At 49.5% G+C, this 70,312-nt stretch overlaps 1 protein-coding gene across 4 annotated transcripts; it reads right to left on the bottom strand.

Moving 5' to 3' along the window:
- Positions 1–12,074: 12,074 nt before the first annotated feature.
- RIPK2 (receptor interacting serine/threonine kinase 2) lies at positions 12,075–51,296 on the bottom strand. 4 transcript variants are annotated; one of them, XM_084864789.1, is made up of 12 exons: positions 50,898–51,296; positions 45,911–46,064; positions 42,870–43,025; positions 33,305–33,462; positions 32,298–32,347; positions 29,752–29,913; positions 24,283–24,368; positions 20,833–20,919; positions 19,876–19,963; positions 16,691–16,840; positions 15,392–15,768; positions 12,075–13,586 (listed from the first exon to the last, which is right to left on the bottom strand). In XM_084864789.1, the coding sequence occupies exons 1-11, from the start codon at positions 51,068–51,070 to the stop codon at positions 15,431–15,433; spliced, it is 1,602 nt and encodes a 533-aa protein (XP_084720915.1). In that variant the 5' UTR covers positions 51,071–51,296; the 3' UTR covers positions 12,075–13,586; positions 15,392–15,430. The 4 variants fall into 4 exon arrangements, with proteins under 4 accessions (XP_084720915.1, XP_084720916.1, XP_084720917.1 ...); XM_084864790.1 differs by lacking the exon at positions 12,075–13,586 and adding an exon at positions 13,664–13,948; XM_084864791.1 differs by lacking the exon at positions 12,075–13,586 and adding an exon at positions 50,172–50,329 and having other exon boundaries at positions 15,367–15,768; positions 50,898–50,991.
- Positions 51,297–70,312: the final 19,016 nt, after the last annotated feature.

The raw sequence follows: 70,312 nt of genomic DNA, 5'->3' as shown, positions 1-70,312 counted from the left end.
AGCAAGAAAGGCAGACACAGACCCAAACCCTCGCCCTCACTGAGGGCACAGCTAGAGTCAGGGACCCACTCTCGCAGAGAAAGGCTCCTCACAACAGAAAAAGAGAAACGGGCAAGCAATCCAGGCCACAGCCAAGGCCCGGCCAGTTTAGAAAATGGCTAAATATCCACTGAGGTCTGCTTAGATTTTTCTTCTTCTTCTTTTACTTGTTCATCAGTCAGATCCTTTAGGCAACAGCAGCCCAGCCACTGAATGTATTTTGTTGTAAAGTTGCAACATGATGCACAGAAAACCTAGCACGGAAACCACATTACTGAAACACGATCATGACCAAAACTCACTGAGTCCTGTGACCTGTGTGGCCAGCGGCTTCGGGGCTGCTCCCTTCACACTTTTATTAAAAACTAGAGGCCTAGTGCATGAATTCCTGCACTAGTGGGGTCCCTCAGCCTGGCCTGTGGGATCCGGCCAAAACCGGCTCTTCCGCATCCCCTGAGGGGTCCCAGATTGCAAGAGAGTGCAGACCAGACCAAGGGACCCACTGGTGGACGATTGGGGCCAGGCAGGGTTGTGGGAGGTGGCCTGCTGGGGAGGGACCACGGGAGGGGAAGCTAACCTACTGGTCAGAACATCTGCTCCCTAGTGGTCAGTGCACATCATATTACACTTTGATTGGTTGAATGGACGACTGAACAACCGGACACTTAGCATATTAGGCTTTTATTATACAGGATCCCTTCTTTCCCTTTGGGAAAAATTCATTGTTAACCTAATTGTATAAAAGTTCTTTCACCCCCATCTTACCTGGTGGAATGCCCTCCTTTTTCTTCCGAAGTAGAGCCTGGTCATTGCCTTCTGTAAATATTCAAGACTAGAGGCCCAGTGCATGAAATTCGTGCACCCATGGGGTAGAGGTCCCTTAGCCTGGACTGCGCCCTCTCACTGTCCGCCACCCCCTGGGGGATGTCTGACCAACGGCTTAGGCCCATTCCCTGTGGGACGGCCGAAGCCCTCAGTTAGACATCTTTAGCACTGCCGCGGAGGTGGCAGCTGCTCCGGCCACAGCCTCTGCACTCGCCAGCCGTGAGCCTGGCTTCTGGCTGAGCAGCGCTCCCCTGTGGGAGTGCACTGACCACCAGGGGGCAGCTCCTGCATTGAGCATCTGCCCCCTGGTGGTCAGTGCACATCAGGTCACTCAGTTGTTTGGTCAATTTGCAGGATTATCTTCAGGGAAAGGGAGAACAGTGACCAGCACCCCATTCCGGAGCCACGGTTTGAGACAAACCACTTTCTGGTTTAGGAAGAGCCTCTGATTTATCACTTGTGATGCCACGTGTCACGTGGAACACCCCAACGCTGACGCACTGAGCTCACGGGGACGTTCCTGAGCAAGACCAACAGGAGACATCAGACAACACGCGGTGAGTCCTGAGAGTGGCCTGGAGACATGTTTATTGTTTTTCTTGGTATGGCCATAGCTAGAGCTTGCTTATCTGTAAAAATCACAATGCATGCTGTGCTTCATGGGATCAAAAGAATGTTCCAGCCCCTTCCCCCAGCTGCCGGTGGGCGCTCGTTCTTGGGGAAGCTGAGGGCCGTGGGGTGAGGCCCTCACTTCACCAGGCGACTAGCACGACTTAACCTTTCATTTCCAAGAAGCACGCCGATGAAGTGTGTCCTTAGCCACTGTAAGTGTGCAGCAGTGCTCCCGGGACTCACGTCTGTGCAGCAGACCTCACGCCCTTCCCATGGCCCTGGCCCCCTCTCACCCCAGCCCTGCCGCCGCCGCCTCTCAGGCATCCGCCCCCGGGAGCACAGTCCTCACCCCCAGGGAGCACAGTCCTCGCCCCCGGGAGCACAGTCCTCGCCCCCGGGAGCACAGTCCTCGCCCCCAGGGAGCACAGTCCTCGCCCCCGGGAGCACAGTCCTCACCCCCGGGAGCACAGTCCTCGCCCCCAGGGAGCACAGTCCTCGCCCCCGGGAGCACAGTCCTCGCCCCCGGGAGCACAGTCCTCACCCCCGGGAGCACAGTCCTCGCCCCCCGGGAGCACAGTCCTCGCCCCCGGGAGCACAGTCCTCGCCCCCAGGGAGCACAGTCCTCGCCCCCCGGGAGCACAGTCCTCACCCCCGGGAGCACAGTCCTCGCCCCCAGGGAGCACAGTCCTCGCCCCCGGGAGCACAGTCCTCGCCCCCGGGAGCACAGTCCTCGCCCCCGGGAGCACAGTCCTCGCCCCCAGGGAGCACAGTCCTCGCCCCCGGGAGCACAGTCCTCACCCCCGGGAGCACAGTCCTCACCCCCGGGAGCACAATCCTCGCCCCCGGGAGCACAGTCCTCACCCCCGAGGGAGCACAGTCCTCGCCCCCAGGGAGCACAGTCCTCGCCCCCGGGAGCACAGTCCTCACCCCCGAGGGAGCACAGTCCTCACCCCCAGGGAGCACAGTCCTCACCCCCAGGGAGCACAGTCCTCGCCCCCCGGGAGCACAGTCCTCACCCCCCCGGGAGCACAGTCCTCACCCCTGGGAGCACAGTCCTCACCCCCGGGAGCACAGTCCTCGCCCCCAGGGAGCACAGTCCTCACCCCCGGGAGCACAGTCCTCGCCCCCAGGGAGCACAGTCCTTGCCCCCCAGGGAGCACAGTCCTCACCCCCGGGAGCACAGTCCTCGCCCCCAGGGAGCACAGTCCTCACCCCTGGGAGCACAGTCCTCACCCCCGGGAGCACAGTCCTCGCCCCCAGGGAGCACAGTCCTCACCCCCGGGAGCACAGTCCTCACCCCCGGGAGCACAGTCCTCACCCCTGGGAGCACAGTCCTCACCCCCGGGAGCACAGTCCTCGCCCCCCAGGGAGCACAGTCCTCACCCCCAGGGAGCACAGTCCTCGCCCCCCAGGGAGCACAGTCCTCACCCCCAGGGAGCACAGTCCTCGCCCCCCAGGGAGCACAGTCCTCGCCCCCGGGAGCACAGTCCTCACCCCCGGGAGCACAGTCCTCACCCCCGGAAGCACACTCCTCGCCCCCGGGAGCACAGTCCTCGCCCCCAGGGAGCACAGTCCTCACCCCCGGGAGCACAGTCCTCGCCCCCCAGGGAGCACAGTCCTCACCCCCAGGGAGCACAGTCCTCGCCCCCCAGGGAGCACAGTCCTCGCCCCCGGGAGCACAGTCCTCACCCCCGGGAGCACAGTCCTCACCCCCGGAAGCACACTCCTCGCCCCCGGGAGCACAGTCCTCGCCCCCAGGGAGCACAGTCCTCACCCCCGGGAGCACAGTCCTCACCCCCGGGAGCACAGTCCTCACCCCCAGGGAGCACAGTCCTCGCCCCCCAGGGAGCACAGTCCTCGCCCCCGGGAGCACAGTCCTCGCCCCCGGGAGCACAGTCCTCGCCCCCAGGGAGCACAGTCCTCACCCCCGGGAGCACAGTCCTCGCCCCCCAGGGAGCACAGTCCTCGCCCCCGGGAGCACAGTCCTCACCCCTGGGAGCACAGTCCTCGCCCCCAGGGAGCACAGTCCTCACCCCTGGGAGCACAGTCCTCGCTCCTTTTGCGGCCGGCCTGCGCACTCGCATCAGGTACTCAGCCACCTGTGCTGCAGCCGGGATGCCGTCCCTCCACTGGGGACGCGTCGAGGCCACACTCCTTGCGTGTGTGTTCATGTGCCAGAGGCAGGCTGCCGCCGCGTGGCTGCCTCAGGGAGGCTGAGGAGCATGGCCGCACTCTTTGAGATCCTGCTGGAAGTGCTTCTGGGTAAATGCCCAGAGTGGCACGGCTGGGCCACGGGCAGTTCCAGTGTGATTTTTGAGCACCTCCAGACTGCTCTCCCTAGCGCTGCACCATCGCACACGCCCCCAGCAGTGCCCGGGCCCTGATCCACATCCTCCCCAGGCCGTGCTGTCTTCTTTTCTGGATAGTGACTCGTTTTGCATTTCTCTGACGATTAGAGAGCATGGCCTTTAAAATTATTTAAAACCCGCTATTTTCACAGTGAGCCTGTATGGTGCGAAGCACTGCTACAGACTTTGCATGCAATAGAGTCGAAAGCTTCAGAAACCTAGCAAGGGGCAAAACTGGGTAAAACAAGAACCTCACTCCCAGGGTAACCTACCCCCCACCCCCCATTAGCCTTCCTGGAGGAAGAACAGCCCCCCTGAGTGTCAGCCGAATGACTGATCTATACACACTGAGCAGCCAGATGATTGTGCGTCGTTCAGAGATCATAATGACCCGGCACTCAGCGTGATAAAAGGCTAAGCAGCCATTCCACCGTCCGGTTGGTGCGATGTGCAGCGACTTGGCAGTGATGGTTCTTGGTGGCTGCGCCCCAGAACTAGAGAGGAGGGAGCCTGACTCCAGGGTGTGTCAGCCACCAACTGGCCTCTCCCAATCTGGGACCCCTCAGGGCATCGGAGGGGGAGGAGGGGGCAGGGGCGGGGTGGGAGGGGGAAAGGAGGGGGTGGGAGTGGGGGCGGGAGGGGGGCAGGGAGGGGGTGGGAGGGGGGCAGGGGCGGGTGGGAGGGGGGCAGGGAGGGGGTGGGAGGGGGGCAGGGCGGGTGGGAGGGGGGCAGGGAGGGGGTGGGAGGGGGGCAGGGGCGGGTGGGAGGGGGGCAGGGAGGGGGTGGGAGGGGGGCAGGGAGGGGGTGGGAGGGGGGCAGGGAGGGGGTGGGAGGGGGGCAGGGAGGGGGTGGGAGGGGGCAGGGGCGGGTGGGAGGGGGGCAGGGCGGGGTGGGAGGGGGGCAGGGGCGGGTGGGAGGGGGGCAGGGAGGGGGTGGGAGGGGGCAGGGAGGGGGTGGGAGGGGGGCAGGGGCGGGTGGGAGGGGGGCAGGGAGGGGGTGGGAGGGGGGCAGGGAGGGGGTGGGAGGGGGGCAGGGAGGGGGTGGGAGGGGGCAGGGAGGGGGTGGGAGGGGGGCAGGGAGGGGGTGGGAGGGGGGCAGGGGCGGGTGGGAGGGGGGCAGGGGCGGGTGGGAGGGGGGCAGGGAGGGGGTGGGAGGGGGGCAGGGAGGGGGTGGGAGGGGGCAGGGAGGGGGTGGGAGGGGGGCAGGGGCGGGTGGGAGGGGGGCAGGGAAGGGGTGGGAGGGGGCAGGGGCGGGTGGGAGGGGGCAGGGAGGGGGTGGGAGGGGGGCAGGGGCGGGTGGGAGGGGGGCAGGGAGGGGTGGGAGGGGGGCAGGGGCGGGTGGGAGGGGGGCAGGGAGGGGGTGGGAGGGGGGCAGGGAGGGGGTGGGAGGGGGCAGGGGCGGGGTGGGAGGGGGGCAGGGGCGGGTGGGAGGGGGGCAGGGAGGGGGTGGGAGGGGGGCAGGGCGGGGTGGGAGGGGGGCAGGGAGGGGGTGGGAGGGGGGCAGGGCGGGTGGGAGTGGGGGCGGGAGTGTGTCCAGTCATCTCCCCGCCACTTCCCCTGCCATCCTGCCTCTCACGTGTGCCGAGTCGGAACAGCGTGGTCCGGGTGCTCGTTCTCTGTCCGGTGTCTTCTCCTCGGGGGCCTCCCTGCTTCGCTGCCCGTTCCCCACTCCCTGGCCCGGAGCCGTGGAGCCAGCGTGCACTCTGCCCCCGGCCTGTGCTGTGTGGAGCGGGCACCGGCTCAGCAGGCCGCCTGCGTCTGCTGCTCACAGCCCGCCTGCCTCTGCGCGTGCTGTGCCCCGGCCCGGCCTGACTGTCACTCCCTGAGCTGGCGAGAGGAGGCCTGTCTGGACCCCAGCCCGCGGTCAGCCTCACCCCGCTCCTGGCCTTGTCTTCCAAAGGCCTCCCAATGCGCCTGTTTCCATCATTAGACAATTCTCTGTGGACGCCCCGGCCCTCCGCCACGCGTGTGCCCAGCGTGTGCCCAGCGTGTGCCCAGCGTGATGGTTAGGACTCCAGAACCAGCGAGCAGGAATCCTTCCCGGGGTCTTGTCCCGGAATGAACCCAAGAACGAAGCCGAGCACCAGAGGCGTTCAAGCAAGGCACACGCAGGCTCCCGCTCGGGGAGGGGCCCAAAGGGCTGCCCCAGCCTCCTGCTGGCCCCTTGGACCCACTCAGGCCCGTCTCCCCCATCCGTGCCGCTCTCCGGCTGGCTCCTGGCATCTCTGCGGCGTTGGTTTGCACTTTGAGAGACACCGGTGACCGGGACTGACCGCGCCCCGGGCCCTGAGCAGAGACCCTCGTTGGCCTCCTGGAGAGCAGCCCCGTCACCTTTTCCATTTTTGTGGCTTCTTCCTGGTCCCGACGTAGAATGTAGAGGTCCTCCTGGTGTCTGGGTCCGAGTGAGCAATAAATTTATCTTCAAAATCAGTGTCCCTGTGGAGCCAGCGCCTCCGGAGGGGCCGGGAGATACCGTGCTGAGTGCGCAGCATCCAGGGCTGAGGCTCCGTCTGCCCGAGGAGCCGCGGCCGCTCAGTGATCGGTGTGTCTGGCTGTACAGCGCCCAGGCCCTCGCGGTGCAGACCTGGCAAAGTCTTATTCCCACATTTCCCGTCAGCATCCCAGCTGGGTCCATGGGGCACTGCCTCTCCTCCCGTTAGAACCGTTTTCCTCTCTCCTCTGGATCAGGGTGCCCGTGGGCCGCAGTGAGGCAGACCTGATCTCCAATTCCCTGGCTTTCTGCAAACAGTTTGCTTTTCAGAGGAGGACAGTCTGTCCCAAGAGCACCATGAGGGCCCTGGAAGGCAATTGGGACATTCGGTCAGACTCTGGAAGACTTCTCGGTATGTAGGGGTCCTGTGAAATGGCCCCGGTCCCTCTGCGTCTCCCCTAGGTCTTGCAAAGGGAAGGGGCCTGGGCATGGAGAGGCCCGGGCTCCACTCGCCCTGTTCCCCCAGGGGGCGGGCAGGTCGGATGCGGCCCGCCTTGGGGGAGGCCTCCTGTTGGGCAGTGTCCCTGGGAGGCCAGAGGCTCTCCTGCTCCCTGTCTCCCTGAAGCCCCTGGTGACCAGGGCAAGGAGTGAAGGGCCTGCCTCCCAGCCTCTGCACACATCTGTTACCTCTGAGGGCGAGGAGGTCTGGGCATGGCCACCTCCCACCACTCCGCTCCGCCCACAGACGAGGCCGGCGGGAACACGGCCTTGTAACCGAGGCTCTCTCTGGGGGCCAACCTCCCCACCTGCCAGTTCACAGTGGGGCCGCGCCTGGCGCAGAAGAAAACCCGGCGTTTCTTCTTCAGAGTCTGGGGCCAAAGGCATCCTAACTTTTCAGACGCAGCCCCAGGGCTGTCTGCCCCGGGTGAGGGAGACGGAAAGCAGGCGGATGGAGGCCCAGCGTCCTCCGAGCCCCTCCCTTCGCTGCCAGGGGCGTCCCTTCTAGCCCAGGAGTGGGGCGGAGCCACTTCCCCTCCCTAGAGTCAGCCAGGGCCCAGGCCCCTCTGCGCATGGCCACAAGGAGGGTGTGTCGGCCTAGTCGGGCTGCCGAGGAGACCCCAGGCCCCGGGGCCAGGAGCCAGGCGCCTTCCTCCTCCCTCCGGGAAGCCGATGTGCCTGTGTTTGCACAAACTGTCATTATCGCACACTCACAGACATGGCCTCCTGGGCTGTGACCGACCAGCGTGGTCCTATTTGAGTTAACCCGTGGCATACTCCACAGTGGTATGCATGTTGTTCTAGGGCCCATGTCCCTTCCCGGTGGATGAGAATTAAGATGTCTGCAAGCAGATGGTCTGTAGGAGTAGAGTTCCATGTCTTCCCCACCCTCCCCCACCCCGCTGAGAGGGCAGGGCGGGGCGAGGATGAGCTCCCAACTCCGCCCCGCAGGGCGGAGTTATCCCTAGCCCTCAAAACCCCTGACTGGGAGAAATTCGCTCTCTTCCGCCATGCTGCCGGCATGAGGTGGGGGGCCCATGCTAGCATGGAGAAGGCTCTTTTGTTTATTGCATCGGACTCGGCCCCCTGGTGGTCCTTGGGGATCATGAAGTCTGGGCGTAACACCGCCATGGTCCCCGGGATCAAAATAGCCCTTCGGACCCTAGACTTGTATCTGCCAGGGCCCTCCCATAAGGAGGCAGAAAACTGGCCTTCCAGAAAAACAGGCTCAGTCAGCCCACTGGATGGGGAATTATGTCCCTGTGCAAGGTCAGACCTCTGGCCCCACAGTGGAAATATGCCCGTTGAGACAATCGAAGAGGGATGTCCGTGAGAGGCCGCGGACGGCACCCCGGCGACCTTCTCCAGAAAAGCGCAGGCGGCCTGTGAGCAGCCTCAGGCCGGGCTGGAGCGGAGCACACCACCGCGCGGCGGCCAGATGCTGGTCCTGCCTCAGTGAAACAGCAGCCTGGGGACCTGGATGGAGGGGGCAGGCGGGGAGAAGGGGCTGTAGTTTGGGACAGGAAAGAGAAAGAACGAGAGAGAAAAAAGGTCAGGCTTTCCCAGGGAACCGTCTCGGTTGGAGATGGATGCTAACAGTGGGAAGGGTAGCTGCCAAGTGCTTTCCTAGGAAGGTCTCCATCGCCCTGACCCAGGGGCGATTCTGAAACAGGGTCCAACGCCGCGCCTGCTTGACCTTCCTGGGGGTGGTGTGCCCTTGTGTGCACTCATTGCCTGTCACCCATGACCATGCAAAGTATTCAGAAAAAGAACTGAAAAGACCAAGCTTTCAAAATTCACTCTTTTCCACTGGAAATCAGCATCTCCTTACTCATGTGGATTTTCTTCTGATAAGAACTAAGTTGTTGCAAATGACATCATTCTACTTTTATTAAAATGTCATGATAGTTTCAAGACATGACTAACTTAAAACCTTCCAAGAGCCGGAACCAGTTTGGCTCAGTGGATAGAGCATCGGCCTGCGAACTGAAAGGTCCCAGGTTCAATTCGGGTCAAGGGCATGTACCTTGGTTGCGGGCACATCCCCGGTTGGGGCTGTGCAGGAGGCAGGTCGATGTTTCTCTCTCATCAATGTTTCTAGCTCTCTATCTCTCTCCCTTCCTCTCTGTAAAAAATCAATAAAATATATTTTTAAATAAATAAATAAAAAATAAAACCTTCTAAGAACTTGAAGGTACACCCAAGGTGTGTGCTGCAGGAAGAGGAGCAATCTTCAGGTCTGTCTGTCACCTTTGGCGCCATGCCGGCTGCCCCACTACTAGCTGGGTTCCTGTGGGTGTGTTTACCCTCCTCCGCTCCTACTTCCGGGACCTCCCGCCTTCCTGGCTCGAGGTGAAGTCCGCGCCCTCCAGACAGAGGTGACTCTCAAGGTTACTTAGTTCTCTGGTCACAGACTTGTGGGACTTTTCATTGCAACCCCCAACTTAATGCACCCCAAGCTGGTTGCCTCTAGCCCAGTGGTCGGCAAACCGCGGCTCATGAGTCACATGCGGCTCTTTGGCCCCTTGAGTGCGGCTCTTCCACAGAATACCACGTGCGGGCACGCATGCACAGTGCGATGGAAACGTCGTGGTCCATGCGCAGAAGTCCATTTTCGGCCTGGGAGAGTCTATTTTGAAGAAGTGGTGTTAGAACACTCAAGGGCCCAAAGAGCCCCATGTGGCTTGTGAGCCGCCGACCACTGCTCTAGCCTCTTCTATCTCAGAAAACGGGATTACCACACAACCACATTTTAAAGCTCAGACCTTGGGACTTGTCTTGAAGCCTCTCTGCCCCATCCCCACTCCCGTGGACAGTCTAGTTCTTGTCCTTCTTCCGGGCACTTGTCTGCCGCCAAGCCCCTGCTCCCAGCCATACAGCCTCCCCCCATGGTTATGTGGCCTTGGGGTTGGAGGGATCAGACGCAGACCCTATCGATGGTTTTTCTAAGTGTAATGGAGCATGTGAAGCGAGAGGGTGATGGATGGGCTTGCCTTAAATACCAAGATGTTTAAGTTGACATGGCTGCCAGGCAGAGATGCTGGTCTCGCAGCCCAGGAGTGCAGTGGGGATGGAGAACGTTGTTGCTGAAAATACCCCTTTGGAGGTAGAATGACAGGACTAGCGATTCCTGGGACCTGACGGTGGGGAGGGAAGCAGGCTGTGGATGGCAGTGAGGCGTGGCAGGCAGCTGGATGTGGCCTTCCCTGAGGAGCCATGGGGTGGGGAGGCGAGTGTCCAGGTCAGAGGGGAGCCACTGATGTCTACGTGCCCAAACCCAGAGGGTTGGCGGCCAGAGAAAGGGTGCAGAGCACAAAGGCAGGAAGGCCCAGGCCAGACTGGTAAGAATGCCTGCAGCCCCCGGGCCTGGAGAGGAGCCCGCGCTGGAGATGAACAGGCTGTGGTGTCTCTGAGGGAGAAGCCGCTGGAGGAGCGCCATGGGCCACGTCACACCACGCCCTGGCGACTCCCTGGCCTGCTGGGCGCCTGCGCTCGGGCCCTGAGCAGTGCCTGGCACGCAGGCTCAGCTTTGTTTAATGAATCCTCGGTCTGTCTCTGCCACCCTGCACGCACATCTCTACGTCCGTTTACCGTTTTAACTGTGGGTGTGCACGTTCCTTTACGCCTGGAAGGGGGCGGCTGAGAGCACGGCCAGTCCTGGTTCTCTCCAGGCTGGCGGTCCGGACTCAGAGCCTGGCACACAGGCCTGTAGAGGTGGTCAGCGCTCAGTCAGCCAGGACCAATGTGTCTGTGAGATACGCACATGTTGGTTCCCCCTTGGCTTGGGACCATGTTTTGTTTAGTGTGAAAAATGCAGATCTGGGCTTCAGTACAGCAGCCACATGTGTCGTCAGGGCCTCGGCAATGAAGGGGGAATCATCTGCTCAGTAGTAGAAAAGGTTTGAGAGCTGGCTGGGGTGGTCCAGTGGTTGCAGCATTGCTGACGACTCAGCAGAGACTCAACTGGTAGCTGGTCCCCTAGGAAGCCACTAGCCCCGTGACTCCTCACCATTTCCTCGTCTCTGTGTGGGATGATGACAGCACATGCTCAGAGCTAGTGATCCCTGCAGAGGCGCCGGACAGGGCAACGGCAAGAACTTGGAGGTGCTCGCTACTGCATTGCTGTTGACAGGTTCAGAAATCATCCCGCTCACGACCCCGGTCTATGTCTCTGGCTGGTGCTCTAGCAGGATCTCCAGGAACCTCCTGTCTGATGTCTCCAACTGGGGTCCACAGACCTCTCCAATGTGCTATATCCAGAACAGGTCTCTGTTTCGCCCCTACACCCAGCATCAACCCAACCCAACCCAAACCAATGCATCCTGAACCAACCCAACCAAACCAACCAATCCTGAACCATCCCAACCCAAACCAACCTATCCCAACCCAACCCATCCCAAACCAGCCCAACCCATCCCAAACCAATGCATCCTGAACCAATCCAACCTAAACCAACCCATCCTGAACCAGCCCAACCCAAAACAACCCATTTTGAACCAATCTAATCCAAACCAAACCATCCTGAACCAACCCAAACCAACCCAACCAAACCAACCCATCCCAAACTAATCCAACCAAGCCAAACCATCCTGAACCAAACTAACTCATCATGAACCAACCCAACCCAAATCAACCCATCCTGAACCAATCCAACCCAAACAAAGCCATCCTGAACCAACCCAACCCAACCCAAACCAACCCATCCTAAATCAGTCCAACCCAATCCAACCCAACCTAAATCAACCCACCCCAAACCAACCAACCCAATCCAATCCAAACCAACCCATCTCAAACCAACCCATCATGAACCAACCCAAACCAACCCATCCTAAACCAGTCCAACCAATCCAACCCAACCCAACTCAAATGAACCCACCCCAAACCAACCAACCCAACCCAAACCAAACCAACCCAACCAAAACCTACCCAACCCAACCCAACCCAACTAACCCAAACAACCCAACCCAAAGCAAGCCAAACCAACCCAACCCAAACCAACCCAACCGAAACCTACTCAACCCAAACCAATCCATCCAAAACCAACCAGCCCAAACCAACTAACCTAAGAGCCCAACTCCGTCTCTATCCTCCAGGCCGCGGTCGGGATCCAGTGTCAGGAACAACTCCCGGACCCGCAGGGGGCGCCCGGAGGGCCGCGGTGCTGCAGTGGGCGGGGGCGGGGGGGGGGGGGTCGGCAGAGCATATGAGGGGTCACAGGGCAGCGGTCACAGCCCTGGGGACCCTATACGTGCAGATTTGACAGTGCGCTGGGCCTCTAGTTCTGAGTTTAAAAAAGAAGAAAGGCAAAAACATGATAAGAGGTGTTTGGCTGACAGCCGTGTCATTCAACAGTGACATGTGACTGCTGCCACGTGGCTCTCGGTTTGTTAGTGATATGGACGGACCCTGTGCTGGCGAGAGCTCCGGGGGGGGGGGGCCCAGTCTTCAGAGGGACACAGCCCTCGGAGGGTTTGGGGAGGGGGCACAGCCATGGGGGCTGGGCCACAGTCCTGGGGGATGGCTGTGAGTCAGCTCCCACCATCAGGGGGGTTTCCAGAGGAATGCCCGGTGCTCAGCCTCCGGGGGGGACTGCGGCACATCCAGGCGCGCTGGTCCGTCCACCAGCCTCGGTACTGCTGAGTGACGATGTGAGTGACGAGGAGGGAAATGAGTAAGTAGAACCGTTTTCCAGGAAGAGGACTAGAAGGGAGGGGCGGCGAAGGGAGGGTTTCGTTTTGGGGAACCGAGAGTTCTGAGGGGAAACCCTCAGGGAGACAGGGGCTGGGGAACCAGGCTCCGGGCTTCAGAGGAGAAACCTCTGCTGGGACTGAGTTCTGGTGGGACGGCCAAATGCCAACATAAACCAAACCAGGGCTGACTGCCAGGGGGTGGCGGGGTCAGGACAGGGAGGGGTGGGGGGTCAGGACGGGGAGGGGCGGTGAGCGGCTGGCTCAGCTCAGCCTGTCCCCACCTCGCTCTGCCCCGCACCCGGCCGGCTCCCTGCCTTCCTCCGTGGAGAGCCGGCTGTGGCTCCGGGTGACAGCTCTCCTGTCGGCGATCTTCCTAAAACACCAAGTGTGATGGCGCTGCCAGAGGTCAGGGTGGCTGCAAAACGTGAAATGTGCCCTCGGAGGTCCGTCCGCGACGAGGAGCCAGAGTGGCGCTGGGAGACGCCGGCTCCCGCACAAGCCCCACTTTTAACGTGAGGCCAGGCCGGCCGTGGGGTGCGTGTCCTCCCCGTGGCAGTGCCATCCAGCTCCTCCGCTCGGCACCAGGTCCGGACTGCGCGGTCGCTCCTGCGCGCTGCAGCCGCACCCGCGTCCTCCTGCGGGCGCCCCCAGGCCCGGCGGGGACCCCGCTCTGCACTCCGCTCCCTCCGGGAAAGCCGAGAGCCTCCGTGTCCACATGGAAACCACCGCCGGCGGCACAGGCAGACGGTCCTTTTCAGACAAAGAGCAACTTGGAGAATGAGAAGAGGGTGTGTGCTGTGTTGGGGTGCAGGGCTGAGCCCGAGCCTCTTCTCTGTCCACAAGGGGTGAGTGACGGGGTGACATCTACTGAACCAGAAGGCGGAGGAGGAGCTCCAACCACAGGCCAGAGTCCAGGCCGCAGGCGCAGCAGTTCTGGAGGCTGACTGCAGGTCCCCGGACCGGCTCCCTCTGCCTCACCGCGTGGCCATCAGTCCTGGCAGTGCTCCCTGATGGCCAGTCACAGGGATGGCGGACCACACGCAGTGGCGGGAGGCCCAGTGTTCAGATCAGACGGAATGGAAGACCATGGCAGAGTTCACGTTGCCACCAGAGGAGCACATCGTCAAACCGATACGAAGGCCGACTGGAAACCAACAAGATTTAAAATAATTGAGACTTTAGGATATGTGTACAGAAAGGGGAAAACCTTCAAAAGAAAAGACACTTTTCCCTCGATTTATTGAACTTTATTGAACTTTAGCCTCGCACTTTAAAAAGGACAGGCGCAGTAACAGAAGCTCCCCACGCTCCGTCTCTCACAGAAATTCCGCATTCCACAGGCACCACAGGCGAATGTGAGCTCCAACACGGAGAGGGAAATACATGCTGTAGTAGAGTCTTTAGTTGCCTCAACGCCATCCGTCATCTCACTTTTCCTCATGTTCTCACTGAGGGTGCAGAGCCCGAGAGCTGTGCTTTCCCATCTGTCTTGTGTCAAGCTTTTTGCTGACATCGCAACAAACATTTTCAGAAAAGGACATTCATTATTCCTTGTACATTTTCACTTAGTGACATAACCCAATTAACCAAAAAAGAACTCACTGTATCTTTAAAAAAAAAAAAAAAAAAAAAAAGCCGTCCTGCCGGTGTGGCTCAGTGGTTGAACATCAACCCCGGAACCAAGGAGCAGGGTTCTATTCCCGGTCAGGGAACATGCCAGGGTTTCAGGCTCGATCCCCAGTAGGAAATGCAGGAGGCAGCCTATGGATGGTTCTCTCTCATCAATGTTGCTATTTCTCTCTCCCTCTCCCTTCCGCTCTCTCTAAAAATCTGTAAAACATATTAAAACGAAGGGAAAAGGAAAAAGTCGGCTGCGGCATTACGCAGCCGCTGGACGATGGGCGAGGCTCTGCGTGACAGGCCCAGAGCAGCTGCTGCTGCAATGCCGTGAGGAGACGCCTCCCGGGGAGGGACGGAGGAGCAAGGACCAGCACCTGTGCACACCCAGGCTGTCGCCGAGGTCAGAAACGGAGGTAGAAACACATGTTGAAAGATGAATACTTTTCTTTATATACTTGTATTGTCTTACTCATGAAACAAGTTTTAAAAGAAGAATTCAATAAATAACATTTAAAAATGCAATCTGGCCCGGCCAGCGTGGCTCAGTGTTTCGAGTGTCGACCTCGGAACCAGGAGGTCATGGTTTGATTCCTGGTCAGGGCACATGCCTGGTTTCGGGCTCGGTCCCCAGGAGGCAGCCGATCAGTGATTCTCTCTCATCATTGATGTTTCTCTCTCTCTCCCTCTCCCTTTCTCTGACATCAATAAAATATATTAAACACAAGAACATATTCTGGAGCAGTCTAATGCACACCCTGTGGGGGAGGCCGGAGCGGAGGGCCGGTCAGAAGGGCGCAGTGCAGACGCCAGGCCGCTCACACAGCCATGAGAACCCTGTGACGTGAGGCGCTCCCATGGGCGCGCCGAAGCCGCAGTCACCGTGCCAGGAAGCGCAGGCACGTTGGAGATGGCTCGGTGCCCAGCCGGTGGTGGCGCTGGTGGGCGCACTGCTCCAGGCACTACAAACAGGTCAGGGGCGGCTCCCAGTCCCGCACACACCTAGCTGTCAGCTTCGCTCCCATCGCGGTGTGAATGGAGGCAACCAGTCGACGTTTCTTCCTCCCTCTCGCTCTCCTCTCCCCTCTCTCTAAAATCAGTAAAAATAAATATGACAAAAAAAAAAAAAAAAAAAAAAAAGCTTCAATTAACCAAAGAGACAAAAATTGAACTATGTAGCAAAATGCATACCTTCTACTATTTTAATTTTAAAGACTGTAATGTCACGAAGGAGGCTAATATTTACCTGAAGGAGAAACTTCATTAAAGCTACTAAGACTCACATGGATTTCATAAAAACAATCTAATCAGGGCCAGAGAAATATAAAATACCTTTTAATAAGCTGACTTTTCTTCTTGAAGGCGAGTCCCCTATACGCTTTTATTCTGAACCAAGAGTAGGGATGGCGGCCGGGAAGCCGGCAGGATTTCCGGGTAGGGCTGGAGGCCCAGCTGCTTGTTGTCCTTGAGCTTCTGCACTATGACTCTGGCGAAGTCCTCTCCCTGGATGTCAGTGGTGTCCAGTAACTGCCTGACCTTGGCGGTCCTCGTGGGCTTGGTGCTGACGAGTTCGTAGTCTTCCTTCATGATCAGGTCCCGGGACAGCAGGGCGTCCAGCGCCTGGTTGAGGCAGGCCTCGGTCATCTGGCTCACGACCTCCTCCCTTTTGCTCTGGATCCACTGCTGGGCCACCCCGGGCTGCGGGCGCTCTGTACGGTGCCGGCGGGAAGGCGAGGACAGACGCGTAAGGCGGAAAACAAGATGGCAATAAACACGGAGGCACACACCTGTGTCACTGTGACTGCGCTAACGTGGAAAGCCAGCATTTGGGGGATGCTGTTAATTTTCTCTTCTCGTCCCTCCCGGAAAAGCACTCGCTTTTTATCTGCTATAAATGGTGGGGCAAAACCATTTTCCAGGTTTTAAAAAAATGTGTAAAAGATACCTGCATTTAGGGGTGTCGAACTCAATCAGAGAAGGGGCCAAAATCTAAAATCCAGCCTAAATCGCGGGCCGAATGGTTTACTGAACAGTCATAAACTGACGATGTCATAAACTGACAGCGGAGTGCAGTGATGACAGCGCGGTGCGGGCCACATTGCAAGGCCTGGCGGGCTGGATTTGGCCCGTGGGCCGTGTGTTTGACACATGTGCCTGCATTTGTTAGGTAAACAAAAGCAACTTTGTCTTCAGTAACGTTCCCGGTCACCCCCCGTGCCCAGCCGCCTTCCCTCCCCAGACCTTGAAGGATCGCCACTGAGCTGTGACATATGGCCCCTGAGCTGTGACATATGGCCCCTGAGCTGTGACATATGGCCACTGAGCTGTGACCGCGCGGCCCCTGAGCTGTGACATGTGGCCACTGAGCTGTGACCGCGCGGCCCCTGAGCTGTGACCGCGTGGCCATTGAGCTGTGACATATGACCCCTGAGCTGTGACCGCGCGGCCCCTGAGCTGTGACCGCGTGGCCCCTGAGCTGTGACACACGCGGCCCCTGGTGCTGGGGCTGGAAGTGCTTCTCGACTGCAGAATGCACGTGTTTGCCATCTTGGGGAGTGAAGACAGAACCACTGACCTGGCAGACCTACTGAGCAGAGTGTAGAGCTGATGCGTGTCGCAGCCGAAATTTACCTAAATTTCCCTCGGCTGAGAGGGGGTGTATTGCCAGGGAGCACGGGGCGGTCTCCTGGTCACAGAACAGGGCCGTGGAAGCCGCGGACACATCATCACTGTTGTGGTTGGCCGGGCGGGGAAGCAGGGCCGGGCCGTCCGGGGTTTTTCCTGAAAGACAGCATTGCCGCTGGGGGAGGGCGACCCAGCTCTCCTGCAGCTCTGGGCAGCATGGTCACACGGGGAGGACAGCCGTGTCACACGGGGAGGAGAGCAGTGTCACATGGGGAGGAGAGCAGTATCACATGGGGAGGACAGCCGTGTCACACGAGAAGAGCCGTGTCACACAGGGAGGACAGCAGTGTCACACGGGGAGGAGAGCAGTGTCACACGGGGAGGAGAGCCGTGTCACATGGGGAGGAGAGCAGTATCACATGGGGAGGACAGCCGTGTCACACGAGAAGAGCAGTGTCACACAGGGAGGACAGCAGTGTCACACGGGGAGGAGAGCGGTGTCACACGGGGAGGAGAGCGGTGTCACACGGGGAGGAGAGCGGTGTCACAGGGGGAGACAGCCGTGTCACACGGGGAGGAGAGCAGTATCACACGGGGAGGACAGCCGTGTCACACGAGAAGAGCAGTGTCACACGGGGAGGAGAGCAGTGTCACACGGGGAGGAGAGCGGTGTCACACGGGGAGGAGAGCGGTGTCACACGGGGAGGAGAGCGGTGTCACACGGGGAGGACAGTGGTGTCACAGGGGGAGACAGCCGTGTCACACGGGGAGGAGAGCAGTGTCACACGGGGAGGAGAGCGGTGTCACACGGGGAGGAGAGCGGTGTCACACGGGGAGGACAGCAGTGTCACACGGGGAGGAGAGCCCTGTCACGGGGGGACAGCCGTGTCACACGGGGAGGAGAGCGGTGTCACACGGGGAGGAGAGCGGTGTCACACGGGGAGGAGAGCCCTGTCACACGGGGAGGAGAGCGGTGTCACACGGGGAGGACAGCAGTGTCACACGGGGAGGAGAGCGGTGTCACATGGGGAGGACAGCGGTGTCACGGGGGGACAGCCGTGTCACACGGGGAGGAGAGCAGTGTCACACGGGGAGGAGAGCCCTGTCACACGGGGAGGAGAGCCCTGTCACACGGGGAGGAGAGCAGTGTCACACGGGGAGGAGAGCCCTGTCACACGGGGAGGAGAGCAGTGTCACACGGGGAGGAGAGCCCTGTCACACGGGGAGGAGAGCAGTGTCACACGGGGAGGAGAGCCCTGTCACACGGGGAGGAGAGCGGTGTCACACGGGGAGGAGAGCGGTGTCACGGGGGGACAGCCGTGTCACACGGGGAGGAGAGCAGTGTCACACGGGGAGGAGAGCGGTGTCACACGGGGAGGAGAGTGGTGTCACACAGGGAGGAGAGCGGTGTCACACGGGGAGGACAGCAGTGTCACACGGGGAGGAGAGCCCTGTCACACGGGGAGGAGAGCAGTGTCACACGGGGAGGAGAGCCCTGTCACACGGGGAGGAGAGCAGTGTCACACGGGGAGGAGAGCCCTGTCACACGGGGAGGAGAGCGGTGTCACACGGGGAGGAGAGCGGTGTCACGGGGGGACAGCCGTGTCACACGGGGAGGAGAGCAGTGTCACACGGGGAGGACAGCAGTGTCACACGGGGAGGAGAGCCCTGTCACACGGGGAGGAGAGCGGTGTCACACGGGGAGGAGAGTGGTGTCACACAGGGAGGAGAGCGGTGTCACACGGGGAGGACAGCAGTGTCACACGGGGAGGAGAGCGGTGTCACACGGGGAGGAGAGCAGTGTCACACGGGGAGGACAGCAGTGTCACACGGGGAGGAGAGCAGTGTCACACGGGGAGGAGAGCCCTGTCACACGGGGAGGAGAGTGGTGTCACAGGGGGGGACAGCCGTGTCACACAGGGAGGAGAGCGGTGTCACACGGGGAGGACAGCAGTGTCACACACGGAGGAGAGCGGTGTCACACGGGGAGGACAGCAGTGTCACACGGGGAGGACAGCAGTGTCCACCCTCTGCTGCTCGAGCTGCGTGCACCCCTGGGCTGGGAGTGAACGCTCCTGAGAACAGGAGGGCTTACCCGAACGCTTTCCCGGACCCTCCCTGCTGTGCCCATGTGAATGACACATCATGGATCTTGCTTCTCTCGTCGCCCCTCCCTCCTCTGTGTCTCCGCAGTTGGAACCGTCCTCTACTCGGTGTGTGACATGTTTCCCACGTTCTCCTTGTTACCCTGTCACTGCAGGCCTCAGCGGCCACCTCTTCCCAAGTCCGAGTAATCACCTCCTCTGACTTTATGGAACCTCCGTCTCCCATTTTAAGCAGCCAATTGGGCATGGCCCTCATGCATGCTGCTGAACACCTCACTGAAAACATTACAGCTTAACACCTCAACTTTAAACCGTCTCATCACTAGCACCAACGCCCTCCCAGTCCTGGCTTCTGTGTCCCTCCTGCCAGAGGGGGCCTCAGTCCCCCCTATCGGGGACCCCCGCCCCTCCTGTGCTCTGATCAGGCCTCGTCTCCCAGCGGCCCCCCGTCTCCTTGCTCTCCCCACTGGAATGGAGTCCAGCTAGGACCGGACTTCCTGCAGCAAGGACTTCGCCGTCACTCCCTTGCTCAGAAGCGTGCAGAGGTGGCTCCCACCCAGGGGAAAGCCAGACAGCGCAGCCAGGTCAGCCTCACCACACCTGGCCTCCCCATCCGTGCGCCCCTCAAACCCGAGCCCCAAGGCTGTCGCTCCGCCTGGAAGCGACAGGTCCAGTCTCCGCCAGCAAGTTCTTGGTGATGGCAGAGCCGAGCGGAGCGACATGAAAGCACGGACCAGAACGCCTGCTCTCAGCACGAAGTGTAGCTCCTGGCCATGGGGCCCAAGGTCCCTGAGGCTGCTGGAAGACACCCCCCCCCCCCCCCCAGCTCCATCACCTCCCCTGCACCGCCTGCGGCCACACTGTGCACACGCAGACACTGCTCCTCTCTCAGAGACTGTTCCGTGCCTCCCTGTACTGCCCAGCAGCCTGCCTTCCACTCGGGAGGGGTCCCATACTGTGTCCCTCGTGAACATGCGCCATGGTGCCAATGGGAGACGCGAGCCATACAAACCAACTGTTTGCCAAGAACACCAGCTTCAAAGAAAGTGGGAAACTGTGAGCCGTGCTGACTACGAACGTACGTACCAGCTGCACAGTCACCGAGCGGAGGCGCGGACAGGAGCCCGGCGGGGGAGCTGCTGCGTGCGTGATGCCGAAGAGCCCCGCACGATTCCTGTGGCAAACAGGGCGCAGGGTCAGGTTAGAGAAAAACCATTTAAACGGGATGTAGCTTTCCTTCCTAAACAGTTCCTGCTTGTGGCTTATCATAATCAAAACGACAGTTATAGCTTACAAAGAAAAAACCACATAGTATAGCAAATAAACAAAAACCTGATTTTAAAAATCCACTTAAATTGGGGGTGTACAATAATTAAATACAGTAGAAATCATAGCTTTCCCAGGATTTGCTATATGATTTTAGAGGCTCTGCACAGCTTATGAGACATTTGAAATCTGCAAGTCTGGTTACCTAAGCAGGTGCCTCCTCTGCCCACATCCACCCCCGGGGCCCGCAGTGCGGAGTCCCGGACACGCCTCGGGCGCCGGGCTCCCCGGTGACGTCTGTGTCTCTATCTAAGGGCAGCGCGCTCTGAGAGCGGGAGGTGGATGGAAAGCAGATCTAAAGACCATGTGCCGTGTGGCAGTGCTCATTTGAAGGTCTTTTCTGAATCCGTAAAGTGAACATTGTGTTCTTAAGAGAAGGCACCGATGCAGTAAGCCCGGGTGAGCGCCTCTCAGACCTTCCTGGTGACAGCATCACCGTGGCGCCCTCCTCCCGGGAGGGGAGGACAGGCAGACGGACAGTGAGAGCTAGGTCAGGACGGCCCAGCACCGGAGCCACGTCCCCCCGCCGGCCCGCGGGGCAGAGAGCCACAGGCCGCGGGCCGGCTGGGCGAGGCACAGGGGCCGGAGGAGGGACTGCCAGCTGGCACGGCCCTGGGCACGGCCTTGGGCACCGCAGATCCCAGGACCTCCCAGGATAAGACGGGATCACCGTCCCTGTTCTCCTCACGCTCTGAGTTTATCGGCCAAAGTGTTTACCTCCTGTGGACTGTGGCTCAGAGAGAGGTTCAGAGACGCCTCCGAATTCCTGTCACCTGAGCGGACGGCACTCAGAGCGCTCTGCACCTGGAGCGGACACATACATGTGCTTTAACACGAGCAACAAATCACATGAGTAAAATTCTCAAACAAATCAGCTTATCCCAAATGGTGATCTTTGTTTTAACAATTTCTTTATGAAAAGCCTTAAATTTATATTCTATTCCAGGCCCCGTGTGGGTGTGTCACTGACATCCACACACCGGTGATCTTACCAGTGTGATGGCAACGAGATTCCTGTCCTACGAGTTTCACAGTACTGATATAAGGATTTAAAATATATATCTTTTTTATAGGTTTCAGAGAGGAAGGGAGAGGGAGAGGGAAAGAGAAACATCAATGATGGAAGAGAATCACTGATTGGATGCTTCCTACATACTACTGAGGATTGAACCTGGAACCAGGGCATGTGCCATGATTAGGAAATGAACCATGACCTCCTGGTTTATAGGTTGACGCTCAACCACTGAGACACACCAACCGCACAATATAACTTTTCTTTAAAAAATTAAAGAAGAACTATAACAACTCTAAGTGAAAACAACACAGTAAGTTAAAAACTGATGAAAGTGATGCTATTATTAAATGACTAGAGGCCTCGTACACAAAATTCGTGCATGGGGCGGGGGGTTCCCCTCAGCCCACCCTGTGCTCTCTCACAGTCTGGGAGCCCTCGGAGGATGTTGACTGACGGTGTAGGCCTGCTCAGTCAGACATCCTTAGTGCTTCTGCCACCACTGCTGTGCTTGCCAGCCGTGAGCCTGGCTTCTGGCTGAGCGGTGCTCCCCGTCAGAGAACACTGACCACCAGGGGGAGCTCCTGCTTGAGTGTCTGCCCCTCGTGGTCAGTGTGCATCATAGTGACTGGTCATTCTGCCGTTCGATCCATTTGCATATTAGCCTTTTATTGTATAGGATATTCAAGTACTTAAAATTGTATAACTTAAAGTACTTTATTTAAAAAGCCAAAACTTCTAAAAATTAACAGTTTTAAATATAGATCCTAATATGAGTTGTTTGGGGACAAAGGAACTGGAATGGTTCTTTTCTACTTTAAAACCAAGAAAGCAAGTCCTTCTGACCACCTTGCTTAGAAGAAGAGAAAGTTATGAGGAAAGAAAAGAGAACTAGAAAGATAAAGCAAAAATAAATGCTATTGAAGTTTGTATTTACTAAGAGGAGAAAATGGAATGTTCTGGAAAACACTGTCCCTCCTCAGAAGTGGGTAAGTCAATAAAAAGTTATCAAAAGCATTAGCAAAGCTTCTCTTTAGTTCCTTAGAACACTCAGGCTCCAGCTAGCATTGTCCCAGCAGTTCTTAGTTGGTTAAGGGAAGCCGTTTCCTTTATGCGTGTCCCTTCTACATCACAGGCTGCCAACCGACCCTGCAAACGGGATCACGGCAAGGGCTGAGCTGTGTTTCCTCTGCCCCCGAGGGCTGCAGTGGCTTTTTAAACAGCTTTAATGTTCAGAAAACCCTGTGGTGTTGGGTCCTTTCAGTTCTCATCCGCACGAGCCAGGAAGACAAATGCCCTGGACCCACATCAACAGAGATAGGTCTACACAACATCCAGAGACAGGATAACAAAACAAAAAAGCAATTTAATACACAAAATAAAATGCACTTAATAAAAGTCCTACAGCTTAACTTGCTATACATCACAGAAAAGCCAAGGATACTGGACAAAGAGAAATGTAAGAATCTACAGATTACTCTGAAGATTTAGGGAAAACACATATGGATTAAAAAGTTGATTTAGGGAATTCATTGGCATTCATGACATTCTTTTCCCCCCCTTTCTGTCTTATTTCTTTTCTTTCCTCTCTTTTTTTCTTTCTTGTTGAAAGTATTACAGATGCCCACTTTGTTTTTTTAAAAAATATATCTTTTTTTTTTATTAGGGTATTATATGTGTACATATCTTATCATTATGCCCCCTCCCCCCCTCCATATATAAGAAAGGGAGAGGGAGAGAGCGATAGAAACACCAATAATGAGAGGGAATCATTGATTGGCTGCCTTTTGCATGCCTCACACTGGGGATTGAGCCCTGACCAGGAACTGAACTGTGACCCTCTGGTTCATAGGTTGGATGCTCAACCCCTGAGTGACCCGGCTGGACATGTTTGTTTGGCTTTTCTATGGAACCCCTCCCCCCGCATCCACCCCTCCTAGGCCTTCACCACTCCATTGTATGTGTCCATCTGTGCATGTAAGTTCTTTGGTTCATTTTCTAAGTGAAAACAACACAGTAAGTTAAAAACTGATGAAAGTGATGCTATTATTAAATGACTAGAGGCCTCGTACACAAAATTCGTGCATGGGGCGGGGGGTTCCCCTCAGCCCACCCTGTGCTCTCTCACAGTCTGGGAGCCCTCGGAGGATGTTGACTGACGGTGTAGGCCTGCTCAGTCAGACATACTTAGTGTTTCTGCCACCACTGCTGTGCTTGCCAGCCGTGAGCCTGGCTTCTGGCCTGGCTTCTGCCACCCACTCACCCACCCCACCTTCCCTCTGAAATCCGTCAGCCTGTTCCATGCTTCCATGTCTCTGGATCCATTTTGTTTGTCAGTTTATTTTGTTCATAAGATTTCACATTTGAGTGAGATCGTGTGATACTTGTTTTTCTCTGACTGGCTCATTTCACTTAGCATAATGCTCTCCAGGCCCATCCCTAAAAGATAAGAGTTCTTTCTTTGTTACTAGCTGCATAATGTTCCCTGGTGTATATTACTACAGCTCTTTCATCCACTCATCTGCTGATGGGCACTTGGGCTGTTTCCAGATCTTAGCTATTGTAAACTGTGCTGCTACGAACATAGGGGTGCATATATCTTTCTGATTTGTGTTTCCAGCTTCTTGGAATATATTCCTAGAAATGAGACTACTGGGTCAAATGGCAGTTCCATTTTTAATATTTTGAGGAAACTCCATACTGTTCTCCACAGTGGCTGCACCGTCTGCATTCCCACCAGCAGTGCACAAGGGCTCCCTGTTCTCCACATCCTCGCCAGCACTTGTCATTTGTTGATATTAGCCAATCTGACAGGTGTGAGGTGGTACCTCATTGTCATCTCTCTGATAATTAGTGACTCTGAGCATTTTTTCAGTAGGTCTCTTGGCCATCTGGATGACCACTTTGGAGAATCCTGACACATTTCATATTACAATGTAACAGACAAGAGTTCTGGAAATGCCTGGAATCTGTGCCATCAGAATGGCATGGAAAAGCCCTCAGTGACAGAGGACAGCATTTATAACCTCTGACAAACTCCTCCCCAATACTTAGCCCATCCTTGTGAAAAGTACACAGGTAAGAATTAAGAGCTAAACTGAAAGTCATGGTTGTTTAAAGTCTGATTTCTAGCATTTCATTTAGCAATTATTTACCTTGGTTTTCTTTAGTTGCAAAACAGCTTCAAGAAAAGTTATCTCTTCATATGTTCTCAGGACTGGCTCAAGCTCTATTAAACATTCTAAATAAGAAAAAAAATTGCATCTAGTCATTAAATTGAATAATATAGATGCTAATATTTAGCTGATAAGTCCCTAAATCAATTTTTCCCACTAATGACAATTGTCTTAATAGCCTTTATTACAGGCATAAAGATATCATATATACACCATAAACAAAAGTAAAGGTAAATGGATTAAACTTAAATATAAGACCTAGAACAATAAAACTCCTAGAAAAAAAACAGGCAATAAACTCTTTACATCAGTCTTAGCAATATCTTTTTAATATTCAGATTTTCGTAAAGAAGCAGCATCTAGCCTCAGCATGTCCCATACCTCTCTCTAAAAGGCCCCAGGCCCAGCATGTCTCCTCAGACAAGGACAACTAAAACAAAAACAAGTGGGACTACATAAACAAAAGTTTTTGCACAGCAAAGGAAGCCGTCAACAAAATGAAAAGACAACATACTCAATGGGAGAAGATATCCAAATAACCTATCCTATAAGGGGTTACTATCCAAAATATACAGTATAAGGAGCACATACAACTGAAAAGTGGGCAGAGACCCTGAACAGACATTTCTCCAAGAAGCAAACACAGATGACTAATGGATATATGGAAGTCCTTGGCATCACTAATCACCATGGAGATGCAAATTAAAACCACAATGAGGCATCACCTCACACCTGTCAATGTTGATCATCAATAATCAAAAGTAACAAAAAAGAAAAAGAAAAAATCAACATATAGGAAGTGCTGGTGAGGATGTGGTGGGACTATAAATTGGTGCAGCCCTGTGGAAAGCAATATGGAGTTCCTCAAGAAATTAAAAACAGAACTTCCATATCACTCAGCAATCCACTTCTAATATATTTTTTTATTTTATTAATTTTTTACAGAGATGAAGAGAGAGGGATAGAGAGTTAGAAACATCGATGAGGGAGAATCATCGGATCAGCTGCCTCTTGCACACCCCACACTGGGGATGTGCCCACAACCAAGGTACATGCTCTTGACCGGAATTGAACCCGGGACCTTTCAGTCTGCAGGCTGACGCTCTATCCACTGAGCCAAACCGGTTTCGGCCCCACTTCTAATATTTATCCAAAGCAAACAAGAACCCACATCTGAAAAGATATGCACACTCCTGTGTTCACTGCTTGTTTACAACAGCCTGAGGGGAGCAGCCTGGTGTCCGCTGACAGGGAGGGGTCAGGCTGCGGTGCACTCCCTAGTGGAACGCAGACCAGCCACGCAGAACAAGGAATTGTGCCATCTGAGACAATAGGGTGGACCTCGGGGTGTTATGCTAAGTGAAATAGCTAAGACAGAGAAAGATAGATGCCATATGATTTCATATATACGCGGACTCTAGAAACAATAGATACAGAGAACAAACGGATAGTTGTGAAAGGGGAGGGGAGTACGGAGACGGAAGAAATAAGATAGACATCTAGATCAAAGGAACAGAAACAGAACTGAGAGTCTAAAGTTAAATCCTTCCCATTTTGACAAAATTGAAAAGGACATTTAATGGGGACAGGATAGTCATTCCTGCCAATGGTGCTGGGACAGACGGAGAGCCACATGGACTTACTCTTCCCCTCATAAACTTACTCTTCTCCTCACACCAAATGTGGACTTAACCGGAAACAGAACAAGCACAAGTGGAAATAGAGGAGAGAGTCTTCATGCCCTGGGTTAGGCAAAGAATTCTTAGACAATGACATAAAAAACAGGGTCCATGCAAAATTGATAACTGAACTTCAAAATATTGAAAACTATTATACTTCAAGAGACACTATTAAGAAAAATGAAGTGCTGGCCACAGACTGACAGACCACTTCTGCATGTCCCGTGTCTGCTGAAGGACTTGCGTCTAGAATATACAAAGAACGCTGGGCGACTTAAACAGACAAATGACCCAATTTAAAATGGGCAAAAAATTCAGTTTCACCAAAGGGGAGATACAAATGAGTAAAAGCGCATGAAAATAAGTTTCACATCATCAGTCATTAGGAAATGCAAATTAAAACGACATGAGATAGCACTCCACACCCATGGAAAGAACTGCAATTAAAGCTCAGACAACAGCACACAGCCATGCACACGCAACCTCACGCCTGCTGATGGGAACGCAAATGATGCTGCCACCATGGAAATCAGTTCGGCAGTTTTTAAAAAATGGCAGATAAATTTATCAAAACTGAGCACTTTCACTCACAGGTAGTGACTGAGAGCCATGGAAACACGTTCACACAGATCGCAGGTGAGCAGCCACAGCGGCAATGTTCCCAGCGGCCCACTAGTGGGGACACTCAGAACTACCAACATCACTCGGAGGACAGGAACCTGCTGCTCCAGGGAGAGGCCAGCGCTCCCGATAGAAAACTGAGCGCCACGTGGAGGTGGTGGACAGGGCCACACAGGAAGTGTCACTCACACGGAGGAGGTGGACAGGGCCACACAGGAAGTGTCACTCACCCAGAGGTGATGGACAGGGCCACACAGGAAGTGTCACTCACCCAGAGGTGGTGGACAGGGCCACACAGGAAGTGTCACTCACCCAGAGGTGGTGGACAGGGCCACACAGGAAGTGTCACTCACCCAGAGGTGGTGGACAGGGCCACACAGCAAGTGTCACTCACCCAGAGGTGGTGGACAGGACCACACAGGAAGTGTCACTCACCCAGAGGTGGTGGACAGGGCCACACAGGAAGTGTCACTCACCCAGAGGTGGTGGACAGGACCACACAGGAAGTGTCACTCACCCAGAGGTGGTGGACAGGGCCACACAGGAAGTGTCACTCACCCAGAGGTGGTGGACAGGGCCACACAGGAAGTGTCACTCACCCAGAGGTGGTGGACAGGGCCACACAGGAAGTGTCACTCACACGGAGGAGGTGGACAGGGCCATGGCGGGCGGGCCTGCAGCACCAGGCAGAGTATGGAGCAAGAAGTCGAGGACCTGGAAGAGGGCTGAGGCTCTCTGACAGTTGCAAGTTGTGAGGAGGAAGATAAATGGAGGAGGAGATGTATTCTCTTGTGTCTGGAAACCACCAGAGGAGAAGACACCAGGATGATCATCTAAGATAGCAGCCCCCAAGCCTTTAGGGCTCGGACTCTTCAATTACCCAGCACCCCAAGAGCTTCTGCACACGTGGCCATGTCCCCTGATATTTAGTGTATGAGAAATTAAAACAGAAAAGCTTAAAGCAAGCGTATATGAGAACACATTGCGCTATCTGTTAGAGCAATGATATCATCACGCCTTGTTGAGCTTCTACAAAACCCACTCTTGAAGGGTGATGAAAAGGGAAGTATGTCCTGTATTCATTATTTTGAAAACAGTGTTGGTTCTGAGAAGCCCTGAGTCTCCAGGAGCAGCCCCCGGAGCCCTGCCCCTCAAGGCAATGGGTGTCTCAGCGGGAAAGTTCCGATCTTTCAGAAGCAGTTTTAGCGCAGTTTGGGCCATTGATTGGAAGAGAAACCAGGGCCCTGGCTGATTTGGCTCAGTGCATAGAGCATCAGCCTGCACAATGAAAGGTCCCTGGTTCGATCCTGGTGAAAGGCACGGATCTCGGTTGCAAGCTCCTCCCTGGTCTGGGCCCTGGTTGGGTGCGTGAAGGAGGCAATCAATCGATGTGTTTCTCTCACATCGTTATTTCTGTCTTTCTCTCTTTCACTCTCTCTAAAAAATCAATGAAAAAATATCCTTGGTAAGGATAAAAACAACAAAATAAAATAAAGAGAAACTAGGGACTTCCATTTGGCCTGAAAAAGCCAAAAAGACCAGAGAAAATATAATATATTAAAGAGTGGATTTTTAAAAAATATATTTTTATTGATTTCAGAGAGGGAGAGAGAGAGATAGAAACAACACCGATGAGCGAGAATCACTGATCAGCTGCCTCCTGCACGCTCCCTACCAGGGATCGAGCCCACAACCTGGACATGTGCCCTGACTGGGAACCGGTTGATGCTCAACCACTGAGCCTCACCGGCCATGCGAAAGAGTGGTTTTTAAGACAGCAGCTATCAGGCAACAAGGACAATGATGGGAGAAAGGGAGCCTCAGGACTGCAGGCTTACTGCCTTGGGAGAGGGACCTGCGTGAGGTGGAGCCTGGGGACAGGCAGGCAGGTACAGGCCGAGAGGAGCACACAGAGGCCAGAGCCCTGACCCATGGGGTGCGGGAGTCAGTTAGCCATCGCCCAGGCAGGGGCAACGGGAAACCCAGGAGGTGCTGCCGGCACATAATCAGCAAGAGAGCCAGGCTTTCAGGAAACGGAAGAAGTAACTGCTTCGAAGGGCACTGGGGACATGGAGGTGCGTGCCCTCCGACAGCTGTGGGAGGTAGAGACACTGTGAGCCCGTTATTTTGCAGCTTCCGGCTTTCACTATAATGCTGATGAGCACTGGACAGAGTTTTGAGTGGAAAATAAATTTCATTGCTTATTTGGAATGAATATGCCAAGTGTGTGGCTGTCCTTTTATTTTTTATAAATCTTTGAAATGTAAAAATTTTCAATATCTGGGAAGGCCAAGTCTCAGTTCTTCCATAGATCTTGCCTGGGTCTCACCCTAGAGCTCTGCCCCGAGGTCATGCAGGGGTCAGACAGGCCTTCTGTGCCTGCACTGCCCATGGTCCCTCTGCCTCCCAGGCAGAGATCAATGGGCCTCATGTCTTGTCTGCAGGACCGGTTCTGGCTGGGACCACCTCAGGCCGCACAGCAGCAGAAGTGACTTATAAACTCACAGTGGATCAGCTCTGTCCATGAGACACCCCTCCAGGGCTCCCCACTTCCTGGGAACAGCCAACCCTTCATGACACCCCAGCCCCTCCTCCCTTCTCCACGCACATCCCATGTGACGCCCTTCCTTCCCTTTTCCTCCGGAATGCCGACTTCCCCTCCAGCTCTGCCTGGCTGTGTCTCTGCGTTAAGACGCTGCCTGGCTGCCTCCTCTTCAAGCTTCGAATTCCACTTCTAAGTAAGAGGCTCTGGTCCCCCTCCCTCACCTCCTGCCACCTGCTCCTGGCCTTGCAGGGCTTGAACAATGCCTGGCGTGGTTATTTGTTTAGTTGTTTCCCTCTGCTTTCAGCAGGTGGGCTCCAGGGACACAGCGACTTAGTCACGGTCACTGCCCTGTTCCCCGCGCCAGCTCAGCACTCAGGACGCCCCGAGGCTGAGGAATGGTGACGGTCCCTCTCGGGCTCTTTTCTGTTAGAGTCTCAGTGCCGCACTAGCAGCAGTGACCCTTGTACAAACGTCGTGACTAACCAGAGGGGAGAAAATAAAAAGTGACTGTGAGCTGGCCATCTAACTTGTGAAACTTTGCAAGGCACATTTACTCAGTCTCTGAACTGCTTGTGACTCAGGGTCCAGGCCAGGGTGACTCACTGAGGAAGGACGGCCGTTCGTCTGGGTTCTGTGCCCATCCGCCTTCAATGAGGGAGACCATCCGCGCGCGATAGGGGGTTCCGGGGGGCAGGCTCTCTTCGCTGGTGTCGGGTCGGTGTCCTTGCGACACACTGTACATAATCTGCAAAGGGTTGGTGACGTCTGTCAAGACAAATACACATCATTCATGGGAGAGTTTTATGATCCAATATGCTAGATGCATTCTAAAGCCCACCAAGAGAACAGTCTTAGGACTAATCATTGCCCTTTCTGCTAAGGGAACAGTGTCCCAGCACTAAGGCTGGCCTGGCTCCTTAGAGGAGCGTGGAGCTGGCTGCCCTTGGCTGGGCGTGGGATGATCTGGGCAATAGGCTGTGAGCAGCGCTGAGCTGAGCCGAACTTATTAGCCCAGGAAGGGCTATGGCGAGCGTGTCAAATTCACGGCCCACATGCGGCCCAGCCAATAGAATGGTATGCAAGAAACGTTTTATAACTTAATTTGACAATACCCTGTTATACATAATCTATAATAATACAAGTATGATATGCAAATTGACCGAACGATTAAACAGCAGAATGACCAGCTGGACTACCTTCCGGATGACCAGGCTGACACACACTGGCGCCAGGCAAGGTGGGTGCGATGTGATTGGTTGGGGCCCCCAGCATCGCCCTGCAGAGAAAGGCCCAGCCACTGGCCAGCGGGGCGACCGATCGGGGGTGAGGGGGTGGGAGGGCTCCGCCATCACCCCGCAGAGGGAGGCCCAGGCGCTGTGGCGGGTGAGGGGGGCAGGCCAGCGATCACCCGCAGAGGGAGGCCCAGGCCAGCCAAGCAATCATATTCCACGCCTGTTGCTTGCAGAGGGAGGCCACTGGTGGTGGTGGTGGTGGTGGTGGTGGGGGGGGCAGCACCGCACAGATGGCAAGCAGTGGCAGCGGCAGAGGCAGGGCCAGCTGCCAGCAGCAAGGGAAGGAAAGCCCCAATAGGCCCTGATTGCCTGCGAGGCCTAGGGACCCTACCTGAGGAGTCCTGGATTGCGAGAGGGTGTAGGCCAGGCTGCGGGGACCCCCTGCCCCCCACCGTGCACTAACTTCATGCACTGGGCCTCTGGTTATTAATAATGAACTAAAACGTTCGCTAATGTTGATTACTATAATGGTGTTGCATTCAATTCCCTTACACACCATTTCTCTCCACTAACACCAGCAGCGAATATTTTAGCAGCTGATGGCCACATCTTTATTCTTGTACTGAGTTGTTTGGTGTGAGCAACAGGAAATATTTTGCTTTTAGAGAACAAGAAAAATAGGTTTATTTGGGTTACGCTTATTAATTTGGGCAGTTATTCAGTGTCTGATAAGTGAATGTTCAAGACAAAATATTAATTTTTATTAAAATATTCTATTTTATGTTAATGTTGAGTCATTTATTTTAGCCCTTTGTATTCAGCATGTCTCCATCGAAATAAACCTACATTTTCATGAAAATGGAAGCTTTTGTTATTTTGTGGCCCACACACAAGTAAACCTTGTTCATGTGGCTCGTGTTAGTATTTGAGTTTGATGTGCTTGGGCTACACAACTAGCATCCAATGTAACTGAGAATACTGTTTTGTTTGTAAGCTGCTGAGACCCTGAGGTTGTCTGCTGCACAGCAAGTGACTTATATAAACTTCAAAGTAAGAAATGGCCCCAGCCGGCAGCTCACCATGGGGTTGCGGGTTTTAAAAAATATATATTTTTTCATTTATTTCAGAGAGGAAAGGAGAGTAAGAGAGAGAGATGGAAACTTCGATGATGAGAGAAAACCACTGATTGGCTGCCTCCTGGGCACTCCATACTGAGCATCAAGCCCACAACCCCAGGATGTACTCTGACGAGGAACTGAACCGTGACCTCCTGGGTCATAGCTCAACCACTGAACCACGCCAGCTAGACAGGGTCACAGGTTTGATTCCAGGTCAAGGACACGTGTGTGGGTTGTGGGTTTGCTTCCTGTCGCCAATCAGGGCTCATGTGGGAGGCAACCATTCAATGTCTCTCTCTCACATCGATGTTTCTGTCTCTCTACCTCCCTCTCCTCTCCTTCCTTCCCTCTCTCTGAAAAAGCAATGAAAAGGATATCCTCCCATAAAGGTTAACAAAAAAATATTAAGAAATAATCTCAGAAAATTTAAGAATTATTCTTTAGTGTTTTCTGGTCTTTATATGGGAGCACTAATTAATTTTCATATAAAGTTTTATAGCTGGAATAAATCTTAGAAATAGGAATTACAAATTCTCATTTTACAGAGGACAAACTGAAGGCTCAAGAAATGTAATAGCTTGATGATAGAACTAATTTCTGTCAGAGCAAGAACGAGCATCTGATTTTCCTGACCCTGAATCTAGTCTGCTGCTCAGTGTACACTGGGTTCATGGGAGTTATGTCTTTTTTAGTGTGTTTTCCACAAAACGGCCGGGGGCAGACTTACTGCCGATGAGCCGCAGAGATTCTGCATGTGGCCCACAGCAGGACATCACTGAGGAGGTCAGCGCACACTCACCCTCAAAAGGCTGTTTTCTGGATAAGACTTCCCACATGATGACTGCATAGCTGTTGAATATAAAATGTACACAGCAAATTACAAACCAGCCCTGCGTGGTAAACTGCACACCAAATCTAAAGGCTGACTGTGAGATACTGCTTTGAAAGTGACAAGGTAGTGAGCTGCTGTATTCAGAATCAGCATATACAGCCAAAATGATAAATATTCAGTTTGTTTTGAAAGGGAATTAATCTTGCACCGGCCAGTTTGGCTCAGTGGATAGAGCATCATCCTGCAGATCAAAGGGTCCTGGGTTAGATTCTGGTCAAGGGCACATACTTCGGTTGCAGGCTCCTTTGGACTGGGCCCTGGTTGGCGCATGTGCAGGAGGCAACCAATTGATGTGTTTCTCTCACATCGATATTTCTTCCTGTCTCTTCCACTCTCCCTAAAAATCAATGGAAAAATATCCTCGGGTACAGATTTTAAAAAAAAGAAAAAAAGAAAGGGAATTAGGCTTCATTTGAAAAATTAGGAAGTTACTGTCATAAAAACTTGAAGTGATATGCATAAATAGCTTATGAATCATTTAATAATCATTCTTAAACGCGTGGATAAGCTATATCCTCTAATTACAGGGTTTTATTATTCACACAAAATAGAGAGCAATAAACAAAGGCTGTCCTTTCCGTATGACTCTGTTCTGCCTTCTTGGGTAGTGTCCCCTCCCCACCTACATCAAAGTCACATTTTAGTGATAGAACCCTGGAGCATTATATTGTAAATGGATAGGAGAATGTTTTCAAGGATCTCAATGTGGCTTAAAGCAAGGAGTCCTTAAATTCAGAAACACTCGTCACCGTGGCTCTCTTTATTTCCCCACATGTGGCCTTGCCTCCGTTCCCCCACACATGGGCTCCCGGCCCCACACGTGGGCTCCCGTTCCCCCCACCCTCCCAGTGCAGCTTCCCAGTGCTGACTGCTCGCTCCGCGCTCAGCGGTGAGCTGAGCAAGCAGCGCCGCACCTGTATATGTCGTGCTTGACGCTGGCCCTCGCCTTCTGCCCCGGCTCGTAGTTCTCGGGCGGCATGTAGATGATGGTCCCGCCTTCTGGGGCAGCCTTACTGTTCCGTGACTGTGACAGGGACATCAGGCGCCACTTCGATAACCCAAAATCTGCGATCTGTGAGGGAAGAGCCAGGGATCGAATTTAGAGATGTTCTCTTTAAACCATGTTATATATGTTAACATTTCATTTTTACACACGCCATAGGCTCTTTGATTCCGTAGTGCCGAGCCCAGTAGTAGATGGAAGTTTAGCACCACAGGGTTCAGATGCAGCTTCTGCAGAGGACAGGGGGCTTTTTCCTATGTTCTGAGTGATTCACACGCTGTTTCTGACAAGCAGCTGCACAGCATGTGCTTCTCAAACCATCTGCCGCTCCGAGCTGACCTCCTCATCGCGTGGGAGCCTCACTCCAGTTATCATGGCTCAGGCTTACGTGTTCTTGTTTATAGCGCTCTAGAATAGCAGCCTTGCATTCTGAGAGAAGCAAATACCTACAGTGTGCAGTTCGTTAGCCTATGGTTCATGCTTCTCTCGGGTGAACCAGGTCTGTGGGCAGCAGTGCCATCAGGACTAAAGCACTACGCCCACGCAACGACACCTACAGCATAGCACGGACCGGCCTGTGCTTCTGCCCGACCTTCAGTTTTATCTGTAAGCCCCTGCACATGTGACACTGTCTGCCAGCTCAGTATTTAAAAGCTGCCTTATGTTTTAAAAACGGAAGACAAACGGTAAGAACAGACACACGTCCAGGGGGCGAGAGGCTGTGCCTCGCAGATGGCTGTGGGTCTGCAGGCCGCCGCTGCAGAGCTCCCAGGAGCAGGGCAGCTGAGCCAGGACACTGTGCTTGTTGTTTAACACCCATATTTTCACTAGTTTCAACAAGAAATCTTCTGTTCGGTGTGTAGATGAATCTGAGACACAATATGGTCCCACTCCAAAGGGGCGGGGTGGAACACGAGCAGTGTTAACATTTCTCTGCGCCTCGATGACCCATCTGTGGCCTGGGAGTGACAATTCTGGGAACCATGGGTTGTGCTGAGGGATCCAAACGGGCTGAGTGGGCATTGCTGAGGTGCTCCTCACAGGACTCCCTCCCTGAAGGCTGCTCTGTCCACACAGTGCACCCATCCCAGAGCCAGGCTCAGGCCAAGGCTCTGGGTGTGCGGGCTCCAGGGAGCGCACATCCCACTCAGCCCCTGGACCCTGCACTGAAGCTGCTCCTCCTGACGCCATCTGCAGGGTAAGAAGCATTCTAGGACAGCCCAGTTTATCCCTGTCAGAGAGAAAGGTGCTAAAAAAGTAGGGTGTAGCCTCATGTATACCGGAGCCCTCATTTGCAAACAACTGCTCTCCGTGTTGGCCTGGATGGGGTGAGAGCAAGCACAGCCTGAGCGTGCTTCCCATTGCTCCCCTACGCACACACGGTCTCCTCTCTGTCTTCCCCCTGGCCTGGAGACTGCCAGGGTCCTCGCTCCTGCTGACTGAGTCTGGCTTTCACACGGCCCAGGCGTCTCCCTCCTGTCACACAGCGTCCCCACGAAAGGCAGGGCTCTTAGGCTGCGTCTCTTGCAAAAGGAGAAGGGGGAGCACAGCTCGAGGCCAGATGACCCCTCAGCAATGCAGGCAGACCCTGTCCCCACACAGGCTCTCCGCATGCATTTCCAGGCTAAAGGTTTTCTTCTCAAACTCAACATGAAAATACACGCCTCATGCCAATCAGCCACAATCCCGCCTGCCCCTGGATCAGCTCCCTCTGTTCACACACACCATCCCTCTGTGCAAGGCAAACAAGCTGCGAGGAAGCCCCTGAGCGCTCTGGCTCCGGGGAGGACAGACAGAACACACACTTCACCTTCAAAGATGCCTGTCACTGCTTCATTTGTATCTAAGACCCCCTAATGGACACCTGACCAACAGATAATCAAATGGAATGTATACTTTCTAAAGTGGAAAAGTATAAATTGAGCTTAATTAGTATAAACAATTTCATTTTCTTTTAAAAAATATTTATTGTTGAGAGTATTACAGATGTCATCTCCCCCCCATTCCCTCCTTGCCCCTTCACCACCTTACAGTCTGTGTCCATAGGTAAGATCTTTGGTAATCTCTCCCACATCCTTCTGAGATCCGTCAGTCTGTTCCATGCTTCTGCTTCTATTTTATTCACCAGTTTATTTTGTGCATTAGATTTCTTATTCATTTATTTTGACTTTTAGGTTTAATTGTTGATAGGTATCTGTTGCCATTTTATTGTTCATAGTTTTTGTCTCTTCTTTTTCTTAAAGAGAGTCCTTCAGCATTTCATATAATACTGGTTTGGTGGTGATGAACTCCTTTAGCTTTTTCTTATCTGTGAAGCTCTTTATCTGACCTTCAATTCTACATGATAGCTTTGCTAGGTAGTGTAATCTTGGTTGTAGGTTCTTGCTATTCATCACTTTGTATATTTCTTGCCACTCCTGTCTGGACTGCATAGTTTCTGTTGAGAAATCAGCTGACAGTTATATGGGTGCTCCCTTGTAGGTTACTGTTTTGCTCTTGCTGCTTTTAAGATTTCCTCTTTGTCTTTTGCTCTTGGCATTTTAATTATGGTGTGTCTTGGTGCAGTCCTCTTTGGGTTCCTCTTGGTTTGGGTTCTCTGTGCTTCCTGGACTTGTAAGTCTATTTCTTTCACCAGGTGGGGGAAGTTTTCAGTCATTATTTCTTCAAATAGGTTTTCAATATCTTGCTTTCTCTCTTCTTCTTCTGGCACTGCCATTATGCAAATGTTGGTGTGCCTGAAGTTGTCCCAGAGGCTACTTACACTATCTTCATATTTTTGGAAACTTTTTTATTTTTATTTTTTTGCTCTTCTGATTGGGTGTTTTATGCTTCCTCATATTCCACAAATTTGATTCTCAGCATCCTCTACTCTACTGTTGGATCCCTTAAATTATTCTTTATTTTGGTTATTGTATGCTTAATTTCTGACTTCTCTTTTTCAGGTCTTTGGTATTTTACGGTCCTTGAAAAGTCTAATGAAGATTCTTGGATAATCTTGTAACTATGGTTTTGAACTCTGTATCCAGTAATTTTCTTTCTTCCATTTCTCTAATTTGTGACATGTCTTTTTGTCTCCACATTTTGGCTGCTTAGTCTCCTGGGGTTGGTAGAGTGGCTTTATGTAATAGATATCCAGTAGGGCCCAGCAGCTCAGCCTCCCCAGTCATCTGACCTGGGCACTCTAGGTGCTATCCTGTGTGGGCTGTGTGCACAGTCTTGTTGTAGTTGAGCCTTGACTGCTGTTGGCATCACTGGAGGGGATTGACCTCCAGGCCAATTGGCTGTGAGGACCAGCTGTAGCTAAAATGGGAGAGCTGCTGTGCAGGAAACACCTCTATAGAGCAGGACTTGCTTCAGTGGGGCTTTGGTGCTCACTGAGTCTGCCTCTTGAGTGTCTCACTTGTGGCTATGTAGAGTTGTAATTTGCTATGGTCTGAAGCAATCTATGGGTGCATTGGCTCTAGGGCCTCCAGGGAGGTGCAAAGTCAGCCATTGCCTGGGGCCAACTGGCAGGAACTACAGAGGGATCTGCAGATGGCTGCTATTTGCAGTTTGTATTGGGTTTGGAGGTGCCCAGGTAAGGCCCATATGTATCGGCAGGCTGCTGTGAGTGGCAGGACTTGGGCCTTTTATTGGTTTTGGGGGTACACTGTCACTAACTGCAGCTTAAGAAATTTTAGCAAAGTCTGAAGCCTGAGCCAGGTCAGGCCGTTCATATAGAAAAGCTGATCCAAACAGCTAGGGTGGGCCTGTGAATTGGATAGGACAGGGTCTCAGGGACTCCCAAGGGCAGAGCAAACAGTGTGCTCTAGGCAGATGGAGACTCCCATATGGTTGCTAGGCAGCCCTGTGATAGGGGAGGTCCCAGCACAAGAACAATGACCCCTGCAAGAACACGTGTCTGGGAGGAGGCCTCTGTGTTCCTCAGCCACAACCCCTGCTGATTTTATAGCCTGAAGTTACAGGGACTTCTCTTTCCAGCTCTGGAGCCCTGGCCTGGGCTGGTGTGGGGCTCAGACCCCTTGCTCCTCAAGGGAGGACTCCATTGAGATGATCTCCCTCCCGATTAAAGAAATGGCACACACATCGGTGTCAGACCAGCCCGTTCCACGCCTCTGCCTCCTACCAGTCTCAGTGTGCTTTCTTCTTTACTTCTCTAGTTGTAGGACTTCTATTCAGCCAGATTTCAGGTGGTTCTGAATGATGGTTGTTCTGTATTCCAGTTGTAATTTTGATGGGTTGTGGAAGTCAGCAAGTACAGGCATTTATCTATGCCGCCATCTTGGTTCTTCTCATATTTGAACATTTTTCTTTTAGATACTATGTTTCTGATTAGCATTCCAGTAAGAAATTGTACTTTAAAAATCTGTAAAAAGGTGTAAATTTACATTTAATTTTATTAAGTACTTTTACAAATGTTTTGCACTTCATTTAAAGGTTCTTCCAAGAAGATAAGTAGATCGATAATTCTTACATTTGTTGAGTCATGATGAATTTTTACTTTTATTTTATTGTGTGTGTGTGTGTGTGTGTGTGTGTGTGTGTGTGTATATATATATATATATATATATATATATATATATATATATTTTTTTTTTTTTTTTAATCCTTATCTGAGGATATTTTTTCCACTGATTTTTCGAGAGTGGAAGGGAGGGAAGGAAAGACAGAGAGAAATGTTGATGTGAGAGGGACCCATTGATTGGTTGCTTTCTGCAGGTGCCCCAACCCAGGCTGAGGATCGAATCTGCCACCAGGTATGTGTCCTTGACTGGGAATCAAACCTGGTCCTTGGGTTGATGCTCTAACCACTGAGCATGGACAGGGCAGGAATTTTTGCTTTAAAAAAAAAATGGTTTTATTGATTTCAGAGAGGAAGGGAGAAGGAAAGGGAGATAGAAACAGCGATGATGAGAATCATTACTGGCTGCCTCTTGCACACCCTATACTGGGGAGTGAGCCTGCATCTAGGCAAGTGCTCTGACTAGGAATGGAACTATGACTTCGTGGTTCATGGGTTGACACTCAGCCACGGAGCCACACTGGTCAGGCTGACTCTTTACTTTTAAGGAACATGTATGAAATAAACAGTGAAGACTCAGTAAATACAAGAGAATGTTGCTAATTTATAAGAATAGTATTAGAAAAGTCACAGTTCTATCTGTATGTGCTACAGTTAATTAAAATTTATAAAAATACATCAAGCCAAACTATTTAAACATTCTATTCACATCAAAGACCAAGGTGCTCTCTGATCAATGAAGAGAAAGATGATTGCCTGTTACTTTGCTTCTGTTTTCTCTGAACTGAGTCGCAGAAAGCCAACTCCAAGGAGGTTGAAAGGGTTATAAAATGCAAGTCTTAGGTATTTTACATACACTTAAGGTTCTTTTTTTTTTTTTTTTAAATAAATTTTTATTGCTCATATTATTACAAATGTTCCTTTATTTCCACCCCCCCCCCCTTCCATTGCTCTCCTCCACCAGGTTCCCACCCCACCCTCTGCCCTTTCCCCACTCCCCATTGTCCTCATCCATAGGTGCACAGTTTATGTTCAGTCTCTTCCCACATCCCCCTCTCCCCTTTTACCCAAGAATCGTCAGTTCACTACCCTTCCATACCTCTGATTCTATATTCACCAGTTAATATTGTTCATCAGATTTTTTTTTTAAATTTCCTTGGTTTTTAGATTCACTTGTTGATAGTTACGTATTTGTTGTTCATAATTTTTATCTTTATTTACTTTCTCTTCCGAAAGAACCCCCTTCAGCAATTCATATAATTCTGGTTTGGTGGTGATGAACTCCTTTAGCTTTTTTTTTATTAGTGAAGCTCTTTATCTGACCTTCGATTCTGAGTGATAGCTTTGCTGGATAGATTATCTTTGGCTGTAGGTTCTTACTATTCATCACCTTGAATATTTCTTGCCATTCCCGTCTGGCCTGCATGGTTTCTGTTGAGAAATCAGCTGATAATCGTATAGATGCTCCTTTATAGGTAACTATCTGCTTTGCTCTTGCTGCTTTTAATATTCTCTCTTTGTCTTTTGCTCTTGGAATTTTAATTATGATTTGTCTTGGTGTGGTCCTCTTTGGATTCCTTTTGTTTGGAGTTCTGTGTGCTTCCTGGACTTGTAAGTCTAATTCTTTCACCAGGTGGGGGAAGTTTTCTGTCACTATTTCTTTCAGCATGTTTTCAATATCTTGCTCTCTCTCATCTTCTGGGACCCCCCACTTCAGGTTTCTTGAGAATTTGCAAATACTTCCCAGTACTATCAGTGTTCTTTATGGGATAGCATATGAGAAAAGTGAAAGTCATTCTGATTTTTACAAAGGAAAAATATTATTGATTTCACAAGTCTCCATACTGGCGGGAGACTATCCTTACCCCCGGTTTTAAAATTTTAGAAAATTTATAAAACTCAATGAGCAATTAATGAAAGAGCCAGCAAGAATTCATGAAAAACAAAAGTTAAGCGGAAACCAGTGTCAATTTCAGACCGCAGGCTGCTGCTGTGCGTGGACAGTCCCGGAAGCACCGTGCTCACAGGACTGCTCGCGGAAGGAGCGCTACTACCGGCAGCGTCAATGTGAAAGCAAGCTGTATGTCACAAAACATGCCAACGTGCTACTAACTGCATCCTTGGCCGCAGGCTGGCAGGCCTCTGGTGCAGAGATCTGGAAGTCACTCGTCTGGTCATCCAGCAGATATTTACCGAATCCAGATGGCAGTTAGCAAAATAGACTGCATTTATGTTTTCTTGGAGCTCACATGCCAACTGGGGGAGATGGCCAGTAAATATGTTAATGAAAATGTGTGTCAGGTGGTGGAAACCACTGTGGAGAGGCTGAAGTGGAAGCACAAAGGGAATGGGACGTGGCTGGGGTCTGGGGTTCCCTGCCTGAAAATGAGGCTGCAGACAGGAAGGAGCCTGTGGGTGTCCGGAAAACAGTCATATATTCTATGGACAAAACGGTGCACTCCAGTGGTTTTAGGGTCACTCCAAACAAACAGGATTATTCTCCAGCAGTGCTGACTGACGGGACCTGAGGGAGTTCTTAGCGCCGGCGTAGTGCAGTCTCATCAGACCGTGCCATTAACATTAATCATGACTACACAAAAAACGGCTAATTAAACTTTAGGATGACACGAAGCTGGGAAACAAATGACAACCCTTGGAATACAGAGACAGCTTTCAAAAAGGTCTTCAAGGGAAAAGTGACCGCTCAGGCTTGACAAGACCAAGCTCTGCTGCCGGGATGCACTCTGTAGAGCACATGAAGAGGAGGCGTGGCTCGAGCGGTGATGCATGAAAGAACGGACCTCAGGGCTTGCTGTTGACCCAACCTGCCTGTGGGGATATGGCTGCTCCCCCAGAGCTAATAAATTATAAGGAACTGTTAAGTACCGTCTTTAGGACTAGGGTAAAGAGCACCTCCCTTCAATTCTACAGTGGAGAGTGTTTTGTTCAGTTCTGAGGATCAAAATTTGAGTGATTGAAACACAGATTCAACTAGATAGCGCTAGGGGTAGTAGCAGGCAGTCTGAGGGCAGAGCGATAGCTTCCAAATAGGGGCAGGGCAGAGGCAGAACTGGAGCCCGTGGGCAGGAGCGGCAGGGGAGGAGTATTAGCTGATCACATAAGAAATGGCAGTCATTCCAGGATGGATGTGAAACTCCCGTCACGGGATAACTACCTGGGGGCTAGGGATGGCTGCAGTGAGGCCGCAAGGGCTGAAGCAGGGTCCCTAACTGATGTCATCAGCTAGTCTCTCTTGCTAGCAAGGCTGAGGAAGTGCTGTCAGCAAAGGTTTATTTTTCACTTAAATTTTCTTACATTTTTTTGCACTAATTTTTCTATTGTTCCAATTTCCCCATTAGTTATTTGAACATTTTTAATATTTAAAATAATCTTCAATCATATATATTATTGATTGAAATGTAGCAAAATATTATATAAAAAAGAGCTACTTTAGTATTAAGAAGGGTAATTGAAATCCCTATATCTGCTGCCTTTAGATGCCTACATCTTTTCCTTTATACAACATTAATTCAAAGTGAAAAAATTAACTCGAAAGCATAAAATGATACAACTTTTAGAAGATAAACTAGAAGAAAATCTTCAATACCTATGCTTACTGAAGAGTGCTTAGTCATGACAGTGAAAGCATGACCCTAAAAGAAAAACATGGTTAGCTGAACTTCATCAAATGAAAGATTTTGTGAAATAAATCTTTGTGAAAGAACTTGCTTAAAGAATGAAAAGAACGAGCTATGCACCAGGAGAAAATATTTGCAAACTACATATCTGATGAAGGACTCATATCAAGAAAACACATACAACTCTCAAAACCGACAGTAAAGAAAACCTCAAAAATCCCATCAGAAAATGGCTTCAGACATAGCATTTCACTGAAAAGGTACACAGATGACACATGGCACATGAGAGGGTGCTCATCATTAGCCATTAAGAAGGTACAAATTAAGACCACAACGAGCTATTACAACACATTTGTCAGAACAGACAAAATAAGAACTGGTGGTAACTCCAAATGCTGGCGAGGATGTGGAAAAGCTGGGTCTTAGGATGCATGGCTGGTGGAATATAAAATGGTGCAGCAGCCACTCGGATGGAAAGTAGTTGGGTAAAATATCAATAGATTTTAAAAAGCGTACTCTTACCATGTGACCAAGCAGTTGGGCATCTATCCTAGAGGAATGAAAATTAATGTTCATTCAAAAGTTGAACAGGAGTTTTCGTGGGAACTTTCTAATAATTGCCAAAGACTGGAATGACCAATGTCTCCCAGCAGGCGAATAAGCAAGGGGTATTCCCATATGTGGGATCTCTTCAGCAATAAACAAAGAACAATTACTAATGCAAGGAACAACTTGGATGGATCTCAAAGGCATTATGCTAAGTAAACAAAGCCAATCTCAACGTCTCCCACACTATGATTCTGTTTAGGAAGCTCCCCAAATTGACGAGATGCAAGAGGAGGAAAGCAGGTGGGTGGTTTCCCGGGCCAGGGATGGTGCAGGGCAGGAGGGTGTGGCTGGAAGGAGCACATGAGTGCTCTGTGGTGTGGGCGCTGAGCTCAGTGATCAAGTGACACAGAACTACACGTGTCCATCACACCAAAGCCAAATTCTTGATCTTGAAATTGTACTGTCATTATGTGTGATGCAACCACTGGCAGAAAATGAGTAAAGGGCACATGGGACCTCTCTGTATTACTTTGGAAACTTGGTATGAATCTATAACAAATTCAAAAATGAAAGTTAAAAAAGGTGTGCTCCACAATTTCAATCCAGAATGTAATCATTTTGTATTTTGTGCTGTAATGGGTCTATCTCTGTAGTGTAACAGGGACATGGAAAAGGGAGAGAGATTCATTTGGCCAGGTGAAAAAATTACTAATGACTTTTCAAAGGTAGTACATAACTTAAAAAAAAAAAAAAAAAAAAGTAATGACCTTAACATGAAATTCATTATCCAATAAGATATTCTGAGTCTTCAGGTCATGATGCAGAAGAGGAGGGTTCATATTGTGCAGGTAGTTCACGCCCAGGGCGATTTCATGCAGGATGCGGAATCTCAGCGGCCAGGCCACTTCCGGATATTCCGTTTTCTTCATATATGCAAGAAGACACAAAGCCAAAGTCAGTGGCCAAATTTCCATACATTCATACTTAGGAAGTTAAATATTCAATGAGAAATACAGCATAAATTAATGTAAAAATATAAGCTCATTTATTTTACATAGTAACAAATTTGACATCAACATCACTGTATCCTATTTCCCTAACCCTTAAGAGAAAATAACTTTATAGTACTGCTACTTATTCCCTTTTAGTCTATATTGGTAATGTAACTACATGATATTGGTTATCTTTTTTCAGTTGACACAGTTTCAATTACTTTTTAATCTATGTAACACTCATGCACATACACACATACCCACCTCCCCATTTTATGGCTTATATCAAGTGGCCTGTGCACACACGAGAGCACACAGACACATAATTTGTTTCTAGTACATACCAAACCATTTATTCAAATTAATGTTTTAATTTTCTGATTAATATAAAATTAATCATTGTATCTATTAAAAAGTATGACCATATTATATTTATTGACTAAGCATTAATATTTCACACTTTTACTAATGTAATTAATTTATTTACATTTCAACTTGAAAAATTAGCCTTGAATTTTATTTTTATGAAGGAGACAAAGTTCATATTTATTTATAAAGCATTTATAATGCAGACATTTAAAGCAATGTTTTATATTTCTTGGTCCATTTGAACTTTCATTAAATAAATTCTGAACATAAAATTTTAATATATTTTTTATTGATTTTTCACAGAGAGGGAGAGGGATAGAGAGTTAGAAACATCGATGAGAGAGAATCATCGATCAGCTGCCTCTTGCACACCCCCTACTGGGGATGTGCCCGCAACCACGGTACATGCCCTTGACCAGAATCGAACTCGGGACCTTTCAGTCGGCAGGTCGACGCTCTATCCACTGAGCCAAACCGGTCCCGGCTGAACATAAAATTTTAATCAGAACCTTAGGAAAATGAGTATACTCAGAAAAATCAGGTATCTAGGGAAGGTTCTCAGTGAATCATCAGGCACCAGGCCCTGGGCATATTTTCTATCTGGGCATATTTTCTATGCTTCTACTGAAAGCTCCAAACTGTGCTTAAGAGTTTTTTTTTTCCTGCCGAAACCGGTGTGGCTCAATGGATAGAGTGTCGGCTTGGGGACTGAAGGGACCCGGGTTCGATTCCGGTCAAGGGCATGTACCTTGGTTGCGGGCATATCCCCAGTGGGGGATGTGCAAGAAGCAGCTGATCGATGACTCTCTCTCATCGATGTTTCTAGCTCTCTATCTCTCTCCCTTCCTCTCTGTACAAAATCAATAAAATATATATTTTTTTAAAAAGTTTTTTTCTGCAAATGGATCAGCTTATAGTTCAGTGATCACCTGGCATGAAAGTGGATCGGAATACTTTGTGCTGATACTGGATTTTGACTTATTTCAGCAATCTTTCATGAGGGCAGGAGGGGTGCTTCAAGGCAAACCCCCTAATAATGCAATACAGGAAACCAAAGAAACACAAATTCTCATGCTGAACATTAGTTCCTCTGATATATACAGAGCCCCGTCCACTCAGTGACTGAATCTTTTACTCCATCAAAAGGTAACTTTCTGAAAATTATGTCGGTGACAGAAGGAGATGTCCTCTCTGCACATGTGTGACATGGGAACTTCTGGTCAGGGCTCCTTCCAGGAGTTGGCAGTCCCTGTGGAGGCTCTAGAATTCTGGAGGCTCAGGCCTGGCTGCCCGAACATCTGCGCGCTGGGTGTGGGAAGCACACATTAGAATTCCTACTTCTTTCTCAAAAAGAAGTTGTGCTTGATTAATACGTGCATCTTGGCTGCGGTGGTGGTTACACACACCTCACACATTGACCCCATCCTGCTTTAGACGTTCACACCGTACACAGAACGTGGTGTGTCCCAGGGAGAGAGGAAGTCCCTCCCCCAGAGGCTGTGCTGCCAGCAGCCCCTTCCTCCCATCAGAACACAGATGGACTGGGATTTAGGATTTTACACTTTATATTACCTAGTTTAAACTAAACCAACCTTGCTAAGTAGACTGAGTATTGTTGTTTGTAACATGTTTTATTGATTTCAGAGACGAAGGAAGAGGGAAGAGATAGAAACATCAATGATGAGAGAATCATTGATCAGCTGCCTCCTGCTCACCCCACACTGGGGACCGAGCACACAACTCAGGCATGTGCCCTTGACTGGAATTGAACCCGAACCCTTCAGTCCGCAGGTTGACGCTCTATCCACTGAGCCAACCAGCTAGGGCTAGACTGTGCGTTTTAAAAAGATTGATTAAGAGAAACTGCAGGCTGGAGATCATATCCACTCCAGCAAACAGATGCACACACAGTCTGAGAATGAGGTCCCCAAATCTGTTTCCTGATGGGATGCCAATCAAAGCCAGAGTTCCTGGTTCCTGGAGAAAAAAGTAATCGGCGCACACCATTCTCAGTCATAAAGAGCCAATGCATTTGGTCCTCAGCGACAGACACATCTGGCCCAGTAATTGAGAATTTTATGAACTGGTACTATTGACATCAGTTTGAATCCCAAGTTGTCCTTAACATAAAATAAAATCCGGCCTGACAGTGGACCATGCAGTGTGCCCTTTACCTTTTCTCTCTCTCATGCTGACCTGATCACACACGTGGACTGGAATTCAGTGTGGAACTCAGTAACCTAAGCAAAAGAATCTCGACCCCTTAGCATACAAGGCCTGGCTTCACATTATTTTTAACACAAAAGAAGCCATAGAGGGTGAAACTTTAGCACTGCGTTGTTTTTCATTATTCTTTTTTTGATTCATCTATATTGATCCCCAAATAACCAAAGCACTTTACAGCTTCATTAACAGAATTACAGCCACTGAAAATGTATAATACTTACCCTATGCAGGAGTTCATTTAATGATCCATTTGGCATGTATTCAGTAACTATTCCCAAAAATTCAGGCTCATTGCAAATTCCCAAAATTGGAAGAATGTAACTAAATCTAGCTTTGTGTAAGATTTCAGCTTCTCTTAAGACATCATTTCTTTCACTAAAGAAAAAGAAAGCAAAATTATCTTTAAAGTAATGGAAAATACACAGTTATCATGCCCATGATAATAAGTTAGCCTGGACTTTTTCAGTAATTAGCTTTTGACTTCTTGTAAATTGTGCAACTCTCTGTCCTTTAGTTTCATCATATTTAAAGTAGGGAAAACACCTACCCTGATAGTCTACAAGTTTGTTTACAGACCAAAATAACTTCTATAAGCCACTGACAGGAAAAAGTTCTCTGCCTAGGCTATCATTATGATACTTCCCTAGGAAAGGAAAGAACACTCTGGGTAAGTTTACAAAGTCTATAGTATTAGAACGATTGGTGTGTGAACTGATTAAACTATTAAGTTTATGTTATATTAAGATGATCAGATTGATTCGATTATATTAAATTTATAGTTGCATACCATGTAAAAATTCCCCAAATATCCTGACTATTAAGACATCTCAAGTTGTAGATTTAAATAACTAGGTTCTTAAATAACTAAGTTGCATGAGGATCAATGCTACTCAGGAATTATCCTCTGGGGCCCAGGAAGCAAGCACTGAGAACAGGCGAGTGCTTCTAACAGGTGCCTGGGGGGACTCAGGGTCCCGGTCCATTTGCTTATTCCTACATAAAACAAATCAATATGGAACCTTAATTAAGAATAAAAAGTGCCAGCATTATGGAGAACATAAAGATGAAAGAACATAGTCTGTGCTCTCAAGCTGCCCAGAAATCTTTTTAAAGAAAAATAAAAACTCACTGTGGTTTTGATTTGAATTTTCCTGGTGGTAAGTGATGCTGAACACCTTTTCAAACACCTGTTGGCCAACTGTATGCCTTTGGATGTGTTAGTTACCGTGACTTGGTAACCTTTCCACAATATATGCGTGTCAAATCATCATGTAGTATACTTAAATACAGTCATACACGCAGTCCGGGGCCACACAGGATGGTGGTCCTGCAGATCACAATGGAGCTGAAGCAGCCCTCCTGAGGTCTAACCTGTGCTGTTTCACACAGGGACACCCTGCACGGCTTACGGCCAGGGGAACAGCGGCCCCTGCACCGGCCCCAGGCTGTGTCAGTGTCCCTACGATGTGCGTGTGCACGACAACAGAATCGTCTAAGGACGCGCCTCTTATACTGATCCCTGTCATCAAGAGGCACATGATTGTATACAATTATATCAATTATATTTGCCAATTATTCATTAGTAAAGTTAAAAATAAGGAAAGATTTAAAAAGAAAAATAAACATAAAATATAAGGCAATTACTCATTAATAAAATTAAAAATAAGTAAAGAATTAAAAAAACTTAAAACTTAAGATATAAGGCAGAATGTGATTAGTGCCACAAACACACACGTGACTAACTGAATAAATGGAGGACCGTGGGAACCCAGAGGAAGGCGGGAACACTGGGCTCGGGAGTCTGTCTTCAGGGAGGTGGGCAGAATCTGCCTTTGGAGAAAGGACATCTAAGGCCCACACGGCCTCCAAAATGAGAGGGGCCGTCCCCAGGGCAGGGCCCGTGCCTGGCACTCAGTAGAGGTTTAATGGACAAGCACCAAATGTGTTCAAGGAAGTGAGAGTGAGGGCTCAGCTTCCTGTGAATCAGGCCGCACAGCAGCCCGAAGGGGTGGAGGTGACCAGGGCGGCAGGGCCATGTCTGAGTCCTGAAGCCGGGGGAGGGCGTTGACACTGTTTGCTGGCCTGAGTTGGGACTGCAGGTTTTTAAGCAGAGAAATGACATAAGCAGGACAAACGTTTAGGATTCACTTGGCAGCAGGATGTAGGAGCAGCAGAAAGAGGCAGAGCTTGAGTCGGGCGTTAGCTATGATACTAGTTAAGATGTGAAGCAATGCAAGTCTGAAACTAAAGGCCACAGTGGGAATGGAAAGGAAAACACCAGCTCACTAGGATGTCCAGGCTGTTGTGGTGAACGGGGAGGTGAGGGGGTGGGGGAGAAAGAGAGAGGAGATAAAGAAAGGAAAGAAAGGGAAGAAAGGAAAGAAAGGAAAGAAAGGAAAGAAAGGAAGGAAAGGAAAGGAAAGGAAAGGAAAGGAAAGGAAAGGAAAGGAAAGGAAAGGAAAGGAAAGGAAAAGGAAGGAAAGGAAGGAAAGAAAAGGAAGGAAAGGAAGGAAAGAAAAGGAAGGAAAGGAAAGGAAAAGGAAGGAAGGAAGGAAGGGAGGGAGGAAGGAAGGAAGGAAGGAAGGAAGGAAGGAAGGAAGGAAGGAAGGAGGAAGGAAGGAAGGAAGAAGGGGACCCATCAGTTTTCACGGGGAAAAATGGGTTGGTCGCAGCACTGACAGAAGAGAACCATCGCAAGAAGAAGCCTGCTGGGTAAGTGATGGTGATGAGTCTCACCAAGCTCTGCAAGAATGGCTGTTGCAATAAGAAAAGCAGCAGACATTTCAGACCAGATAATGAGGCCTGCTTTAAAAATAAACAGAGACCAATAAGCCGAAAAATCCTAGTCATGTATGTTTTGAACAATACACACACACACACACACACACGTTTAAAATCCAAGACTTGGAAAACGGCACACCCTTTTCTTCAGCCACTTTATATCCCAACCATGAAGCAACCAATTAAATCAGTTTGTGAGACCAGTTTTAATTAAAGCTACATTCCCTAAGTTAAAACAGTTCTATATTCCCAACAAAACAGTTACTAGGCAGCACGCAGGCAGGGAGACAAGACCACCTGAGCCTCCGGGACACTTAGAAAGAACCTCAGACAGACGATACTCCCGTAAGTCTCGCTGGTACTGCCCTCCTCCCAGGATGGGTATGAGGTCTTCTACCTTCTACTCTGAGCTACTGAGTTCAGCCACTTCCTAGGCACTGTCACAGGGGCTCATTATCCCGCTGTACTCGGGGCTCTGAGGCGCCAGTCATTCGTCATTCGTACTTCTCTAGAGGTTATACCAAGAACAAGGGGCAGGTGGAGTCAGGTTTGAAGTGCCCTCGGGGGACTCTAAAGCCTGTGTTCTTTCCATTCCAGTGTGATCAGAGAAGAAGGGGGTTCTTAAAATCAGGTTTGGGGAACTTTGAATGAGTGGGAAAACAAAAAAAGCCAAAACAATTTAAAATAGGGTTTTATATTTAAAAATGTAAAACTGTGAAATACAGCTTCTATAGATATATCACCAAGATTACCAGCCAAAAATCAATTATGGCATCTACAGTAAGGTGACCAGACGTCCCGCATCCCTCAGCGTTTTAAAAAAGTCCTGATTTTTGGAAATAATGCACGACAAGCTAGGGAACAGGCAGGAGAACGGAAAGGGAATATATGGTTTTTGGCAGCCATGTGGCTATTTAGCCAGGATATGAGTTTTGTATTATTTTTGTTAATTTTATAATGTTAAGCTTTAATAATAACAAATAATTGTTGAGTACTGATTATCGAGAACTGCTTATCAAAGTTCGCATTGTTGATCAGTTGTTAGAATTCGACCACTATTGTTTGGACTTAATGAACAATGGCATTTTTTGGAATTGGCAACGACGAAAACATTTTGTAACTGTCTCTCAGACGATACACATCGTACTGCGTGCTAGTAAGCTAGTTAAACAAGTGATGTCATTACAAATCAGCTATTCAGATAATTTATGTATTTATTTCATAAACACATAAAATTTCTTGAATTTAGCAGACAGTAGTCATATTATTTATATTTTATAGTGGTGGCAAAAAGTCTAGCGCCAGCCTTGAAAGTGACACTTAGACTATACATAATTTTTATTTGTTTATTATATTTGTAAATTGTACTTATGTTGAAATTTTAAAAAATATATCACAATACTATTTTTGCGTTCTATGAAAATTTTTGTTGCTCCATATAGACCAAATTTTTAATCAAGGAACATCCCCCCACCCCCACCCGCACCCCCACCCCCGGTCAATGGTGTCCCGCTTTACCAATGTTAAAATCTGGTCACCTTAGCCTACCGGGTGTTTGAACAAAACAACAGTCCCATCTGCACATAAGGAGCTGGGAGAGCCGGGAAGGCCCTCTCGGGGGCAGAAATCAGGTGTGGAGGGCTGACCAATCCCTAAACATCAACTGGTTTTCTTTCAAGTGGCCTCTAGACACACGCAGACCTCATCCAGGCCGGACGCCACTGCACGTCTAGCCTCTCCCGCTGGATCCGAGCGGAGCGGCTCAGACGGCGCCTGCGCTGCGGCTGCTCCCATGGGCGCGGGAGAGGGCCGTGATGGCTGGTCCACCGCCTCACGGCTGCCTGACGACAGTTAGTTTCCTAGTGTACGGAGAATTCTAGGTTGAGAAGCGTCCATGAGTAAGGAAAGGGAACTTCCACTTCGTCCCTTGGCCCACGCGGCACAAACTTGAATGAAGGTCCCGGCGGAGGCGCCGCCTGCTCTGGGAGGACCAGGGCCTCGGCGCGAACCCGCCTGCGCAGAGCCCACTCCGCACGGCCCCCGCCCGCCCCGCGGCCGCCGCCCTCCGCTCTCACACTCCCGGCGGCGGCGGCGGCGGCGGCGGGCCGCGCGGGGTGGGCGGCCGGGTCCGCGCGAGCCCCTCGGGCCTCCGGTGAGATGGGCGCAGGGAGTGGGCTCGGGCCGCGAGCGGGGCAGGGGCTGCCCCGAGCGAGGCGGGTCCGGCGGCGCCCTGGAAACGAAACCGCCCGCTCCTCCGAGAGCCGGCGGCCCGCGCTTCCGGCCGCGGCAGACAGTCCTTCCCCGCGGCCCTCCCGCGCGAGCAGCCGCGGCCGCCACCCGGCACCGCGCCGCTCGCCGCCACAGCGGGCCCGGCCCAGCCGGGCGGCGCAGCCGGAGCGCGAGGGGCGGGGCGGGGCGGGCGCCTACCTGTCGAGCAGCGGCGTGTGGATGTGCAGGTGCTTCACCGCCACCTGCACGCGCCAGTCGGCGTGGCGCGCGGACGACACGGTGCCGGACGCGCCGCGGCTGAGGAAGCGCAGGTCGGCGAGCTTGTGCGAGGGCACGGCGGGCAGCGCGCTGCAGATGGGCTCGGCGCTCATGGCTCCGGCCGCGCGGCCGCTCCCGCGGCCCACGCCCGGCTCCGGCCCCGCCCTGCGGGCGGCCAGACCTGCTGCTGCCGGTGGGCACTAGGTTGCCAGGTCGCCCATGCCCACGCGGCTGCCCGCCGCCGCTTCCCCGGAGCCGTGCCGACTGCAGTCCGTCTGAGACTGGCGGCCCAGCGGCCTGGGCGGTGAGGCGCCTCCCCCCGCCCCGCGCCGTCTTGCCCCTCCGCCCCCGGCACCGCGCAGGCCCCGCCGCTCCAGTGGCTCCTCCTTAGCCCCGCCCTCCGCCCCGTGCAGGCCCCGCCCTTCACACTGGCTTCTCCCCAGCCCTGCTTCCGACCCCGCGCAGGCCCCGCCCCTCCACTGGCTCCTCCTTAGCCCGGCCCTCTTCCCAAGCGCAGGCCCCGCCCCTCACGCTGGCTCCTCCTCAGCCCCGCCCCCACGCGCCTCTCCTCGGCGCCTCCCGCGCTTCTCACCCGCTGGCTGGCGGGGAGGAGCCGGGCTCCATTCCTCCCCTGCCCTGTGGGGCCGCGCGGCCCGGGTCTGTGGTGGTGGTGGTGGGGGCGGGGGACACACTGAGGGCGGCGGCCTCACGCGCTCCGGAGCCCGTGGCCGCGGACCTGTCGCCCCGGGCGGCCGCCTCAGCTACGCACTGCGGCACAGCCGGGCTGCCTCCAGCCCGTTTCAGGGGCGCCCCTGCCCATTCCGGGTGCCTGGCGGGGTGCCTCAGTCAGCCTGGCTGCACGCCTTCATTCACTCCTTCATTCCTTCATTCATTCCTTCATCCACTCCTTCATTCCTTCATTCACACCTTCATTCCTTCATTCACTCCTTCATCCACTCCTTCATCCAGTCCTTCATTCCTTCATCCACTCCCTCATCCACTCCTTCACTCTCATCCACTCCTTCACTCCTTCATCCACTCCTTCATTCCTTCATCCACTCCTTCACTCCTTCATCCACTCCTTCACTCCTTCATCCACTCCTTCATTCCTTCATGCACTCCTTCATTCCTTCATTCACTCCTTCATTCAATCCTTCATCCACTCCTTCATTCCTTCATCCACTCCTTCATCCACTCCTTCACTCCTTCATCCACTCCTTCATTCCTTCATTCACTCCTTCATTCCTTCATTCACTCCTTCATCCATTCCTTCACTCCTTCATCCACTCCTTCATCCACTCCTTCACTCCTTCATCTACTCCTTCATTCCTTCATCCACTCCTTCATCCACTCCTTCACTCCTTCATCCACTCCTTCATTTCTTCATTCACTCCTTCATTCCTTCATCCAATCCTTCATTCCTTCATTCCTTTCATTCACGTCTTCATTTACTTACTCATTCCTTCATTCACTCCTTAATTCACTCCTTCACTCTTTCATCCACTCTTTCATTCACTCCTTCATTGACTTCTTTGCTCCTTCGTTCACTCATTCACTCCTTCACTCCTTCATTTACTCTTCATTCGCTCCTTCATGCACTCATTTGTTCACTTATGCACTCATTTCATTCCTTTTCTCACACACTCTTCTGCAGTCAGCCAGCCACACCCATTCATTCATTCCCTGCTCCCTCCCTCACTTGTGCACTCATTCATTCTTCATTACTTTACTCGTTCTCTCACTTCCCTCAGCCAGTCACTCTCACATCCTCTCCTCACTTACGCACTCTCTCATTCACTCATTCAGGTAACAAAGACTTCCAGGAAAGAAGACCAGAAAACCAGTGGGAAAGAAATGACCCCAGAATAGTTGAGAAGCTTTGCGGGGCCAGAAGCACTGGGGCCTGTGAGGACCCTGCGAAGCCTTCATTAGGCAGCTCAGGACCACGACCAGGAGGACTCCAAGTGGTCCAGACCGACAGAGCGGCCAGATCTTATGCGATGTGAGTGAAGTCCCCAAGGGCAGTACCTGGAACCTCGATTCTGTAGTCTGTCAAACTACCCATCAAGTACAAGGGCATAATGAAAACACACATATAAGAAAGCAAGTACTTTCCATCCACCTTAAAACAACAACAAAAACTATGAGAGTCTGTACTCTGACAAACATGGGAGAAAGTCAACAAAGAGAAAGACAAAGGATTAGGCAGTGGGTGGCAAACTCATTAGTCAACAGAGCCAAATATCAATAGCACAATGATTGAAATCTCTTTTGAGAGCCACGTTTTTTAAACTTAAACTTCTTCTAATGCCACTCCTTTAAAATAGACTCTCCCAGGCCGTGGTATTTTGTGGAAGAGCCACATTCAAGAGGCCAAAGAGCCGCACGTGGCTCGAGAGCCACAGTTTGCCGACCACGGGACAAGGACCATGTGGGTGGAGAAACCCCAGGATAGTCAGTTTATCTACCAAAACCTCAAACCTATTCCTTTCATGATGGTTTTCACCATTATACGGTTTTAAAAATATGCATTATTATTTATATAGTTTAATTCCCATAATCTATTGGTGGAAGATAAAAAGCTTAAAGAATACTGAACTACATCAATTGACTGAGAAAAAAATAATGAAAGTAATTATGCAAATTAGGATAACATGAATTCATCTGTTGAAAATCCTATAAAATCATTGATTTGTTTTTCCATTGTCATTTTAGGAAATAGTAGCTTGAAATCTCTTATCTTTTCAATTTAGAAACAAGACTGAAAAATTGAAAAAGAAACCGCCTAAAAAGTCCCAAGAATTTAAAACATCTCATATTCTAATTTTTGTATTTTTAGTCTAAAAGCATCTAGTAAGTTTTAAAAGCAAAGCCTCTATCCTATATAATAAAAGCATAACATGCTAAGTGTCCAGTCATCCAGTTGTCTATTCAACTAATCAAAGTGTAATATGCTAATGATATGCTAAGGCCGCTCAACTGCTTGCTATGACATGCACTGACCACCAGGGGGCAGACGCTCTTACTGGTAGGTTAGCTTGTTTCTGGGGTCCAGCTGATCAGGACTGAATGAGATGGCCGGGACAGGCCCTGGAGTCCTCCCCTCACTGGTTGGCCAATCTCCTGTGTCCCTCCCCAGCCCCAGTCATGCACTCGTGGGGTTTCTTGGCCTGGCCTGCACCCTTTCGCAATGCGGGCCCCCTCAGGGAATGTTAGAGAGCCAGTTTCAGCTTGATCCTGCAGGCCAGGGGACCCCACTGGTGCACGATTTGTGCACTGGGCCTCTAGTAATTACATATTAATGAATGTTCTGCATGGGAAAACATTTAGGGCACATTTGGTATCTTTTGCCCAGAAACCAATCTAAAAAATATTTGATATATTTGATGACGTGGAGTCTATTGTTAGGAAGAACCAGAGAAGTACACATTTTTACAGTTAATGAGCACAATAATGTTTCTCACTTAATCATTCTAATTATGTTCAGACCTGAGATTAAACATGATGCCATTTAAAAATTGATTGATAGCATGATGCTTTTTCTGATAATTAATAAACAAATTCTTCAGATGTCAGTTGGAAAAAGTAAATATTTCTCTCACTTTAATTACTAGTTAAGGTAATATTAAAATCAAGATGCAGAACACTTCTTAAACATTTTTTTTGTTTTGTTTTGTTTTGTTAATCCTCACCAGAGGATACTTTTTCCATTGATTTTAGAAGAGTGGAAAGGAGGGAGTGGAAAGGAGAGAAGAAAAAAGAGAGAGAGAGAAACAGCAAAACAATTGATGTGAGAAAGACACATTGACTGATTGCCTTCACATAAATTAGTGATGTCCCACATGTGTCCCACCGTGGGTGGGGATTAAACTCTCAACACAGGTTTGTGTCCTTGACCTGGAATGGAACCCTCAACCCTTTGATGGGCAGGGCCCATGCTCTAACTTAGGGGTGTCGAACTCAATCAGAGAAGGGGCCAAAATCTAAAATCCAGCCTAAATCTCGGGCCGAATGGTTTACTGAACAGTCATAAACTGACAATGTCATAAACTGACAGCGGAGTGCTGTGATGACAGCGCGGTGTGGGCCACATTGCAAGGCCTGGCGGGCTGGATTTGGCCCGCGGGCCTTGTGTTTGACACATGTGCTCTAACTGCTTAGAAACACTGGCCAGGGCTAAATATATTTCAATTTAAAGTTGCATCTTTATCCTTTAGTATTTAGAAAACAGTGAAATTGTTTTTTTAAATTCCCAAACCCTGGCCCATGTGGCTCAGTTGATTGGAGCATTGTCCCGTGTAATAGAAGGTTTGGGTTTGATTCCTGGTCAAGGCACATACCTAACTTTTGGGCTTGATTACCAGTTGGGGCATGTACAGAAGGCAACCAATTGATGTTCTTTCTCACATAGATGTTTCTCTCTCTCATTTTTTCCCCTCAATAGCCCCTTGCCCCTCTCTCTAAAATCAGTAAGCAAATTCTTGGGTGAGGATTAAAAAAAATTCCCAAGGAGGTTAGACTAACATCTTTCTGTGAAAAGGACTAAAAAGGAAAAACAAAAGGTGAAGACACTCGGCACACTCTTCAACCTAATGCTAGAACACCTGACAAAGGTCAGGCACCCGCCTCATTGAGCATGTCCTGGCAACAGGGGATTCACTGCATTTTGAGCTGGGCATTAAAAAAAAAATTTTTTTTTAATTTTTATTGATTTCAGAGAGGAAGGAAGAGGGAGAGATTAATGCATTGGCTGCCTCCTGGAGATCAAGCCCACAACTCGGGCTTGTGCCCTTCACTGGAATCAAACCTGGGGCCTTTCAGTTAGAAGGCCGACGCTCTATCCACTGAGCCAAACCGGCTAGGGCTTGAGCTGGACATTTTCATTGGTTAGAGATTTCTATTGTTGAACTTCTCTAAGTTTTAGGAAGTCCTTTTATTCTTAGTATTACCTGCTTGTGTTACATTGAATAAATCTAATTCTATCTAGACAATTTAAGCTTTGTTGTTCTTTCAACAAACAAAAGGAGGTAACACTTTAAGATGGTATTAGGATTTGAAAGATGAGTACTTGGAAGACAGATTGTCATTTTCAGTCTTCAGTATTTTCAGTTGTGTCCATTTGGTTTTCAGACTCCACAGTCCTCATATAAACCCACTTTTACTTTCTCATTATTCCCCTACGTCCACACAGATGAGGAAATTTGATGTGAGATCGGATAGGTGGGAGGGAGAGTGACTGTGCCTGCCTCTGACCTGAATCTATTAGTGCCCTGGAAGACAGCATTCGTTTTTTTAAAGCAGTCTTGTTAAACTCTTAATTTAGGTTGAGCCTGTGGTCAACTAAAACTAGGTATTTTTGTTTGTTAACTGTTTCTTTTCTTTTTCCTTTAAAAAAAATATGAACTGCCTTTATTTATCTTTTTAAAAATATGTTTTATTGATTTTTTTTACAGAGAGGAAGGGAGAGGAATAGAGAGTTAAAAACATCAATAAGCTGTCTCCTGCACACCCCCTACAGGGGATGTGCCCGAAACTGAGGTACATGCTCTTGACCAAAATCGAACTTGGGGCCCTTCAGTCCGAGGGCCAATGCTCTATCGACTGAGCCAAATCAGTTAGGGCTATAAACTGCCTTTAAATGAGATGTTCTCTCCTGTACTTGTGCAGTTGACTGTTTTAGACTGAGTACTATGTGTTGAATTGTGTACTCCCAATTGAAGTCCCTAATCTCCAGTATGTGGGAATGTGACTGGATTTGGAAACAGGGTTTTGTTCCTGATTCAGTTGAGATGAGATCATTAGGAGGGGCCCAATCCCATATGCCTGGTTTCCTTATGAGAAGGGGAAACTTGGACAGACACATCTGGGTAAAGGGGAGTTATTGTAAAGACACAGGGAGAAAGCCATCTACAAGCCAAGAAATGCATAAGGCTACCAGGAACTTAGGGAGAGGAATGGAACAGGTTCTTTCTCACCACCCTCCAAAAGAACCAACACTTTTAGCATCTTGATTTTGAACTTCGAGCCTCCTGAAATGGGAGCTAATACACACCTGTGGTTTGAGCTATCAAGCTTGTAGTTCTTTTCTATGGCAGGCCAGGAAACTAAAACACCCAAGGTACATTTTTTTTTTCCATTTGGAGAATATAGATAACAGGAATTTGAAAAGCTATTATCAAAATCAGCAATTTTGCATTCATCCAAAGCATGCACATTGTGCCATGCATTTATTTTATCATGATCATAGCTTCTTGAACCTCAGTTAAGATACAGAGCTAGTCTCTCACCACAAATATCTCCCTCATGCCACCCCTTAACAGTCATACCCCCATCCCTTACCCCTGATCTGTTTTCCATCTCTATAATTTCGTCATTTCAAGAAAGTTACCTTAGTGAAAGTGTGTGATGTTTGGAGGTTGGCTTTGATCACTCAGCACAATGTCCTTGTGGTTCACCAAAGTTGTATCTTCTATCAGTAATTGATTCTTTTTTTATTACTATTGCAGCATAGTATTCAGGGTAGGGCACAGCTAGGTTGTTGAACCATCACGTGTTGAGGACATTTTAGTTGTTTGCAGGTTCTCACTGTTACTAATAAAGCTGTGAGAACAATCGTGTGCAGGTTTTCGTGCAGACATCCATTTTCATTTATCAGACAGATGCCAGGAGTGTAATTGCTGGGTGCACAGTAAGGGCATGCTTAGCTTTTTGAAGAGACTGCCACACCATTTCCAGGGTGACTGTGATTTTACATCCCAGCCAGCAGTATATGAGAGGCTCCATCTCCCTGCATCCTGTCAGCATTGCTGTGTGTAGCTGTCTAGTAAATGTGGAGTAATAGCTCACCTGTAGACCTACTTCAATTTTGAACTTAATCATGTTAACTTTTTTCATATCGATGTAGCTTCATTCTTCTAGTCTTTCACGAATCTCTGAAGTCTGCATTTTGCTATATTGGCTGTCTTTTCCAGGAATTGTGATGTTTGGAAGAACATCAACCTGACTTCAATTTTCTGCTTCATGACGTATGAACTGTGTATCAAGGGCAGTTGCTTCCCATCTTTGAGCCTTATTTTCTCCTTCTGTGAAAGTGTTGCTCTAACTAACATTGTAGCTATGAAATAAGGTAATGTATGTGTGGTGATTAGTAGATGGCACACCCTCAGTAGATGTTGCTTGCTTTCCCTTCTGTGTTTTCAAGGAATCTAAAGGTAACTACTAGAGACCTCTCTTCATTACTAATTAACCAGATAAATTAGGATCTAGAAATTATTTTTCACTTAGATTATAAAATCTCAGGAAATTTTCCCTTTACCTGTTAGATTATAGCCTAGTCAAATTCTCATTTTAGTTTCCCATTGAAACCGATCATATTGATAAGCCTTTAAAATGGGAAATATAGAGCATAAACCATAGAAAATATTCAATTGATACATAAATTCTAACCCAAATCTTTTCACATCAGTGTGATCTGCATTACGTGGCTCAGAAACCGAAGTCTGAAAAGCTGATGGGTTTATTGTGGTCATGCAGAGTATGATGATCAGCAGCCAACGTCTTTGGAAGTATTCGATGAAGGAAAACTTGCTGGCTGAAAGTTCAGAGTGGAGTGAATGGAGTGAGGGTTTTGGTGGTATCAGATGGCATTAGGCCAAGGGACTCTGGGTTAATTACATCATGCCACAATCCACAGGCCTACTGTTCCATGAAGCAGGTGCCCAGATAGAGCTATACACAGAGAGAAAAAGATAACGGGTAGTTCATTTTCAAAGCTCTGATGAGCTGATAGAGCAAGAAACAAAAGGCCCAAGGAATCTCCCCACTTTGCTGCCTTCCTCCACCTAACCTCACACTGGGAAGTTCTGAATCTAAGACACACCTGCCTGACTATCCCTTTTTCATAAGAAAAGAAAAATTACATTTAAATGAAGTTATACATTAGTCCTCAAATTATACATATGGCTTATTATATAGAAGAATATGGAGAAAAAAATTTGCCTTAAAATCAACTATTTTGATCCCATGCTTCAAAAAAAAAAAAGAAAAAAAAGGAATCTGGATAGAGCAGGAGCTTACTATTTCACTACTAAATCTTTATTAGCTTATTAATACATAAGAAACATTTTCTTCCTTTTGTATGAATATGATTTTTTAAATATAAATCTTTATTGTTCAGATTATTACAATTGTTCCTCTCCCCTCCCATAGCTCCCCTCCACTTGGTTCCCACCCCACCCTCTGCCCTTACCACCTCCCCATTGTCCTCATCCATAGGTGTATGATTTTTGTCCAATCTCTTCCAACATACCTTACACCCCTTTCCCCCTGAGAATTGTCAGTCCATTCCCTTTCTATGCCCCTGATTCTATTATATTCACCAGTTTATTCTGTTCATCAGATTTTTTTATTCACTTGATTTTTAGATTCACTTGTTGATAGATATGTATTTGTTGTTCATAATTTTTATCTTTACCTTTTTTTTTTTCTTCTTCTTCTTTCTCTTCTTAAAGAATACCTTTCAGCATTTCATATAATACTGGTTTGGTGGTGATGAACTCCTTTAGCTTTTTCTTATCTGTGAAGTTATCTGACCTTTAATTCTGAATAATAGCTTTGCTGACTAGAGTAAGATTCTACTACAACTTTGGTTGTAGATTCTCGCTGTTCATCACTTTAAATATTTTTGCCACTCTTGTCTGGCCTGCATAGTTTCTGTTAAGAAATCAGCTGACAGTTGTATGGGTGCTCCCTTGTAAGTAACTGTTTTTCTATTGCTGCTTTTAATATTCTCTTTTTGTCTTTTGTTTTTGGCATTTTAATTATGATGTGTCTTGGTGTGGCCCTCTTTGGATTCCTTTTGTTTGAGGTTCTCTGCACTTTCTGGATTTGTAAGTCTATTTCTTTCACCAGGTAGGGAAAGTTTTCTGTCATTATTTCTTCAAATAGGTTTTCAGTATTTTGCTCTCTCTCTTCTCCTGGCACCCCTATAATTCAGATGTTGGTATGTTTGAAGTTGTCCCAGAGGCTCCTTACACTATCTTCATATTTTTGGACTCTTTTTTCTTTTTGCTTTTCTGGTTGGGTGTTTTTTGCTTCTTTGAATTTTAAACTTTGACTTGATTCTTGTGATCCTTTAGTCTGCTATTGGATCTCCGTATATTATTTTTTATTTTAGTAAGTGTATATTTAATTTCTAATTGGTCCTTTTTAATATCCTCGAGGGTCTTGCTAAATTTATCAGCCTTTTCTAGAATATTCTTGAAAAACCTTATAATTTTTGAATTCTATATCCAGTTGTTTGCTTTCCTTCATTTCTTTTGTTTGTAACTTGTTTCTTTGTCTCCGCATTTTGGCTGCTTCCCTGAGTTGATAGAGTGGCTTTGTGTGCTAGGTGTCCTATAGGGCCCAGTGGCTCAGCCTCCCCAGTTACCTGAGATAGACACTGTTGGTGCGCCCCTTTGTGGCCTGTGTGCACAGTCTTGTTGTATTGATAGTTAAGTCTTGATTGTTGTTGGTATCACTGGGAGGAATTGACCTCCAGGCCAATTGGCTGTGAGGATCAGCTGTTTCTATGCTGGGAGAACTTCTGTGCTGGAGGCACCCTTATGAGATAAGACTTACAAAACCTATGTGCTCAGCTTGGATGGGGTGGAGTCTCAGGGAGGAGTAGACAGCAATGGCTTCCCATCAGCCCTGCCCTAAGAGGCCCCTGGGTCTCAGTGTCCTGTGGTAATCACTGCAAGCTCCTCTGAGAGAAAGCTGCCCTCGAGTTTTGTCTGCTGCCAGACAGTCCAGTTTCTCCCTGAATGAGTCTGGGTCCCCAGAGTCTCACCTGGAACTGGAGTTCAGAGCAATCAGGAGCTTTTGTCTTTCTCCTGATTAAGAAAGCCAGCAACGTACTCAGTTGCCAGCTCTCTACGCATGCATGCCTCCGTACCTCTGCCTCCTACAGCTCCTCTGAGTCTCAGTGTGCTTTTCTCTTTCCTTCTAGTTGTAGAATTTCCGCTCAGCCAACCTTCCTGTGGTTCTTGATGATGTCCATTTTGTCTTTTAGTTGTAGTTTTGAAATTGTTGTGTGAGGCAGCAGTTTAGGTGTTTACCTATGCCACCATCTTGATTTCTCCTTATATTATATGAATATTATTTTTATTTTATTTTAAAAAATACATTTTATTGATTTTTTACAGAGAGGAAGGGAGAAGGATAGAGAGAAACATTGACGAGAGAGAAACATTAACTAGCTGCCTCCTGCACATCCCCTGCTGGAGATGTACTCATGCAACCAAGGTACGTGACCAGAATTGAACCTGGGACTCCTCAATCCACAGGCTGATACTTTATCCACTGAACCAGACCAGTCAGGCTGAATATGATTTTTAAATATATTTTTATTGATTTTGTACAGAGAGGAAGGAGAGAGATAGAGAGTTAGAAACATCGATGAGAGAGAGTCATCGATCAGCTGCCTCTTGCACACCCCCTACTGGGGATATGCCCGCAACCAAGGTACATGCCCTTGACCGGAATCGAACCCGAGACCCTTCAGTCCCCAAGCTGATGCTCTATCCATTGAGCCAAACCGGTCTTGGCTGAATATGATTTTTAATTAAAAAGAAGCACATGTACCAAATCAGCATGGTAAAGCATTCAAGAATTATAAAAACATATGAAAATGAAAAGTAAGCCTTTCAGATTCTCCAGAACTCCAGCCACCTCCCTGGAGGCAACACATAAATAATATTTTATGTGCCATAACACTAGGTGCCAGAAATACAAGGCTAACAAATTACACCTGGTCCCTGCTGTTAGTGGTCTAAGGGAGGGAGACCTGAAGCAATTACAGCTGTGTGTGCTCTGGCAGGAGAGTCAGGCGCTCAGATGCTAGAAGAGAGAAGCATGCATGGTGAAGTAATGAAAGAGAGGCAGAGCAAATGGCCCAGCCATAGTTTGTAAATTTCAGAGACAGGATTCCTGAACCAATCTTTTTGAATCAAAGCCCATGTTCTTTCTGGGAACTGCTTGCAATTATCAGTGGAGTATTCCACTTTCAGTTTCACTTTATATAATGTCCCTAGAGAGAAATTTACTAGCCAAAGGGAATTCCCAAGCTATAAAAAGATGGTGCTGGGCAAAAATTTATTATTAATAAGTGTTTAATGGGAAATTCCACTGTCCTTTGACATTTTACTTGTCAGGTTTTCAAGAGTGTGGAAAGCTAGTCACTCAGTCTGCATTTAAAACTTTCAGCTCCTGAATTTAGCAGAATATTTTGAGCAAAATATGCTAAGGTATATTAACCTTTTAAAGCAAAACACATACACTTTTTTTGCTTTAGGAAGTGACTGTGTGAAACAGGTTGTAAGTTCAGCACTCTTTGTACTGTTCTGTTTTGGGCAAATACAGACAAAGCTGTGGAAGAGGCAGCGCCACCCAGGCTGAAAGGTCAGAGAGGGCAAGTGGTGTGGAAACAATGACCGAGTCAAGGCTCCACGTCAGCAGCTGAAATGGGCTGGAGAGCACGTGGAGGGGTCTGGACAGGAACTCTCAGGAAGCGAATGGCAATGTCTTCCCTGTGCCACAGCTGTGTTGAACAACTCCAGGGGTCACTGTCACACTAGGAGTGACTTTCCCATGGAGTACATTATGAATAGGCCTGGACCTGTGCATTGTGGGGCCCACGGCCTGCTTACCTCCTGGGATCCCAGTGGCTCAAGATATACAAAGGCATTTACAGGCAATCCTCGGGTTACATCAGACTCAAGGTATGTCGTTTGATGGTTACATTGCCATCTCCAATTTATTTATTAAAAAGAGAAAAAGTTCTGTCATTTTGATGTATGTACATATGTGCTTTATGTTTTTTATTATTTATTTACCACAAGTAAAGGTCAGGAATTGTTATCTTTCATTTATTTATTTACTTACTTACTTACTGTTTCATTTCACTACTGGTGTGAGTGATGTAGGTGCTTATGTCTGCTTACACATAAGTGTCTGCTTCATGTCTGTGACGGAGGTGCTTATATAGGTGGGTTCCGACTTACGACAAAAATTGCATTACATCCGAAGTAACCCGAGGACCTACTGTATAAGTAAACTACTGGCCCAGCGCACGAATTTGTGGATCTTGAAAGGAACTGTGGGCAGCAAGGCTGCTATGGGCACAGGGGCAGGTCTCAGCCCATCCTCCGCACCATCTGGCTCCTTCTGCCTTGGCCCCCAGCCCCCTGTCTGCTGGCAGCCCCATTCCTGCCACCACCGCTCCCACACACTGACAGTGCTGGACCCACTTTCATCCCCTGACAGTGTGGAGTGATCGGGACTGGCTGTGGTGTGAGCAGGGCCAGCGCCAGCAGTGGGTGCAAGTGGGGCTATCACCGAAGTGGGTGCAAGAGACGGCTGCCAGCCCCAATTGCCCCTCAGGAGCAGGGGAGGGGGCGTGGAGAAGCCCTGAGGGACGATCAGGCTGGCAGCCACTGCTCGCATGCACTGTCGGTGCCAAGCAATCTGGACTGGTGCTGGGTGCCAGCAGCAAGTGCAAGCAGTGGCTCTGGCACTGGCAGTGGATGCAAGTGTTGGGCAGAACTGCAGCATGCAGGAGCAAAGAATTTTCTGTAACCACCAGAGACTCGCCCCAATGACAGCAACTGGCGCCCTGCCTTGGTCTGGCACCCTGCTCACCTGCTTCACCATCCTGCTGCAGCCCACGCCTGCCATGTTCTGTGCATGCCCCCTTGTGGTCAGTGCATGTCATAGCCACTGGTTGTCCGGTTGTTCCGCCATTCAGTCTATTTGCCTACTAGGGTTTTATATAGAGAGATAATAACAATTCTTATCTGCTTTAAGAAGGAAGAACACAGCCTGGGAGCATACCTGTCACTCACTGTGAATCTATGAAGTCCTGTTGAATATAAATGCAGTCAGAGAACACCAGCCTCAGACAAGACCATTTTGTGATGCCAGTGGAGCAAGAAAAAATAAGGCCACTTCATGATCAGATCTGAAAAGACAAATAAGAAATAGCCCAAACCCCAAATGAGCACACATCACCCTTTCCTGGCTAACAATGAGAACTTACTGCTTCTTTATCAAATGCAGCTTTAGCTTGATTTCACTCTTCTCATGGCTCAGATAAGAATTAAGATACCCAATCAGAGAATTTCTCCTGCTCCTAGACAGCATCAAAAGCAGGGAAGAGCCCCAATTTCCTTGAATGCTCCCAAATTACCTAAGACAAGCTCCCAATTTACCCGTAGTAAGTTCTTCCTCATAGCCTCTTGCTGAGACACCCATGCTTCCCCACGGCGTACCTTTCTCTGTGTAGTGAGGCAGGGAAGCACCTTTCTAGAACAGCAGATGTGCCCCTGGTGGTCTTTGGCTAGAGGACACTGACAAGTTCATGGAACAGTTATGGCCCATCCAAGAGCCCTCAGATCTGCATCTCAGTCATTTAATACCAAAACAGGAGGCACTAGACGCTCCTCTCCTGTTTGCAGATGCAGGAGCAGGCATGGCGACATTAATTACTTGTGTGAGGTCCCACAGCTGTTACGTGGGGGAGCCAGGGTTTGAACCAAGGAAATTCCGTTGCTGCATCTTGAATCTGTTCAAGGCAGTGAGACTAACGAGACATGGAGTGTGATTACGTTACAGGTCAGCACTGTTAAGTGAGGAGGTATTATTGTACATGTGAGCAAGGCTATGTTTTAAAGAAGTTCAGTCTAGCAACTAAACTATTGATGTGTCTCTAGAAACAGTTTACTAAAGTTATGTACATCATTTTTATTCTGTAAAAGTCTTTCTCATAATAACAATTTTGATTTGGATATATATTGATATGAACTGAACCATTCTAGCATATGGGGCTTTGGAATCAGATCACATGAGTTAGAAGTCTCCTCTTTCAGTAACCAAAGTGCATGACTTCCCTTGGTATTTTGTAATTTTGACAAGACTTACTCACTTCCTTCATCTACTAAGTAGTGAAAAAATACCTTTCTTAAGGCTATTATGGGAATTAAACAGGATTATGTGTATAAGGCTATACACAATAAATATTAATTTCCTTTCTCAAGTATTTGGGGCCTTGCCAATTTTAGTTTAGTGAGAATTGTCAAGGCTGGCTTATGAAATATTGAAAAGTGATTTGCAAATCAAAACCATGTGGCCATACTTTAGTGTCCAATGCGCTCTCCAAGAAGACAAGGGCCATCTCTGTTTTGTTTGCCAGTGCCCCGACATGGCGAGAACGTGGTGGCAGTGCCCCCGGGTGCTGTGTGGTCGGCTGAAGACGGCCATTCTTAGGTTAGAAGCATGCAGAATTGTTAGGCGTGTTCATTTCAATTTTCAGTTTTTTCAAAGTTACAAGTTCATATTTAAAAGTCATTGCAATTTATAGAGGTAAATTTATGAAAAAGTACCAGATTAAAAAAAAAACTTTGCAGCCAACATTCTGACAATTTTCTAAACTCTAGATTGTATCCAGTGCAATAATACTTCCTGTCACCTTTTAGAAAATTAAAATTGTATTAAATATTTAAAACAAACAAAGTACAACTGACAACACTGGATGGAAGATGTTTTATTTAAAGCATAATTAGACATTAACTTAAGTTTATCCCTCTTCGTAGAATTAGTCAAAACTGTCACCTGATTGAATGACTAAATCATTAAAAACTGGCTGTGAGAGTGATATACTAGCTCCCATAGATACAAATGTCTTACATTCTACCAAATATTATATTACTGAGACAACCTTGTGGTGTTACTGTTATCCCTATTGAGATATGATGGCGCTAAAAAGTGATATTTTTTATCTGAAGTTCAGAACCAACTGAGAAGTAAGCAAAAGAGCAGTGGAGGTGGGGACCACCATGTGAACTTGCTCCAGAAACGTGAAGAACGTGACTGAGAGCCCTTGGCAATGGGCTTCCTAGTCCTGTCCTACCCGACAGGTAGAGCAGACCCGCCTGCCCGAGGAGGGGCCACCACGCGTTTACAACATCTTCTTCGTAACTTGTGGTCGCTGGGCAGAGGCTCTGGGATCTCCGCAGTGCTTGGCCTCAGTCACTCACATAAAACATGTCCGCAGGGGCGTGCGTGGTCGCGGTCTCGATTTCAGTGCCCGCGGTACCTATCCACTTTCCTCGTTCGTGAGAGTCACAGTGGGAACGAATGAGATGACACGCCTGGATGTGCCTCGTCGGTGTGACACGAACAAACTTCAATTCTGAATCCTGGCTCTGCCCCACGGTGTTCTTGATCCTGGTGTCTTGTCATTGGAGAGTGAACGCTGTGGGCACAGACAGGAAGAGGCAACGTGTTTTCTGCCTCCCAGGTGTTCCGAGAGGGCTGGACAGGTTCTAGCTCAGCGTTTGCTCCATCTTGGGTGTTTTTCTGTTGACATAGTTTCTAAGATTACTCTCTGTGAGAAGCACAGGAATATTTCTGCACTGACTCACCAGGTAAGACAGGCAGACCAGGTAATTGGCTGTAACACTTTCATTCACACAATGCAGCGTGTGATCTTACACGTGAACATTGGCAAAATGCATGAAGAGCAACCAAACTGTCTTTTTGGATCTGGTTGCCCAGTGAGTTTTGATCTACTATCCCTCCTGTGCCTGCTGTGACTTGTTCTTGTTTAAATCACCTCATGTATAACAGCTAAACTAAACAAGTGCGTAGCACTACGACTTTGAATGCAGTTCAGCCACAGCTGATCCAGGAGTCTTTGAGAACGCAGCTCTCCCTGCACGTTGCAGCAGGGAAGAAATCCCAGGGCCTCCTTGGCCTGAGCCTCCCTTCATGGCACTGACGCCCCAGGCTGGCTGCCCGGGACTATGGGGTGCTTGTTTTGACCGTCAAGCTTCCCGTACCCCAGAGAGAGCATGCATTAGTGCTCAGGAAGAGCAGAGACCCAACAGCCGCCCACAGAAGCGCTGGCGGAGCTGTCTCATCAGCCAGCTCTTAAAAACAAGCCAGTTGGACAGCAATCAGGTACCTGTTGATCTCTGAGATAAGAATCCCTCTGGAGTTGCATGCTGATTGAAAAGGCAAACACTGCCGAAACCGGTTTGGCTCAATGGATAGAGCGTCGGCTGGGGGACTGAAAGGTCCCGGGTTCGATTCCGGGGTCAAGGGCATGTACCTTGGTTGCGGGCATATCCTCAGTAGGGGGCGTGCAAGAGGCAGCTGATTGATGACTCTCTCTTATCGATGTTTCTAACTCTCTATCTCTCTTCCTTCCTCTCTGTACAAAATCAATAAAATATATTTAAAAAAAAGAAAGAAAGAAAAAAAAAAGAAAAGGCAAACACTGCTGCCATCCCTGTGGTGGGTGGAGCCTGGGGTGAGAATGAGGATGTCTGGTGAGAATGAGGCGTTGTCTGGCCTGGGCTGGGCTGGGCTGCATGTGACTCTGCAGCTGATCATGGGTCCGGGGGTGTGACAGTGTCCTATGAGCCTTCTGAGTTGGTTCTATCGTAAGTTCTCAGACACGCTGGGCAGACGTGTAAAAGGAAAGTGAACTGCTTGGCGCCAGTTCTTGGGGATGAGCAGAAGGGTTTACCCAAGCTCCCATGTGTGCCTAGAATAGATGCCTAGTTTATTTAAGTAAGGTACTTGCGGTCAGTAAAGATAGTCTTATGTACATATATGTATTATGTATACGTATCTATGCATTACATAATATATGTGTGTATTTATGCTACATACATGTATCTGTATATTATAGGCACATAAACACATCACAGGCATACATCTATATGTTTCATGTAATGTATAACAGGTATATTATATGTATGTGTTATATTTGCATGCATATATGATACAGTACATACACTGAGTGGCCAGATTTATGATCTCTGAATGCATAATAATCTGGCCAATCAGTGTATATCCTATATAATAGAAGGCTAATATGCAAATTGTCCCCTCGACCAGGAGTTTGACCAGCAGGCAGGTCGAATTGTCCCCTCCCCCAGGCCAGGATGGCTGGACCCACCCAAGCATGAATTCATGCACTGGGACTTTAATATATATGTATACACACAAAGTGGTCAGGTTATTATGCATTCAGAGATCATAATAATCTGGCCACTCAGTGTATATGTATCTATATTTTATAACACTTATATACGTATTGTAGATATTTAATGTTATATACCTGTATTTTACTTGTATGGATAACATATTACATGTGTATCTATCTATCTATCTATCTATCTATCTGAATCTATCTATACATCATAGGCATATATTATAGTACTAAAGGCCCAGTGCATGAAATTCATGCACGAGGGCTGGTGGGGTGTCCCTCAGCCCAGCCTACACCCTCTCCAATCTGGGACCCCTCGAGGGATGTCCAACTCACAATCCAGGACTGCTGGCTCCCAACTGCTTACCTGCCTGCCTTCCTGATTGCCCCTAATCACTTCTGCCTGTCAGCCTGATCACCCCCTAACCACTCCCATGCCAGCATGATTGATGTCTAACTGTTCCCCTGCTAGCCTGTTTGCTCCCAATGTCCCTCCTCTGCCGATCTGGTCACCCCTAACTGCCCTCCCCTGCAAGCTTGATTGCCCCCAACTGCCCTCCCTGGCAGGCCTGGTGCCTCCCAACTGCCCTCCCCTGCTGGTCATCTTGTGGTGGCCATCTTGTGTCCACATGGTGGCAGGATCTTTGACCACTTGGGGGCAGCCATCTTGTGTGTTTGAATGATGGTCAATCTGCATATTACTCTTTTATTAGATAGGACAGAGGCCTGGTGCATGGGTGGGGGCCAGCTGGTTTGCATTGAAGGGTTCCCTTGGGGCATGGGGTGGCCTGAGCGAGGGGCCTGTGGTGGTTTGCAGGCCAGCCACAGCCCCTGGCAACCCAAAAGGAGGCCCTGGTATCTGAAATTTATTTACCTTCTACAATTGAAACTGTGTAGTCTGGAGCTAAGCCTCCTGCTTGCCCCATGGCAGCAGCCATTTTGTTGGAATTTGTTTACTTTCTATAATTGAAACTTTGTAGCCTTGAGTGAAAGCTTAGGCCAGCGTTTTTCAACTGCTGTTCCGCGGCACACTAGTGTGCCGCGAGATGTTGCCTGGTGTGCCGTAGGTGCAGACAAGACAAGAATTTTATAATTTTCACTATTTTGTTTACTTAATATTTCATAATAAAGTAATTATAAAATACTTTCTTTGTGTTTATTTGATTCCTATTCAAGAGAATTACTTTATATATAAAGTAATTCTAGGCACAGAGTTAAATTTTTTAACATTTTCTAATGGTGGTGTGCCTCGTGATTTTTTTCATGAAACAAGTGTGCCTTTGCCCAAAAAAGGTTGAAAAACACTGGCTTAGGCCATCGAGGGCAGGCGGAAATCTTGGCTTTCTCTGTTGCCAAGGAAACACCTCCCTCCTGCTCTCTGTGGCTGCAGCCATCTTGGTTTGGTTTATTTGCATACTCGCTCTGATTGGCTGGTGGGTGTGGCTGGTGGGCGTGGCTTGTGAATGTAGCAGAGTGATGGTTAATTTGCATATTATTCTCTAATTAGGTAGGATAGATGTCCTGGTGCATGAAATTGTGCATGGGGCGGGGCTGTTCCTCAGCCTGGCCTGCACCCTCTCCAATCCAGGACCCCCTTAAGGGATGTCTGACTGCCTCTCACAATTTGGGACCCCTGGCTCCTAACCATCTCTGTGTGCCTGCCTGATCGACCCTAATTGCTTCCCTACCAGCCTGATTGCCCCTAACTACTCCCCTGCTGGCCTGATCTTTCCTAACCACTTCTGCCTTGTCCTGCACCTGGGACCAAGGAATCCCTCTTTCGGCTGGCCACAGGCACCTAGGACCCAGCCAGCTTTGCCTGGGCTGGCCACAGCCAGGGGACCATGGGCAGGAGGCTTGTCCCTCTCCCAGGCCACAGGTGCAGACACAGCCACTTGCACCTGCGACTGTGGGGCAGGCAGCTTGTTCCTTCCCTGGGCCACAGCCCCAGCTGCTGGTGCTTGAGGCTGTGGGGCATGCGACTTGTTCCTCTCCTGGGCCACAGCCTGGCTGGTCCCCATTCCTCTCTCCCCAGTGTTGAGTGTCTGAGCTGTTATGGCATGACGGTGTGAGGGCATAATGACTATTTGCATATTAGCTCTTTATTATATAGGACTAGTGGCCTGGTGCACAAAATTTGTGCACGTTAAAGGGAATTAGAGGAAATATATATATATTTTTAAATTATGCATCCCAGTGGCATTTTTTTATTTTTTTATTTTTTTATTTATTTTTTATTGATTTTGTACAGAGAGGAAGAAAGAGAGATAGAGAGTTAGAAACATTGATAAGAGAGAGTCATCGATCAGCTGCCTCT

Source organism: Pipistrellus hanaki (assembly GCF_964339955.1).
Source record: "Pipistrellus hanaki genome assembly, chromosome: 17".
NCBI lineage: Eukaryota > Metazoa > Chordata > Mammalia > Chiroptera > Vespertilionidae > Pipistrellus > Pipistrellus hanaki.
The sequence above is the reverse complement of the archived record's forward strand: the minus strand, read 5'-3'. Positions and strand labels throughout refer to the sequence as shown.

Excerpts from the sequence above, each read along its gene's own strand:
- RIPK2 (XM_084864789.1), bottom strand. The coding sequence starts at position 51,070 with ATGAGCGCCGAGCCCATCTGCAGCGCGCTGCCCGCCGTGCCCTCGCAC. Across the intron at positions 24,369-29,751 it reads CGAACGGCCGTCCTTCCTCA|AATGTTTAATAGAGCTTGAG; the intron begins GTGAGTCACCCT and ends TTTCTTATTTAG. Across the intron at positions 15,769-16,690 it reads CTCAGCCGAGGGAAATTTAG|AGCGCCCGCAGCCCGGGGTG; the intron begins GTAAATTTCGGC and ends GGCACCGTACAG.